At 35.3% G+C, this 72,089-nt stretch overlaps 1 protein-coding gene across 1 annotated transcript; it reads left to right on the forward strand.

The window, feature by feature from the left end:
- Positions 1–10,100: 10,100 nt before the first annotated feature.
- Positions 10,101–38,998, forward strand: Mondo (MLX interacting protein mondo). Its single transcript, XM_089231367.1, has 18 exons — positions 10,101–10,560; positions 21,151–21,257; positions 21,844–21,917; positions 22,479–22,601; positions 23,177–23,330; positions 25,312–25,407; positions 25,553–25,635; positions 25,938–26,987; positions 28,869–29,121; positions 29,591–29,751; positions 31,239–31,356; positions 33,570–33,622; positions 34,596–34,709; positions 35,522–35,609; positions 35,795–35,894; positions 36,017–36,140; positions 37,763–37,892; positions 38,763–38,998. Exons 1-18 carry the CDS (start codon positions 10,247–10,249, stop codon positions 38,879–38,881), a joined length of 3,261 nt encoding a protein of 1,086 aa, XP_089087493.1. The 5' UTR covers positions 10,101–10,246; the 3' UTR covers positions 38,882–38,998.
- Positions 38,999–72,089: the final 33,091 nt, after the last annotated feature.

A 72,089-nucleotide genomic window follows, 5' to 3' on the forward strand; every position in this document is an offset into this window, starting at 1 on the left:
TAACGGTCACTCACGAAAACTGTGGCACTACCGGAGGAGTGTCCATTTAATGAATTACAAAATACATTGAGTTCCGCTGACGTTATTCAAAGATGTTTTCAATAACGGGAGGTGTCCGCTAACGGGAAGTATTCGGTAGAGGAGGTATTCCACTGTATTTTAAGAGTCAATCAGAGCAATCCTATGGGTGGGTGACTAGCGCGTTTGCTCTGGGCCCCTGCACTCAGTGTAAATCAGCGGTCCATAATCGGTGCTCTGTGGAGCCTTCGTGCATTTCCCAGGGGCTCCTCTTAAGGGGAAGTAAAATAAATCAATACATTCTATAATCAAATAAAAAAAGAGACCTAAAGGGTTCTCCCATAGTTATTATACACTTAAAGGGGCTCCACGAGTCAGAAAAGGTTGAGAACTTCTGGTGTAAATTATTTAAGAGGCTTTTTTTTTTTCATTAGTTCTTAAATTTTTTCTTTCATCAATTTTGGAATTTTTTCTTTTATCAATTCTGAATTCGTTTTCTTCCGCAAATTCTGAATTTTTATCAATTTTTGCGTTAATTTACACAAATTGTGTGTTTAAAAGTTTTTGTATGGTATTTGGCAAGAATTGTGTGTGTGCGTGTGCGCGTGCGTGTGTGTGTGGGGAGGGAACCTAGCAGGGCCAGACTTAAGACAACACCACACTAGAAATATATTTAGTGTGGTGTTGCTTAAGACCATCGTGGCCCCCCGGGAGAAGTGATTTTTCTGAGGCCCTAGCTGGCTGGACATGCCTACCAACCAATTTAGGTGTTTAATCTCGAAAATTTCAACCAGATCTCATTATCATGTGGCCCCGCCCGGTCCGTGCCCGGGTGGGCCCATGCGCAGGGACGGTCCTAAAAATTCCGCCGCCTGAGGCGAATAGTATTTTGCCGCCTTACGGCTATCTGAAAAGAGTTTTTTTTCTTCACCTCCATTACCTTGATACAGTGGTTCTCAAAGTGTTGGTCCCGATCCCCCTTTGGATGAAGGGAGGGGGTAACGTTGATCATTTAAAATATCGCTAGAGAATTTCCTAAATAAAAACATCCTGATGAGTCAATATATCAATTCAATATAATAGCTCTTTTTTGAAGGACGAGGGTGTTCTCATAGTGTGGGCGCAGCTTTTTATATTTTTTTCTATGGGTTTTGGAAAAATGTCTTCCCTTCAAAGGGTTTTAACTGAGCTATTTATCACACATATATCACATAGCGCATTAAAAAATTCTACATAAAACTTATAAAAATAGATTGAAGAAAAACTTCAATCAACTATCACAAATGCGCTTTTGTGCATTTTTTATGACAAAACATTAAAATTACATAAATTATTATTTATTCTGAATCCAAAGACAGAATTTACTTATTAAAAATCCAGGAATCGCTCTCTTCATTTCCTAGTTTTTGAAATCGTAATTATCCACGTTACTTTCCTTACATGCCATGTTGCGTAAACTTATCATAAAGATAAGTTTTTCCTATAGGCCTGCCTTTTTATTTATACGTTGCTGCGAAATTTTCTAGCGAAATAACAGCCCTCAGTTCATACGTTGTGGCCAGAGGCATAGTACGACGGAGAGAACATAGGGGGCCCGTACCCTCCCCAACACGATCAAAAATTAAAAATACAACCTCTGACAATAAAGTTCGGTGAATAGTCCTGTAACATTAACGTAGATGAAATGTTAACGAAAGTCACCTTACTGTCCTTCGAAATAGTCACGTCCCATTACTATGCACCGCTAAGATCTCCTATACATGTCCTGGAAACTTTGCAAGAAGTCTTCTTTTGGGATGGAGTTCAAAAGCCTCGTCACGTTTCGTTGGATGTCAGGAATATCGTCAAATCTCTTTCCTTTCAAATCGAGTTTGAGTCGCGGGAATAGGAAGAAGTCTGGAGGATTGAGATCTGGCGAGTATGGTGGATGTTCAATTTGCACCACCCCCTTTTTTGCCAGGAACTGTTTGACGATATTGGCTGTGTGAGGGTGAGCATTGTCGTGAACAAGAAACCATGAACCTTGTTGTGCGTACTGAGGTTGTACCCTGCATAGACGTTTCATGAAACGGGTCAAAATTTCAATGTACCTTGCAGCATTCATCGTCGTTCCCTCAGGTAGAAATTCCTTGTGGATTTTCCTGTTCTCAGTTAAGAACCAGCGCAATAAACAAGCACTTTGTAAAACAAGTCTTTCACGGAACACAAACGACGCTCAACTGAACAACGGTGGCGGCAGATGGTCAACACCTGCCGCTACGCATGTGCAGCGTTTTGTTTCGCTAGTGTTGCCAGATCGGCCGTTCTGACTTCATTCACCGAACTTTATTGTCAGAGGTTGTGATTCTTTTTCAATGTATGCTCTGCTATTAAATACAAATACAACGCCACAACAGGCAAATTGCCCAAAGAGGTGGCTGACTTAAGAACATCATGGATCCCCGAGCCATTTTTTGGAGGCCCTACCAACTACTGTTACACCACACATGTACCCCGCCCACACACACACACACACACACACCCGCGGAACCCCCAACGAATCGGTACATGCGGGAATGTGCGTGTACGTGTAGTGAAACCTGACGTGAAGTTTTTTTGTTTCTCTGTAATGCTTGTTATGTGTAGTGCTGCCATCTGCCACCAGTTTTTCAAACTATGAGTGAAGTGTTATGATTGAATGATTTATCGTTGTAGGACTGTTGCTCTCAGTGGCGAGACTTTATAACGGGGAGATCGGCTCGTATTTGCGCCTTGAAGTTGGGAACCACAGAAAACCAACTTCAGCCGACCACCACTGTAGGGTTCGAACCCGGATCCTCGCATCGCGAGTCCGTCACTATAACCACTCGACCACCACAGCGGCCACTCATCAGTTTTCATCACTGATGTCACTCATCAGTTTTTTCCCATATTTTTTTCTATGCATGCCGTATTTGGTTTTTAATTAGCTTTTTTTGTTCAACCCATTTATATAGTGTTAGATCAATGGTGAGATTTCCAATGGTCGTTTTTCAATAAACGTAATAATAAATTTACATATTTTTGATGTTAGTCATTCATTAAACCCTTGAGTAATTTCGGTGTTAAGGTTTCGGGTGTTGTAAGGGGAAGGGTAGGCTCATGAAAAAGTAGGTTGAAGATGAGTGCGTTAAATTATAGGGTGATCTTTTTGTGTTTTGTTCTTTTCCCAATTAAAACCATAGGTACTTCGGAATTAAGAAGAGAAATCCACGGATCAGAAAATTTCTCTGATCCGCATTATAACTGCCTCAGTGGAAATCACTCTCTGTAAAAAAATGACACTTTTTTTCAAAAAGACTTTTTACCCCGATTTTGTGCAGCTAATAAGTGCCCACCACCAACACCGAGAATAATAATATGAAAAAAACCAAAGAAATAGTCCACCATTTCCTATTATTGATACTGTACGCATATTCCTACACTACCCCCGAAAAAAAAAAAATTCCGTCTCTCTCTACTTCTGTTGTCAAATTATCAAACTTGGTACAAAAACTGACTGTCCACTAGCAGTTATGATCTGGTAGATTGGGCGAGGGGGCGGAAAACATATTATCAGGAGAAGAAAACTTATAACGGTATCTGGGCTCGGCATTGCCGAAATTAGAAGGTTTTAAGGAAGCGAGACACATCTCGGAATTGCCGAAATACAAGGCATCAAGTTAGGCGAAATATTTTGTCATTGCCGCTATATAGGTCAAAATTCAGAAGGAAAAACACAGTAAAATATAAAATTTTACTCCCAATGATTAAAAACTAATTTACTAATACAAGTACAGGAAAAAAAAGTTGGCGGGAGATGAAAGAAAGAGAGAGAGAAACATCGAAAATTATTTCAATACTCATCAGATTCGCTCATTGCATTTTCAACTGAAGATGATATCGTGTCACAAATTTCTTCGAGGCTTGAGTCTTTCAAATCACAAATCTTCTCAGACATCTCGAATAAACGGGCATCTATCTTTGGCTGTAATTTAATACTCGCTTCCGCTTCTTGTAAATGAAACACGTCTACGGAACTCGTTGGTATTTTGCGTGAATCTGTGTGATCACCACTTTCTCTCAGATCTTTGATTTTGGTAAGCGATTGGACGAGTCTTCTTGCGGGGCTTAATTCCTTCAGAGACCTTTCCTTTTCCTTACATTTCTCGATCGAATTCAACAGCAACTCTGGCTGATCGTAATCTGCCTCAGAATCATCAGAGTCTTCGTGGGTTGAAAAAACGCCCGTTTTGTTGCTTTTGGTAGAAGACACTGGCATCGCTTTTTCAATATCTTCAACATGTTCTGAATTTGAATGATGGAGAGCGATGCTTGATTCGTTTCCGTTCATGGGACGTAGAGTTATATTATTCCCGGGGTGGTCTCCTCCATTCGATTCAAGTCTGTCCAACTGTCGTATTTCTTTGACGGACGTTCTTTTCTGGTTTTTTCTCCTTTGTGACGTGAAGAGACAGTTTGAATAAAGAGTAGATGAAGATGATGAAGTAGAGATTTGCACCATGGTGGTAGAATCAGCTTTTCTTCTAACCACTTTCTCTGCCCGCTTATCTTCGATTGATACATTCGAGTCCCCTTCTATATTATTAAAAAGCTGAGAGGAAGATTTGGATTCGAGTATTATAGGGGATTTTATTTGTGGATGTGGATGCCATCCGCTGCTCAAGTCAACATCGTATTCACTACAAGTCATCCGATCAGATTCATGGTATTTCACCTTTCTCCTGAGTCTGTTCTGACAACTTGAATGTGATGAAACATCTTGATTCGAAGACCGCTCACCACTAGTCCTGTTTCTTCCAATGGACTGAAATTCGGTCCTGTAGTCACATTCGACTTTGCGGACGAAGTTTTTGTTTACAGGAAAGTTTGGCAGAAATGTGACGATCGTATTTCCTTGTCGCTTCTTCCAATTCATTCGAGTTTCGAAACTTGGATTTTCTTCAAGCTGATGATTCACCATTTGCGAATAGGATCGATCGAATTTAAGCTGCTCCAGATCCATACGGACCTGTGTAATTTTCTTCATGTACTCAGAATCGGAAATTCTACGCATACCCGGAGGTAAATTGAGACTTCGCAATTTGGATTGTAGTCTGTTGAATATGATCGGATACACGTCGCGTCCGGGTTCAAATGACGGGTTACTAAAATCGCTCGTTGCTTTCTTGGCCAGTTCTTTTGACTCGTTAATCTTTTTCGTAAAAGTAATAGAAGACTTCTTCCTCTTTTTTAAGTTCCAGATTTGTCGAGCCTCGACGTCCGGCCCATTCATCGTGGAATCTGTCCGTTTTCCTGCCTGTTGGTTTTTTTCTCCTTCCGAGTTTGTCAATGATCTATTTCTATGTTGTTCGAGACTCCAACTAATATTTCGCAACTGAGCGGTCATATCCTCCGCGAATTTGACATATTTTCTTCTCCATCTTGACTCGAACCGATTAATTTCAGTCATTGCCATGTCTTTGATGGTGTTGAGCCTTCGCTCGAGTTCTGATTTTCGATTCACAGCTTTAGCTGCGTGAGCGTCGATTTCATCTAGCAAAGAATTCAAATGGGAGAGGACTTTGCTGATGTCCCGGTCAAAAGCTTCGGCTTTTCGCTCCATCGAATCTCTCCAATTCGATTGGTTCTCTTCAAAGAGGAAAAGTGCATTTTCAGTCGCTTTAATTTTCGATTTAATGCCTTTCAAATGCTTGCGAATTTTCTTTCTCATCTCCGTCATGTCATCAAAATCGCCATCGAAAAAAGGTGATGAATTTTTCGAGAAAGCATCACTAGCTCCGACGAAGATCTTGTCGTTATGTTGAGAGTTCTCATTTCTCTTGCTAGTTGGCATTTAAAGAAGTAGGAGAGAGCCGCTTACTCGAATGAACGATTATTATTGATATTTCTTCGAGTAGATGGAACTTGGCGTGGAATTTAATTTATTTCCATTGACAGCCACCAAAAGAATAATTATCTAGTCAAAGCAAGTTCTCCTTTCTGCACATCAAAACAATATAGACTGATATTGTCGAATTCACAAATTTTGAAAACACCTATATAACGGCTGAGAATGTTAATTTTGCAAAGATTTTTGAAGGTCTGAAATAAGCACCCAATCCCACTCTTATTCTAGACTGTTATCCATAAGACATTGTTTCTCAAAGTGTGTGTCGCGACTTCTAGGGCTGTCGCGAAAAAGTTGGAGACATTTGTGTCCCTATTTATGCTATGAAGAGGTTCTTTTATAAATGAAAATATCTACTATAAGCCAGGGGTTCTTAAACTTCGCGACCCATCGGCTATTTTCAATATTAAAATTCTTATTAAATATTTCTAAGTAATAAAATGGTGAGTTTTCTACCCTAGTAAAGCCTAGTCCACGGTGTCTTAACAGGCGGGCCAATAGAGTCTGGAATCGAACAGGAGACGAAGATTATTGAAGGTTACATCAAGATTATTAAAAGACTTCAATAATTCTCAAATTATTTCTTTCATGAATTCTGAATTTTCATAAAGTATTCATAAATTTCTCATTAATTTTCGCTTATCTTTCATTAATTTCAGAATTATTTTTCATTAATTCTTTTATGAATTATTTTATATATTCTGGAATTATATTTGCCATTAACTTTCAATTATGTTTCATTAATTTTATAATTATTTCTCTCTCTTTAACTTTCAATTATCTTTCATTAATTTTAGAATGTTTTCATTAATTCTTGAATCATTTTCCATTGAATTGATTCTTGAATCATTTTCCATTGAATTGATTCTTGAATCATTTTCCATTGAATTGATTCTTGAATCATTTTCCATTGAATTGATTCTTGAATCATTTTCCATTGAATTGATTCTTGAATCATTTTCCATTGAATTGATTCTTGAATCATTTTCCATTGAATTGATTCTTGAATCATTTTCCATTGAATTGATTCTTGAATCATTTTCCATTGAATTGATTCTTGAATCATTTTCCATTGAATTGATTCTTGAATCATTTTCCATTGAATTGATTCTTGAATCATTTTCCATTGAATTGATTCTGGAATAATTTTTTTATCAATTCTGGAATAATTTTTTTATCAATTCTGGAATAATTTTTTTATCAATTCTGGAATAATTTTTTTATCAATTCTGGAATAATTTTTTTATCAATTCTGGAATCATTTTTTTTATCAATTCTGGAATCATTTTTTTTTATCAATTCTGAAATCCTTTCCCATTAATCATGAATTTTGTAATCATTTTTATTAATCATTAATCCGGGAATTATTTTCCATTTATTAGGAAATGTTTTTCATTAATCCTGGATTGTAAGTGGATTCTTACGACCTATTTTAGGAGTCCCTGCCACCCAAGTTAGTTTGGGTAGCGACCCATATTTCAGGAACTCCTGCATTAAGCTATTCTGGGGAGCCAAATGAGCCATGAATTGTTCAAGGGAGCCGCGGTTGGAAAAAGTTTGAGAACCGCTGACGTAAGAGAAGGGAAACTATGGTAGATCCGCTGAGCTATTTATAAGGATATTATTTCCTAGCTCAGTGGGTATATGAGGGCCGTAACTAGGCTGAGGACAACCGGGGTGCTGCCCCTGGGTCCCGAGCCAAATGGGGACTCACAAAAAGGTACACTTATTTTGCATAATTTTTTCCTCTTTAAGGGGACCTCAAGAAAATGTCTTCCCCGGGGCTCTGAAAAGATACACTACGGGTAGAGTTCAACATTGCTGCACCACGAGAGCCAACATTTTATCAACAAACGTTGTTGCGCGAATCAAGTGTGGTTACTGTAACGTATTATGTGTAATTAGAGAATGTTAATGTTACACTGGAACTCCTGTTACAAAGGGGGCCATTCAAGTAGGCCTATTACGTCAGCACTCATGGGGAGCGGGGTGGAGGGGGTTTGTATTTGCTGACTTTTGATGGCAAGGCAGAAGGGGAGAATTCAAATGATGATTACGTAATGGGTATGAAAATATAAAACTGGAAAATGTGATCTATGATTTCCGAAAGTACAGTATGTATGTAAACTGGAAGGCCTTATCCTTCTGGTACTTGCAATCAAGTACTCAGAGAGAGGCCTCAGAACAGCACTTGGCCTAGGAGCCCTATAATGTTGTTAAGTTTTACATGCATGGGGGGGGGGGGGGCTGTAGCAAGTTCAAGGTTGGACAAGGGGCAATAAAGTTTACGTGTCGTGGGTGGGAATCTTGAGTAGACGAGAAATTTTAGGGACGGGGCTGTTTTTGAGTTTTTCTTTAGGCCTGATTTTTCTTTGGGTGTGGGGAGACACTATCGCATAGGCGTACACAGAATTTTCTCGAGGGGGGGGGGGTTAAGATTTCTTTTCCTTCTGGGCGGGGTAAGTTTTTCCCTGCAAAATAACACTACAATTTTGGCTCGAGGGTGGAGGGGCCCCAACTCCCTCCCCTTGCGTACGCTAATGCACTGTCGTATCGAGTTTTTTGCAGGAGGGCAGAGTAAATTACAACGATACAATTATTCAATCATTACTCTTCACTCATAGTTAGAAAAACTGATGGCAGATTTCAGCACACTACACATACTGAAACAAGCATATACAGAAACAAACTTCACACCAGGTTCATTGCACGTACATGCACATTCTAACATGAAACAATTCGTTAGAAGTGCCACAGAGGAATATGGAAGAAGTGCATGTATTGTTTAGTAGAGTAAATCTTCGAGAGAGGTTTTAACTTTTACCACCTTCTAAAAAGCATTTAAATTAATTTAAATTCATTAAAACAACAAAAAATTTATTTTTTCTTTGACAACACATTTAGTTTTTTATTATAGAAAATATTTTAATTTTTTTATGTTTTGGGGAGGGCATGGGCCACTTATGCCCCTGCGTACTCCTTCGGAAGGGGGGTGCTCAGTGAAGTCTTCCAGATAGGGACCAGTACTAGTCTAGGATAGGCTTTGTTCCATCTTACTTAATTTTTCTGACAAAAAAAGAGGGGTGGGGTGTCAGTGCTTTGCTTACTTTTGCTGATGTGGGGTCAAAAATGGCAAAAATTCTGCTGAAGTAATATTCTAATTGTCCTAAAATATTAGTATAATTTCAAGTGTATAAGGAACCCCTTGACCTTTTTTTGGGCTCAAAATTTGGGAAAAAGTTGAACAGATATATCTGTAACATTATCCACCAGAACAAAAACCCTTGCAATTTTTGAGACAATTTTTAACCAAAAGGGGGTTCCTTATGTAAAAACTGATGCTATGAGCAGTACAAAGTGAAACTGAACTTTTTTTACAAGCAACTATACCCACAAGAAGATGTGTGAGGAGGGTGTGCCATCTATACGGATTAGGACTCACTACATACACATTAAAATACGGTACGTATTGCAGTAAGTTGTTTGTCGTGAAATACCCAATTGTCTGTGTGGGTTTCGAGTATTTTTTTTTTCTTCAAACCAAAAGTAATTTCTGAAATTCTGCGGCAAACTTAAAAAGATAACTTATTTTATGCCGCATGAAAATCTATGCAGCTACCATCACGTATTATTCCTTCTTACGCGGAAAACCGGTTGAAAATCAAATTGAAGAATCATAGTAACTAATTCTGTTTTTATCTGACAGACGGCAGCAGGAGTTCCATAGCATCGTTGTTTTTCGCCTGTATAATAGAGTGTATTTATTGATGTTATACGAGAACCCATACTGCCATTTAATGAATATTAAACAAATTTCCAGTCACTCTCCTCCCTCTCCACTAGTTTCAGCCAAAACGCTAACCCCTCAGTGGGTGCGCCGTCAAACTTTATCTTCAATGTTACGTTTTTTTTGTTAGAAGAGAATATGGTCAAGGGACACCAGAAGATTATTGATGATATCATGTACCGAAGCCTCCTCCATTGGCCAAGTGTTTTGGGCGGTAAAAGTGATGCTAACGAATCAGAAGTCACGAAAATTAGATGCTGGTTGAAGTCGGTAGATTGTCGATGAAGAGCTGTGAACGCAGTGAACGCAATCTCATTGGGGGAGTGTTCCTCAAGGCTTGTTTACGTCACTAACACATGCGTATCAGAGAGTAAATAAAATCATCCAGAGAAAAAAAAAAGGAAAGAAAAATGTCGCCAGAGCGAAATTTAGTACGTTGTGCGCTAATAAAGCGATGTTTATTATTCGAATGAAAATGGACTCGGAATCGTTTCTAATTTGAAAGGCGTGCCCAATTATCGCGAGCGAAGAAGATGTCGCCGAACGGTAGGAAACGGCAGTCGAAGCAGGAAAAAGCCAACGAGGAGACCATCCACAGTGGTCAGTTCATGGTCTCCGATATTGACGACTCAGAGGTTCAAGATGGTGAGGACGATAGTCCGTCCCTGGTCGTCCACGAGTCCGATTGTGACCAGGAGTCATCGCCGATCCCTGTCCAGGCCTTCGACTTCGAGACGGCCTGCAAAGAGACCTCAAAGACTTACACGTTCGGCCCTAGGAGTTCGCTGTCGATATCAATTGATGCATCACTGACGAAGCTCTTCGAGTGCATGACCCTGGCATACAGGTAAACTCGGAATAAATAATTAATAATACATTGAAACTGGATTGACTGGTTGAATGTACTTAAATTTGGCTGTGATTTCTGTATGATGTGTATGTGTGTGTGATAAAGATAAGCACGAGCTATTAGGCTAACACTTGCTGGCCACACAAATTTTGTTTTGCTCCTCTCCCATTTTATTCTAATTTTCTTGACCACTCATTCCTCAAACTTGCCACTCCCTCTCCGAACTTGCCACCACGATAGCCCACACAGCCCTCCCTAAGTCACTCTTTTAGTCGCTCACTTGCTTCACTCTCTGTTGGTCACTCTTTTTGATGACACCCCTACCCGATTCCTTGCTCTCTGAGCCACCTTTTTGGTCATTCGCATTCTTGCTCGGAACAGGTGCTGTATAATCCAGAGATTGGCGATTTCTGGCGACTTTTTTTTCCGGCGCCAAACATGTCCGCGAAGAGCATTTGCTCATGCTCTAGATCAGGAGTGTGTCCAACTTCTTTCTGTTCCAGAGCCAACATAATCGTTAGCATTGTGTGGGCGATTAGACGATTAAGTCTCCGACATATAAGCTGCATCAGTAAAATTACTGAAAACTCCAGATGCCTGAATATTGATACATGTATTCTTATCACGTAAGTCGTTTTTTTTAACCAGAATATTGATAGTTTCATATGGACGAGTCAGTCTGGTCCAACGTGAAATGCTACTAACTTGCCGTGTCAAAATTCAAAGGTGATCTTCTCTGTTTTCTGTATCAAATCATCATGTCTGGGTGTAGTCAATTCACAACGTGAACTGTGCTAGTAAATATGACACAATCTTTGCCCTTTGGAATGATTAGGGTTAGTGTAGCTCTAACTGGTTGAACTGTAACTGGTGTTGAAGTTTCGAGGTGCCATTGGGATTTCGCATCCACTTTGAAAAACCTTCATCACAGTGAGCAGAACACCCAAATATTCATTCAGACACAAATACAAAGACCACAACACACAATTTCCCAACAATGAAATCTGAGGCAACCAACGAAAACCAAGATATTACTGTAGTTCTTACTCTTAGACCTTTAGTAAATTTTCTCGAGTGGGGCTGCTAAGAATATTACTTATTTTCAAAACTTTTTTTTAAATTTTTGAAAGAAAATTGATTTTTGACAATTTTTTTTCCCAACTCATATATATATTTACTGTCGAATCCTGTTATAATGAACTCCAAGAGACTGGAGAAATCACTTCGTTATAACAAAATTTCATTATAAAGGAATTCCAGGTTTTTGTATTGTTTCTATGTGAACTTATCTGGTGGATTAGAAAAGTGTTTGTGAAGACGAGATTTTCGCTATAACGTTATTTGTTAAAACAGGATTCGACGGTAATATTAAATGAATAGGATAGGATTATGATAACTAAATCTGCAAGAATGCTTTATGGAAGGAGGGGTATATACCGGGAATAAAAACATTCGATAAATTTAGTGTTTAACTGGTATGGTTAAAAGTTGGAAGAAAAATATTCACGTATTTATTTTTAATCCTGACTCACATATATTAGAATAATGTATGTTTTCACATTTCTTGCATAATGTTTTAACACACGCATGCGAGTTTGTTAAAACAGTTATACTGTAGTAAAACTGATTCCGAAACAGTGTGCTATGGTGCTGGAAGCAGAGATAGATTAATGAACTTTTGTGGGAGGGGGGGGGGAATGGAAGATGCAACAAACCAGGAGTATGAGATATTCCCTAGAGAATATTTTTTCTCTCTGTTGGGAATGGGGGGGGGGTGTCTCTTTTAATCTGTCAGTGACTGGTAGGTAGGGGCAGTAATGCATGCAGTGTTTTCTTGGGGTGGTGGGATCTTTTCTTCCAAAGGGTTGATTTTCCGTTTTTTACTGAAAAGGGAACCACTGCAATCTCGCCCCACCACTTTTCTCCCAAGTATGCCAGTGATAAGGTTGTGAGATATTTTTCAAATTAAATTATATTGAAGGGCTTTGATTTCTAAATGGTGTGCTACAGCACCTTGGAGGTGCTGTAGCACACCATTTAGAAATCAAAGCCCTTGGAGCACCTTGGAGGTGCTGTGCAATTTGTGCTGCAAATATTCTGAGGGTAGTTTTATTATATAAAAAATATAGTGGATTGTGATTAAGAAACTGAGTACAGAGTTTGTGTATGATATATACATACTGTGATTTGCCCCCTCCCCATACAAAGAGCCTTTATCTGCTTATGGTCAGGATGACATATCCCAGAGCTCCTACTTTTTGGTAAAATGTTCTACTTATGTCGTACTTTTTGGTAAAATGTTCTACTTATGTCATACTTTTTGGTAAAATGTTCTACTTATGTCCTACTTTCTAGCTTTTGTTTTACTTTTTTAGTTTTCATCCTACTTTCTAGCTTTTGTTTTACTTTTTTATTTTTCATCCTACATTCCTACTTTTTACCAAATTTTGTCAACAAAATTTGTGTTACGTTTTTTAAATGAAAAGGGGAATCGTAGCAATATTGCCAAATAATACAAATCTAGCATATTGCAATTACTGACTCTGCTAAAGCAAAAAAGTTTTATCAGGTTATTTGGGGTGTGTATGTGAGGCTATTTGGTTCATTAATTTTTCTTAGTTTGTGGATCCAGAAACTCATTGTGTATTAATATTTTGAGAAATCATCAAAAACTTCTATCTGGATAGAAAAAAATCATGTATTTAGTACATGGTCTTGGACTATTCGTTGTACAGTAACTAACAATTATCATCCAAAATTATGGTGCACATTTCGTGAATAGGTGAAACAACAGTTTGCATAACAAAACAGTTGGATACATAGGCCTATTCTAGATTTGGTGATTCTGATGCTACCCAAAAGCATTCAATCAACAATGTTTACAAAGCTCTGCAAAGTGCTGAAAATGAAAATGCTGCTGCCTGGCAGTCCGGTGGTTAGGGAGCTAGCCTCTGACTGCAGGTCTGGGTTCGAATCCCAGTTCAGGCATGGATGTTTGTCTACTAACACTAATAAATTCCCCGGATCATAACATTCCCAAGGGATCATTGGATCTTGTAATTTATACATTTTTCACCCTGCTTTCGAAAGTGTCTTCAAAAGAGCATTATTCTTAAAAACTTACATGTCTTCAGAATTTGCTGTGCATCATGGGAGAGAGTTGACAGGCTGGACTTTGGAAGACTCCTCGGGAAAAAAAGAATGTAATATACGGGTATATTGTGAGGAGAGAGGGGGAGAAAAGAATTGTATGTAGTTGCTAGTACACTGTTTCGGCTTAAAATTGTTTTTGTTACCAAGTCATTTCTGTCATTTTGCTTCGGCTCTTTTTGCGCTCTCTGACCTGGTCTTTTCCACTCATTTGGTCATTCACATGCTGGCACCTTGCGCCAACAAATTTGAAATCCAATCCACACGCTCGCATTATTATTTTTCTCAATCACATGCTGTAGATCAGCGTTCCTATAGTTCACGAACCAGGTGTGGTCTGTGACAATGACATAGGTGGCCCACGGGCAGATTCGATAAAACATATGCTGTAATATGCATATCGGTTCAAACAAACTTATATCTTCATACTGTTCGCTATGCATCATCGAGAAGAATGCAAGAAATCGTGATCTTAAATACCAAATATCGCTAAATTTTTCTGAAAATGGCAGTTTATTGCTGTAAATGCAATTTGCTAATCATTGCAAAAAATTGCTGAAGTGTGTGAAAATGAAGGTCTGCTGCAAATTGCAGTGAACAAAAATGTACAGTATTTTACAAAAATATTCAAATGACAAGATAACCATATTTCACTGAGAAGAAATATGATAGATTGGGATCTTAGATAACAATCTGTAAAATATGAACATTGCCAAAAGTGAACACTATCGCTGATCGTAATTAAAATTGCAGGAAAAATATTAAACTTGACTAATATGTGAGATAAATATTTGTAATTTGTAGCCATAAGTATATTATAGTATAATTTATATTGTGAAAACGCTGTGTGTTACAACTTAGTAATTATTAAAAATTCAAATAAGTATCATTGAAAAAAAAACGAAAAACTAAAACTGCAGGCTTGTTCCATAAAACAGAACAAAAGTGGTTGTCAAATTGTTTAAAAAATGTTACTGGTCCTTGTTTTCAGGAAGATTGAGAAACACTTGAGGGCTCCAAAAAAAGGTCCCCGGTTGGGTAGAGATTTATTCTTAAGTCGCCCTTGAATGAACCCTACGCTGATTGAAAATGTCCGGCAGTAGAATTTGCAGAACAGTCTTTTCTGTGCAGAAGAGAGTTCTTTTCTTAATTCTTATTGAGATTAATCTGTTAGGTACGTCACAGTTTGTGGCATATTCTGCTTTACAGCTCTTTTGAATCTCTATTTAATGTGTGTATCTTGTCAGTACAAACAGTTATCTTCTCCCATATCTTTCTCTATAGACCAGGGCTTGACAAATTCCAGGTGCCAACTCATCGTGGCAACTAAAACAATTGGTATTGGCACCAAAAACTTTCTATGTGTAATTTCTGGTGGCCTGTCAGGCTTCTCCCTCCCATGATTAAGAAACACTGCTATGTACCATTTATGTTGAGAATTCTATCATTTAATGTGCACATCTCTTCACATAATCTAACGTTTATTTTTTGCCAAAAATCCCAGAACTTGGAAAAATCCAACATACCAGGTCACAATGTGGGCTAAAAAACAGGGTATGTCAATTTAAGTCACTTGATTAAAAAAAGAAAATTGTTTAAATCACAAAATTTAAATTGTTTTTTCTTTTCATAACTTCAATGATATGAAAGTAAAAGTAATCTGGTATGGTATGCATATGTTGCTGATATGTGGTAAAGTTCATACTTAAAAGAAGTATAAAAGATCTCTGGGATAAATATAGACTTGAACTTAAGCCCTAGATACAGTGCAGAGAGAAAGCTGCTCTATTTCTAGATTTTGTGCATAGAAAAAATTGCAGAAAAAATATAGGGAGTTGAACTTAGCTAAACTGCACCAATTATTTTTAATGCATTACGATGTGGCACTGTAATCAAAAAACAGAGGAATAATTTTTTGTGTAAAGCCTTGAATTCTATGCCCTAAATTGCTAGATCTTGTACCAACATAAATATCATTGAGCTTTTGATTTTACTTATTGTATTAAAATTTTGAGTTTGCTCGTTTTTTTACCCAAACTCAGTGAATCTGTGAGAGAATACAAATGTGTAAACTAGTAAGCAACCTAATGCAAGTCAGATACACATCCAAACATTGTACAGGAATTTGTCAATAGAATTGGTTTTATTTAGTTGATGTGAATGGCGCATTGGTTGTGCATGGAGTGAATTGAGATGTCTGCACCATGTGTGATACTGTGTTGCCACCATTAACTTTACTTTAAGGGGGGGGGCTCATGAATAAAAGCACTTTTCTCTATAAAAAAAATTAATCTCCATGAAGTTAATGTGGGGTCAATGACCTTTCATGTTACATAAACATGGATTTTTGGTGTTCATATTTTTTGCTTGTAGTTTTTTGATTAATGCTCAATTAAATTTGAGTGATTAGGAGAAAAAAGCAGCTTGATGATATGAAAATATGCATTCCTAATGATTAACAAGATTTGTTTTAATTAATAAGCAGTCAGTTAATTAATATAAAAAAAAATCCGATTTAAATCAAAAAAATCTAATTTAAATCAAAAAAATCTAATTTAAATTTTAAAAAAATCATATTTTTTGATTTTTAAAAAAAATCGATTTTTTTATACCTTGCTAAACAACTTGTATTGGTTTCTTAAATTTTCTATCTGGTTATTAAATATTAGTCTGAGGATGAAACAAAATTTTCTGAATTTATATCATAAAACATTTAATGTTCAATGAAGCACAGCTAGTCTATTTCAAAATATTTTGATATTTAAACCAGAAACAAAATCACAATCTTGCCACACTCTTTTGTCTATCATAAAAAATACTTGACTCCTAACAAATGAATGTCAAAACATTTTGAGACACACATCCAGTCTCCAACTCACAAGTCCAGAGAAAAATTATGTTCCTTGGCTTATTTTCATATCAAAAATAAAAATTTGGTGTGATAAATGAAAAAAAGGAGGGGGGATAAATATTTATAGATAGAATAGGATATTTTAAGGAATATTTTCTTAATTTTTGTAGCATTTGATTTTTTTTAACACTTCATGCATAACACTTCTATATACAGTAAAATTTGAGATCTAAATCCTGGTTGGGAGCATGGATGCTTGTTAATGTTTTGAGCAGGTGTGAAAGTCTGAAATTGTAATGAAGCTTAAAATTTTATATGAACATATACTAGATTAGGTTACACAAAATTTTTTAAAATTTTCTTTTCATATATACCAAGATGGAAAGGGGTTGCCAAGTACCAGGAAAAGAAAAAACCCAATAGTTTGGCAGTTTTTTTCAAAGAAATATGCTAAATTCGTGAGAAGTTTGGCTGATGTCTACATTTTTCGAGACTTAATGACCCCTTGCTGTGTTAGAAGACACACTTGTCATGAAATCATAAAATTTTGTGTCTTCCTTAGACCAGGGATTGACAAATCCCAGGCACCAGGTTGCCATGGTGGTCAAAAAACTTAGTGTTGGGGTCAAAACTTTTCAGTTTGTGGTTGTTAAATTGGCATCTAAGGATAATAAGCTTTTTACTCTTCTGGGTCTTGGAACCATTTTCATGGTAGGCAAGCTGATGTGAATTTTAAAAAGTTTAGCCTGAATACCAATTTTTCAGTTGCCATTAAGGTGACCTGGATGTGTCACCTTAAATTTCTCACATCCTGGTCAAGTAGTAGCATATTCAAGTGCATGCCAAGAACTTATTTTTCCTAACCTAAAAAACAAATTTTCAAGTTATCTTAATTTTTCTAGTTATAGTAATTCACCAAGGGATATAGATTAGTTGAAGCATAAAATAACAAAAACCATTTAATAAGGAGGGAACATTATATGGAATAACTGTCTTACACAAAATAGAGCCTTGCCAGGTAAGTCTCATTTAAATTTTTTTGTGAATTTAAAAGTTTTCAAGGTACTGGATTTCTAATGATTGTGCTTATAATTTTTTTTTTGCAATGTTCTCCCATGGTAACTCAATAAAAAAAAGGAATTGATTAGAATTTTGAAGAGAATTTCTTATCAGATAATGTCTTTGATAAGGATAAACTGTGTGATATATTTCAGACTCTCTGTTTCAATTTGCATTTAGTATCATTAAGTGTTCTTTCCCCTTCTTGTTTGTTTACTATATCTTTCCTTTTCTGATCCTTGTTGTACTGGTTTTCATTGCCAAGCCAAGAGGTGCTTTTTCTTTCCCCCTTTCTCAAGTCTTTATAGAACCTGGCATTATTCCAAGGATGCTCTTCTCCAACTTTTTTTTCCCCCTCCAACTTTTTATGGTACTTAGCTTTCCAACCCCAGACTTTGTTCCCCCCCCCCTCTCCTGTATCAGTTTTATCTATGTCCTAGCATTTGCAATGTATTTCTGCTGCAAAACTTCATACATAAACTGATAGAGGCTTTTCTTTTTTTACTGATAAGAACTCTGTTTGCTGCATCTGAGATTTGTTTATTCCTCTCTATTCACATTATTAAGTTATTAATTCTTTCTACTGATGAAAGAAGTGAGGTGACAATGATGAGGATATAATATTTTCTTCCCACTCTACAGCTTAACACTTCTAGGATTATATTCTTGAATCAGAATAATTAAGCATATAGTGATTGAAAAACTGCTTCTAGTTCTTATCTTTTTATTTTCAAACCATGCATTATTTTTATCTCAAATTATCATCCTCCAAAAAATATGAGGATTACAAAGCTTTGTTTCAATGAAAATGAGTTAAAAAACAAAGTAGTGTATTAGTTATTCTTATATAAGTGATGTTACATACTTGCAGGATTAATATGGTAAAATTTGTGAGAAAGGAATATTTGAAATTATCTAATCAGATTGTGAAAGATGTGAATGACATCTGATTATCATATGTGTAGGAGCATTAGATTGAGTTCACGTGAACAACTTGTGTTCCAAAATTAGACAAGGATACCTATGAGATTTAGCAAACAATAAAATTGATATTCTATTTTCTTGTCTATTATACTTTATGAAATGATTTCAAATGGGTCCACTAACCAGGGTTGGTAAAAAAAAATTTTTTTTTGGCTTAAACCAGTCTTCTTGATTTAAATAGCATTTACATTAGAACAGGAAAAAATCATTCAAACTTCTAATAATTAATTAAAATAATGTTTATTATTTACTGTAATCAGCATTATTTTCATATTAATTTTTCTATAAATATTTCTTAAATTTTAACAAAAGCTAACTCTTTTGCAATTAAATTATTTTATAGCTTAACTTAGGGAATTATTTTGTGTTTGAAAATTATCTTAATGCTATTTATTAACCATATAATAGTTGTTTACTCCAGTTACTCTTGATATACTTAATTAGGAAGCTATTTTACAAAAACCTGTGATAAAATCTAGTTAAAAATACAATGTGTTTAAAGAAGCATAATTAATGCAGATTAGTAAGCCATGATTTATGATATACATGGCGATTATAACTAAAGTTCCAATTTAAAAGCAATGAAAAATAAGAACCACTTGTCAGAATGTCTTGAAAAGTTGCATGAATATTTGTGAAGCAATGGAATTTTGTATGGCGAAGGGGAAAAAACTTTAAAATGTAAAATGGACGACACTGTACTCATCCACCATGTGGGAAATTTGCTCACAGAAATGGGAGCGATAGCCAGTCAGGGCAAAATGCTAACTTAGCATTGCACAATGGAAAAATGACAAAAATGAAGTTATTAATCAGACTAAAGTTCACATGAAATGTTAAATGTATTGTCCACTGTGTTCTGGCTATGAGGTGGAAGCACAAAAATTTTTGTTCAACAAACGATCAGAGTATGTCAGGGTCATGTACTTTCAATTCATCAAAATTTGCTATCTCACTACTGAACACAATATTTTGAGGCAGCATTAAAACCAAAAGCTGCAAGTATAAAGTCAGGTGAACATGGCAGCTTGTCATCCTGTTATTATGGAAATGATTCTTCAGCATCTACTTTGTTAGTGTTGATGATGTTGTGATATGATGTGTTTGCTCAAAATAGATTATACAGCTGGCTGGCCAAGTACAGGATCATCTACTGATACATTTTTATATGACATGATGGGGCTCTCCACTTGTTTATGTAAGATATACAGAAAACTGGATGTTGTGTGGCAATGCTGATTTTTTGGATATCAGCATAATATTGCATTTTTATATCATATACAGGCTCCAAGGAAGAAATTTTCCACCCCTCTGTAGCTTAATGGTAACTCAGCACTTGTCTGGCATACGTTCGATTCTCGGTAGAGGCAGAGATGAATTTTTGCTTCCAAAAAATCAGCATCATCACACAACATCTCGTTTTCTATATGTCTTGCACGATACATTTTAAAGTTTTTTCTTTCTTTCATCAAAGAAAATTCCATTGCTTCAGGAGTATCCTTGAAAATTTTCAAGTCATTCTGATCAGTGGTTCTTATTTTATGGTATTTTGGAATCAGAACTTTAACCCATTAAAGATGACTTTGATTCTGGGGGGGGGGGAAACAGTGGATCCACTTCCACCATTTATTAACAAAGAAAAAAATTTAAATGTCGAATGGTGGCAAATTTTCTTATCAACCTTTATCAACAGGTTAATTATGGTCACCATATATATAGCTAATGTTTTTTTCATAAATCACTTATTACAGCACAGTAGAACCTTGATTAACTGGGGGTAATGATGAAAGTATAAAAAAAAAAATTGATTGAATGATGGCCTTGATTTTTATGTGGTTTTTGAAGAAAAAAAACCACTTGGCTAACACCAGTACCAACATGTTTAAACGAAACAACCCTACTACTAATCATCTAGGAAAAAGTTCTGGAATTGTAGCAAGAGGATTGCTTCAGGTGGAAGAAATTATTATAGCCTACCACAAATAGATATATATATATATTTACATGTGTTTAAAAGAATACCATAAACATGTTGGAGTAAATCCAAAGCTATCCATACTTAGAATAAGACCATAAATATTTTTTATGGGCATTGTATAATATTATATAGTTTTTAGTTTTTATTATTGTATTTTTAATTGGATTGCTATATTTTTTTTAAATATATGACATCTGTATTTGTTATGGGCATCTTTTTTTCATATATTTGTATATATTCAAAATTTTCAAAACAGTAGTAATAAAAGAAAAACAAAGAAAATTGTAAGCCAAAATAAGGTATTTCCAAAGAAATATGAATAAGCAAAGTTTTTTTGATAATATTTTGACAACTTTTCAATTCAGGTGAGATTTCAGTTTTAAATTCATTTTTTTATAAGATATTGTAAAATAAGCTGCTTGCCATTGCATTATTATGTGAATAACTTTTCTTTAATATAATTAGATTTTATTTTTTTCACTTTGAAATCCAAAAGAGTTTGATGTTTCATGGATTATAGCATCCATATGTTTATATTGAACATTTTTATTATATGCAATTCTAGTGGAAAGCTGACATCTCCTAGGTGGAAGCAATTTAAAGGACTCAAGCTGAGGCTTAAGGAGAAGATAAGGCTTAACAATATGATTTGGAGGGCTTGGCATATGCAATGTAAGTTACTAATCTATTGCTGTTTAGTACATATTTTCTCAGTATTAAATGATAGATGTTGATTGTTTTGTGCTTTTCTTTAATCCATGAAAGATGTACATTTTTATGTTTCACATCATTTGAATGTAATTAAATTTGTTTAGATATATCTCATGATATGTAAATAATAGTCATATGCAATACAATAGTCTTGATAATTTGAGTTGGATGGGACTGAGGTCACCTCAGATTATCGAAAAACTCAAATTATCCGAAAAAATAAAATATTCTTTAAATAGTGGTTTTACTTAAAAAAAAAGACAAGCAAAAGCAGTTTGAGCAATAAGACATAAATGGGAATTTTCATTACTTAAAGAATTTTTTTTTTTTCCAAAACTGTTTTTTTTTTGTTGGTAGCAATGTTTAACCCTTAAACATAGTTAGCATGGAAACAAACTTCCTTTTTAATTACTTGTATTTTTTGAAGTCAATTGCAAATTTATCAAGTACTTTAAATTTGTAAAATGTAATAAAACCTTGATTATATTTCAAAACTGTTAGTTGTACATGCATATCTAAAGTCTGTTTTTTACTGATATTCTTGCAGTTGTGATGAGGATGAAAACATTTGTGTGCCAATTTGCAACTCCCCTTGATGGAGATATGCATACAAAAGCTGAGGTAAATTTGGAATTTATTTTAAGACAATTTTTTTCTCCAGTAAAATTTTATAAAATCTAATGCAGCAAAGTTTTAATATTGTTAGTTTTTTCTTAATGCAGAAACATTTGTGTAATAGCATTCTTTAATTTTTCACTAGACCAGTAACCATTAGATTTGTTTTTGTTATTATTTTATTTTTTTTTTTAAGTGTAGAATTTTGTTGATGGAAGTTTCAGATGTTGAATTTTATACTTTATTTTATTAGGGATATTACCATGTTTTTTCTTCTTTCTAATTCCAAGAAATACTCATTTTGAAGGCTTCAACTTTTATATATATATATATATATATATATATATATATACATACATTTTTAAAATTAAATTATGAATTTGATAAAGTTAAGAAAAAATCTTCTACGTTAGGATCCTTTTTCTCTTGCAGGTTTTAATAATTACATAAACTTTTAACAATATCAATATTAATTGATAACTTTATGAAATTTTAATGATGAAATTTCTGTAAGTTTTGAATGTGAAAGTTACACACACCATATTCTAAATTCATATTTTTTTTAAGGCTGTTGTTATCGAAGGGGCTTACTGGAAGAGACGCATGGCTAATATCACTGCTGAATACAAAAAGTGGAGGATATTTGCCAAAGATTACTATAGGTTCAAGCCAAGTTCAGATTCAGAAAGCGTAAGTTAATTTTTTATTTTGTTGGGGCTTTTCTTTACTCATCATATGAAATATATTTTTTACTCTGATTCCATTGCAGCATGATAAAATGAAATTCAATGAGGATGTGATTTATAGACTTGATTTTGGTATCAATGAATATAAAATTTCAATTCTAGCCAGTTCTGCCTTGTATTTAAAGTGAAAAAAAATTTCTCATGTTTAAGACAATTTTTTTTAATGAGCTTGGTTACTATGTTTTATATTTTTGTTCAACATGATGGCTTTTTGTACGGTTTTGATTTGAGGCTTCATAGTAATAAGAGGCAATTTTATTCATTGTTAGGCGGTAAATAAAATTACTGGTCAAATTAAGAATCACTGCAATCAAATCAAATTAGGCAATGCTTATTTAGACAGTCATTATCTGTATTTTGTTTTTCCTCAATGAAAGGTGGTTAATCTGTCTATGACTTTAACACTCTGTATCTTCATTTTGTATCTTGCTCTTTTATTATTATTTAAAATAAAAACATCATTTTTTATCTCACATTTTATTATTATTAACCAATTCTATATGAACTGCATTCTTCCAGATGGCCATAGATTTTGATTGCAGATGGTCACAAAGGTCAATGGACAGTTTCCCAGGAAGTGTTGATGATGATTTCATCATGGATTTCTCTGATACTCTTTTTAGTACTTTAAATCCAAATCAACCATTTGATTTTCCTAATCCTCGAGAAATAGGTGCATAATTTTTTTTACAATGTATTGAAATGTATTGATTCATCAATTTATTGTATTGATTTTTTTCTCAGATATTTGAGATATGCAAATATAAGGGCCACGACAGACAAAATACCTAATGATGGGGCTGAAAAAAGGATACCCATAAAAATATGGCTTTTAAATATATATATGTAAACTATATCAAAAATACAGCAACCCAATACGAACAATAAAAAACAATTATGATAAAAAATAAATATACTGCCCATAAAAAAAATTATGGTTGTCTTATCTAAGTATGGATAACTTCTCTATTTATTCCAATATGTTTATCACATTTCTTTTTAAATGTGTGAATTGTTTTAGAATTTACGACCGCCCAGAGATAAGCTATTTCATTTATTCACAACTCTGTTAGATAAAAACTTTCTGTGACACCACAACTTAGAATTGTCCCTTACCAATTGATACTGGTGTCCCCTTGTTGAAGCAGTTGATTGACGATGTATTATTAAGTCATGGTCTATATTATCCATCCGGTTGAAATTTTTAAACACTTTGATCATATCCCAGACACCTGCACTCTTCCAATGTAAACATTTTCAAAAAATCAGGTTTCTCTTCATAGCTTAAGCCCTGTGTACCATCAAAAACATGTGTATTTCTTCGCTGCACCCAGGCCTGTATCCAGAAATTTCATTCGGACAATGGACAGGGGAACCATTTCGGGGAGACGACCAGACCCTCAAGGCCCCCCCTCTTGCCACGGCCTTGTCTGCACCATTTCGACCAAGTCAATGTCCCTCTGTAAGTATGGTCTCCAAAACCTAACAGAATATTCCAATCCAGGACGAACTAGGTCCCGGAAAAGTTAGAAGGATCACCTTGAGAGAATGCAAAGAGACTTTTTTGGGAATGAAACTGAGAAATATATGACATCCATATTTTTATGGGCATCTTTTTCTCAGCCACCTCGTTGGGCATTTTGCCTGTTGTGGCGTTGTGTTTGTATAAATCTGTATGTTTTTTTAACCGCTGCTGAACAGTATTCAACAATATAACTAAGCCGCTCATCAACAAGGATTCCCAAATCGGTGATCCTAGTTGCATCTGGAATGGCACCACCATTCAACTCATAAGTGAAGCATGGGTTGTTCAAAGTAAAACGAGTGACCATGCACTATGTCGATGCTAAAGGTCATGCTCCAATCATTAGCCCATGCTGCAGTCATATTCAAGTTTGACTGGAGCGTCTCGTTTTGCTTTGATTCCTGACTATCCCCATAAGCTTCACGTCAGCTGCAAATTTGCTCACAATCGAATTGATACCCCAATTGAACTTATCAATAAAAAGTGAAAAAAGAATGGGAAACAAGGACACTCTTCCTTGAGGGACTCCATTTTTAACACCTGTCCTAGTCAGAAAATTCCCTGTTCATAATTCACTGTGACTTGTCTTTTGACCACAATTCTGTCCGATTCAACAAGTTGCTCCCAATCCCAGTCTCATGTAAATGATTCAAGAGTTTACCATGTTTCCTATCCTTAAGTTTTTGAGCAAGTTCTAAAAATTAATGAATAGTTTAGTTTTAAAATCAACTGACATTAGGGCCCTAAGTAAGGCAGGCAGTCTGGTGTTCAGTTGCTGGATCAGGAAGGGGGCTGAGTTTGCTGTATGCCTGAAAAATACAGAAGTACTTGTTTTCGTATTGTGCCGATCATTGTTTCAGGGATGCCTGTGTGCATTTAGAAATAAAAATCCTTCAATATAAATTTAATAGTGACTAATATTTAATTGATATAACACTTCATTGTACATTAAAGTACAGCTCTTGCCACCTGCTCATATCTCTTCATTGAGACAGCAAAAATCCAGAATTATATGTGGTTTCATCAATGAATTAAAAGCTTCTTAAATTTTTTTATAATTTATATGTTTTTTGCAGGTTAAAATATTAGAAAATTTTTATTCTTTCTTCCTCCATTTTTTTCCTTTCAGCTTCAAGAGTAACTCTATCTGATTTCATTCAACCTGGACTTGTTCAGTTACAACCATCTGTTGATGACTTCATGGACACATTAGAACCCTTTCCTGGTCAGTTCTTTTTTTTCTTGCATTACAGAATTCTCTAATTTTTGTCTGTTTGAGAGTGAAAAAAAGCAAGTTTATCTCAAGTATTTTATCTGTTTTTTGCAATAAGAACTTATAAATTAGTTTTATATATTATAATTTTTTTCAGATTTTCTAACTTCTAAGCTACCTACTTTGCCCGAAGAGATGCCATATAACAGCCAAGTAACAGAGTTATCATCTATGCAAGAGGTGTGTTGGATACTGACTTTATTTATTGTAGGGGAAAAAACTGCATATGTTAAGATATGAAAATCTTGTAGTAAAAAAAATTTGGAAATAATTCAAACAATAATTACAATATTAAACCTATGTAATTTTTTATTTTATTTCACAGCTGTATTTTTCGTTGTTTTAATCTAACAAATTTTATTTTACCATGTTTCAAACATCCAAAAAGTAATTATTTTGTTGCCTGAAAATAAGTATGCTAATATTTTTAATGGGTAATTTTGAGTGCATTAAAGTGAGTTTTTTTTAAATATTTTTCTTAGGGAAATTCATATTATTCTACAACAACCCAAAATGCTAGTCTTTTCAGTTCACCACCTCCAAGCTTCATGTCTTCTAAGAGGATAAGTGATTTGAAACGCAAGACATTCACTTCACAGAAGCCATCACAACAGTCAAATAAACTTCTCGGTTCATCAGATAAAGTGTCTTCTAATAATTTCTTGAACATATCATCTAGCAACAACATTTTAGCTGCTCAGAATGTCCCAGGACGAACTCAAGTCAGCCAGAGCGTATCTTTGCATCTTGATCCGGTACAGTCTGAAGTTAGTATGGTGGGACCATCTGGTATTTCTCCTTCAGAAGTGAATGTTAATGCTAACCTTCAAAATCATCTGCAGCAGTGTAGAGCGAAGAATATATTTGTGTCTAGTGATATAGTGAGTGCGAATTCTGGCCAGCATGTCCAAGTTCTAAAAGAACATGGCAGTAATCAGTTAATTCAGTCAGAGCAGTTGAGTGGGGGAATTGTTAATCAGAAAACTTTGAATGTTATTCCAAAGCAACAGCAGCCTCAAATTTTCCAGGCAGTTCAGCCTGTTCAAGTGCCTTTAACAACATTCTCACAACAGCCAAATGTCTCCCTAAATCATTCAGCGATTCAAAGCAGCAGTCAAATCAAGACTCAAAATGTTCCCCTTTTTCTAACACTTGACATTGTCCCTCAAAATCAAGTAATTAAATCAGTGGTTGAAAATTCTACGGAGAATGTAAGTAGTTCACTTCAAATCCAGAACATTTTTTCTGCCACATCTCTGCCAGTCATTCAACAGCACCCGCATCAACAAAATATGGTGGAACACCAAATAAAACAGGAGTCTAGTGAGCAGTTGCTAAGTGCCAGAAACAGAGTGTCAACAAAATCATCAGAAGCTCAAGTTTTTCGACGTCACTCTTACGCTACTGGTCAGCAAGTCCAGCAACCACCACAAACTTTTGAAACAATCGGCACTAGAAGAAGTCGTAGAATAGCACCAGCTGTTACGACTTCCTCTGCTAGTGTTGGAACTTTTGCGATGCCAGAGATACCAGTGAGTATTTTTTCCTCCAAAATAGTAGTTTGATGGTTGTTAATGGTTATAAGAGAAGGTAGTGCACATAAAAACATATTTCAAACTCACAAGGAATGGTCCCAAGGTGATTCATCAAAAAGTTTTGAAAAAATTACCTCTGATTATACTCATTTAAATATGCACGTATGGGTCATGAGTACGAGCATGTATGGGTCATTCTTACAAAATTGAACAAAAATGTAAAAAAATCCAAAATGAATGTCAACCAAAAAATCTGAAAAAAATTTATTAGGGACCCTTTACCCTCTGATAAATAAAATATAGTCAGCAGCAAAGTTTGTTCAAAATTAATGGTGAAAAAAAACTCATTTAAGTTTAACCATATTAAGAGATAGGCAAAATGCCGTACCAGATTTCTCTATTTCAACACTTGATATTTATGCTTGACACTCGCAACATGTTCTATATATTTTGGCAGTTTATTTTCTACTTGGACAAGCACTAATACTCTGGATAATTTTTGTCAATTGCATTTATTTGTTTTAATCTATTTTTCATAAATTTTATGGGGACAACAGATTTCTAATTTGTCTTTGTTTTGCTCAAGCACAAGTTGCGTTCTCAAAGCAAAGTCTTTAGATGAAATATTACTGCAGCTTGCTTAATGTTGCAACCAAGAAAGTTAGATTTTTTTTTTCATTTTTCTCTCAACTTATCAAACCTTCCTTCTGGTTGTCTAGAAGAAAGGCAGTCTAATTCCGGGAGATAGACAATCAGGGGAGAAAGACATTTTTACATGGTTTGCAACACTGATTAAAAACTAAGCATGTTGAAATATACGCTTTTCAGAAATAATAGAAGTCTGTAAACAGGTAAAGTAAAACTAATTTTTAATTATATATTTCTCACAAAAAAAAAAGTAGCCAGGACATTTGAATAAAACACTCATCTCTTTTCCTGAATAAATCTAATTTGTGAAGTAATTTGCAATTCTAATCAATTTAAAAAGAAGAGTGATGGCTACATCCTTCTCTTAAACTTTTCAACACAAAATTTCATAGGTGGCAAATGGTGTTGAACCAATGATACGCCTTGAACCAATGTTTTCCAAGTGTCACTGTGGATGTGAATGGAAAAAAAAACTGGGGAAAATTGTCAGTTGGCTGTAAACTATTGTTAAAAAATGTTTAAAATGTTAAATATTTAAAATTTGAAAAAGATGAAATATGAAAGTATACTGGCCCTAAAAATATATATTAGTAAAAAAAGGAATATATTTTTGTTTTAAGACAAAGTTATTTTAAAGTTTGAAAAATGGGCTGAGGATAGCAGAAGGGCATTTCCTCAAGAAATGAAAATTTGTTCAAGCAAATTAAAAAAAATCTATTGATGAAAAATTATAAATGGAAACCAAGGAAACTGTTATTTTCCGGATATTATGCTGAGGTGAGCTCGGAAAGAAAAGTCATTATATCTCTATAAATGGAAAGTTAGAAACCCTTGTTTTTAGAAACCCGAATATGAATAGAAAGTGATGAAAAAAAAATTGTGTGCCAAACATATTAAGCGTAAACTGCTGTTGGACACAATTTAGTGAGAAATATATAGTTTAAAACTCCTAAATAAGCATATATGCACATTGGTTACGCTTTTGTTTGTTTCATCTAAAAGAAATAAATTTTACCGTATCATTAATTTTTTCACTCAAAAACTACCTTTTAAGATTTCTAAGCACCAGCAAAGAATGGGGAAAAAATTAAGTTGTTGGGAGTCTTGCTTGTAAGAGACAGTAATAATGGTTTGTGCAATAAAATAATATTGTAACATCCAATTCAACAAAAGATTTACCGATTTGATCCTATATTAATATTATTCATGATGATTGTGTTTTTCCTCTAGAGTCGACACAGAACAAGGTCCAGGAGTGTCTCATCACCGCAAGGGGGGAGTCCAAAACAGTTTGCTCAACAGCCTTCACAAGCAGTTTCACTGACTGATATTAGTGTAACAATTGCTTCACAGGTTCCTCAGAACAGGCAAGAAAGAGTCATAACACCAGATTTATCTGTGTTGAATAAAGATCTTCAAAATACAGCAGAGCCAGTGACAAATTTGTTACCTCAAAATGCTTTACTTGCTCAGCTTCTCTCAGGTATCTTTTTCAAACATTTGTATTTTTGGGAGGATTTTAGAAAAATACTTTAGTTCTTGTTGTAGTCAATGATAAATTATGTCATACCAAACTACTTATAGTTTTTAATGAAAATTTAGGGGTTTGTAAAATGGCATTTTTCATAAATTTCTTGTTTTATTTTTTTCTTTCCCATTAAATATGCAGTAAATGCTTATTTCAAGCTTTAGGGTTTAGTATTTAAAAAAAAAAATACACTCATTGTTCATGTATTTGATGACTCAATGTACTTTTCTCGTTTCAAATCTTTTTCTGCTGCAAAGAAAATTGGAAAAAAAATCCACCAAATAGAGCAAGCCACATTTATCTTTGACATTAGGAAATATAACTACATGCAGTTTTAAACATATCTCAAAATTATTTTCTTATTTAAACTTATTTGAATTGTTTAAAGAAGTGTAATAAATCAAGTTATGGATTTTTTTCCCAGGTCGTACACAGTGTGACTTCAGTTCTAGCAGTGTTAAGACTAGAAACAATGCCATGCCATCATCAAGTTCTCCTGTAACACTGATAGAATCCTTCCCTAATCTGGTTTCAACTTCAACCTCTTCCCAGACATTTGTTTTTTCTTCTGTACCACTTACCACTGTGAGTATAAAATATAAAAATAAAGCGAATCCCAAAGTTTTTAGTAAACATCTTATTATGAAAATTATATGAGTTGCTGTTATCATATACAGTGAAACCACCTCTAACAGTCACCTCCGAACAACACCCACATTTTGTTGGAACCAAACGTGTCCTCTAGACTTAACCTCTAAAGAGCAATTTCCGAATAAAGGCTACGAGTCGAAAAAAATATGCATATCCCTATGAGAAAAATAATTTCCAAGCTGATTTCAGAGGGAGCACCCGTTCCCACAGAAACTCTATGGGAGGGGAAATTATGTATGCTTTCTTTTCCTGGGTACAAATGCTAGATGCGTATATTGAAGGCAGTGGATAAGGAAAAAGGACCACAAGTGATCTATAGTTGTGCCGTGGGTTACTTAAGTGATCTGTAAATGCACCACAGGCCTCTTAAGTGATCTGGAACAGGGCTCCAGGACACTTAAGTGATCAGTAAATGTGCTGCAGGTCACTGAAGTGATCTGAAAATGTGCTACTTAGTTAATTCTTACAAAATTAGGTTTGAGATCACGGGCCACATTTGGCCCACATGTCTTGGATTGAGAATGTATGGTCTAGTTGATTGTGAGTGGGAATAAAGAAGTATTTGGGTTGCTGGTATACAATGTTGGTCCATTCTAGTTTTTCTCACCAATCTGTTTCTGCTGTGTTCTATTTCAGCACTGCAAGTCTAAATTTTAGGATGACTAAATAATGCTGTAGAACAATTAACAGGGCTGCAACTAGATGCTTCGTCAGCTGCAGCAAGCATACATTTTGGCACCCCCCTCCCCTCTAATGTTGGAGGAGAGTTTAAAGGGGAAATTTGCACATCCTCTGGTCCATCAGACCAGACACGACCCAGACTCTGTCCCTCCCAAAATATATACATCCTCTTGTCCGGCACCCAGGTCACCAGACCCACCTGATTCCCTCTAGCAGCGGCCCTGTCGATTAATCAATTATAGTATTACAGTATTGATATAACCCTATATTCTAATATAATCTATTATATAATTATCGTTATCAATTATAATTTTCCATGTTACATTCAAAAGTTGTTTTTGTTGTTTTTTTTCAGAAATAAAATGTCTATTCCGAATAACGACCAATTAATGGCCGTTGTTGGGAGGTTTTACTGTATTAATAAATGGTGAGGCCTTTTGAAGTAACATTAACCAAATTCATTGTTTTCGCTATAAGTTTTCAAGTAAACTTTAAATAATTTTGGGTCATAACAAAACTTGTTATTTTTTGTCTGAATACACCCCATTAGAAATCTATTAATTAAAAATTTGTTGTTAGTAATTCGTTTTCACCAAATAATTGCTGTTGAATTTGTTTCCCATGTTGTGATGTGCAAATTTTTAGATTTGACAAAATAGATTACTGTATAAATCTGTATACTGGTTTCATGATTATTGATCTCATGGGGTTTTTTTTTCTTTGTGTATGTTTCATATTAGGTTGCTGGTGTTAGTGACTTTCAGAGGAGTCTTCTTGTAGGTGCTGCAAATCAAGCTTTTGGGGGCCAAACTTCATCCTGTGTTCCACTTGTCCAGAATTCTTTGTCCAATGACTCAAGTAACTGGACTTTATTTAGTTTTTTTTTTGTGGAAAATTTTTCTTACTTATATTTTATATTCTGAGTGATTTCTTAATTTCTATGTGACAGTATTTTCCCAAGTAAAATAATTTCCCAAGAATTTCTTTTCATTGCATAAAATACTTAGCATTTTGTGATTAAATTTGACACACATTATTTGTTTTATCTCTGCATGTTTTCATTGATTTTTGAAGTTTTCTACAAAAAACCATACTTCTGCTATCATATTAAAAAAGAAAAAAATACTATAAAAAAACAATTAAAAATTCCTCAATCAACTGCTATTAAAATTGAATGTGTGAATGTTTCTATATGGATAGCACTGCCAGTTCTTACTTTTTTTGTTAAGCTTTGCCTTAATGAAAATCAGTTTACAATTGTTAAATTTTATCCTGATGACTTTTGTGGTGTTAAGTATCTAAAAAAATTCTCAGCAATAAAAATTCCTTTTTTTAGATTCATAACATACAGTCAAGTGCCCCTACTTGGGACAGTAGCCTAACTTTGGATGATTCAGGGCTTTTTGTTTTAATATGTTGGTAGCCCTGGCAATTTTTGCTGATACGTTTAAAGCAGGTCATCACGTTTGTTTGTTGTTGTGTTAACATTTCATGATAGTTTCAGTTCCAGTGTTTCCCAGAAAATCGGTAAGTTTTTTAATGAACTACTAAGGTTTGCGCCACAGTTATGTTTAGACATGGGGGTTTTCTCTGATTTAGGGCAGTGTTTGGTTATGTCTCCCCTATAAAATACAAATACAAAGGGCCACAACAAGCAAAATTGCCCAAACAAGGTGGCTGAAAAAAGATGCCCATAAAAAAATGGATGTCAAATGTATCTAAACTGTATGAAAATACAGCAACCCAATAAGAGCAATAAAAAACCAATAATTATGATAAAATATAACACTGCCCATAAGAAAATAAATGGTTGTCTTATCTAAATATGGATAGTTTCTCTTCAATTTATATCAATGTCGATTCAATCTTTTCTTTTTCTTCATTATTGTTAGTTACACCTTGGCTTGAGTAGAAAAAAGTCAAATTTGTCTGAAGGCCTCTACACACTGCTCTCATGTTATGTAGTCCCACGTCATGTCAGAGACGTTGTGAATTGTGATTCATTTAAATTTGGTGCTGTGAGGATTCTGACGTCTCATAATTTCTAGAAATCAGAATTCACAACAACTCTGATGTGACATGAGACCATGTAATGTCAGAGTAGTGTGTAGAGGCCTTAAAATTGGGACACTGTCCCATGTTAGGCAAATTATAAAATAGTTACATAGGAATAGTCATAGATGCTAGTTCGGTTTCTCCAGTTCAGATGGGCAGCTGTTCACAGTCTCTTTATGAGAACTTACGTGAGTAAAACTGTGTTCTCCAGTCCTGATGTTGATTACATTTATGAAGTTCCAATAAATGAGATAAAGCGAATTGTGAAACCTCGGTGTCTGCTGAGGTTGCTGCACTTTTGTCCTCTAGCTTTTCCAACATGTCAATGTTTTGTTCTTTGTGTCAGCCAAAGTCACTTCACACATTAACATTTCTCAAGTTAAGTTTTTCTACTTCGAATTCTTCTAGTTTTTTTAGTTTCTCCAATTTCTAAATTAATTCGTTCCTTTTTAAAATGTGTGCTGTGATATGTAATATTTTCTTACCTGAGAGAACTTCGTGATTTTGTCATAAAGGTTGTGACATTATTTTTAATGAATAAAATGGTTTCTAAACTGTTTTCAGTTTGATATTATCTTAGGACTTCTTTCTAAGAAGATTTAACTGTTCTCAAGGCACTTAAACACATGAAACAATACACGAAAACTATACTGTCCCAAGTAAGGGTACGTGGAACAAATGTCATTATATTTTTTTAAGGTACTAAATATACACCTAAAATTTTCAAATTGACAGTACAAAGGGCCTAGACACCCTTCAGAGCGTAGGTTTTTTTAAAAATTTCAATGTTCTATTGAGGGGATAATTTTTCAGTGCAAAGTTCAAAATTGTCCAAAGTATGGATACTTGACTGTAACTAGATTATGTGTAATCTGTCATTTGCAAGCTTTACATTATTTTTGATGTTGATTTTTGATTTCTTGATGAATTTGTGAGTCATTCTGTTTTATTTTTACCAATTGTTTGTGGGATAATTCAGTTCATTGTCTTTTACTGTTAATTAATTTATTTTTCAGTTTCACCATCATGTAGTCCTTCTGCCACTGCCTCAACATCTTTCGACTCTGTTGTAAGGATGGCATATTTTATTTTTTGCCTCTTTTCTATTTTAAATGATTTAGACGAATGAAATAATATATGATTTTTACACCTCCATTATTAATAAATTAAGTTAATGAGTAATTAATAATTCATGAGTTAAAGGGAAAAGGTTGATCTGATTTGCAGTGAATAAGAATAGGTGAGGAGATTCTGAACTTGAAGGTGGTCCATATAGATTTTGACTACTAAAGGTTTTGTCTGGGGTATATGAGGTAGAAAATGAAAGTGGCATTATTATGTCTTGATGGCTGCCCAGAAATAACAGACCATTGCCTGTGAGTTAAAATGGCATCTAAATTAATGACAAGTTTAGATTTAAAAAAAATTGTTAGTGAGAAATCTTCATTTTTAATAAAATATGCAAATAAATCAGTAATAACAATGACCATATGGATTCTAATGTTGATAGAAGAATTTTTTATGGTTAATCACTCCAGAGTCTTGTTGGTGTTTATTGTATCATTGAGTTATTTTTAACTTTTCCTAACATCAAATTTTTCCTGTTCGCAATTAATTGTAAGTTAATAAATTCTATTTAATTGTAAGTTAATAAATTCTATTTAATTGTAAGTTAATAAATTCTATTTAATTGTAAGTTAATAAATTCTATTTAATTGTAAGTTAATAAATTCTATTTAATTGTAAGTTAATAAATTCTATTTAATTGTAAGTTAATAAATTCTATTTAATTGTAAGTTAATAAATTCTATTTAATTGTAAGTTAATAAATTCTATTTAATTGTAAGTTAATAAATTCTATTTAATTGTAAGTTAATAAATTCTATTTAATTGTAAGTTAACAACTAATTTTTTATTATTGTTACTTATTATTTCTTTTTGTTTTAATTTTTTACAGTACATATAAAACTTTTAAGGAATACTTTCAACTTTTTTTTTTTCTCATGTCATCTAAGCTAAAATCTGTTTAATGTGTTTGATAGAATCTTTTGGCAAAATCAACGAGGTTAAAGTCTGATGAGGAGCGCAGTCAGCACAAAGAGCATAGGCGGGTTTGCCATATCAATGCGGAGCAGAAAAGAAGATGCAATATCAAGGTAGATTCAAATATTCCTTTTCAATAAATTAATCATTTCATGCAAATGCTCTTCAACCTTTTAAATAATTAAGCATATACCAAAACTTATTTCTTTTTTTCAGTGATTAAACAGTAAAGTGGACTAGTTTTAAATGTCATATATATCAAAATGTTCTTCATCCTTTAATAAATAAATTTACTGCTATGCCTTTTAAAATATTAAATACAAATATTTAATTTAACCCTCCATTGGGTACAATTGATCTGACAGGTGTATCACATAAAAACTTTTTGAATATCAAAGCTCTAATCTGAAGACACTGCACTAGTTCTTACTTCTTCCTGCATCCTTTCATAAGCTATTCCCTGTCACATTTGTGACTCTGTAACAGATTTTTTCCAAGTTTTGAATTTCACCTCACAAGGTGCATTAAAACTGAACTTTTCATGTTTTTTCCGAAAAAAAGCACAAGTTTTTAAGTAATGCAGCGGAAGTCTTTCAAATGCTTCATTATCTGTTGGGAACAGTACGAATCACAGTAGTAATATGTAAAAATTGCTACTAGTCAAAACTTTGCTATTGAAGCTGATGTAGAGTGTAATCTGACCAGTTTTTCACAAATTTTAATTTTTTTAATTTTCAATTATTTTTTTTATTTTTATTTTTGCTTGTGACTGAATGATGAAGATTTACTCTGAAGAAATTATTACAATGTTTATGCATATTTTTTTATCTATATTTCTATCTGAATGGGAAGTTGCAATGAATGCTTCTAAGAAGTGCATTGTATTCAATATAGTGTTAAAAAACAACTCTGCCTCTTTTTTCAGAATGGTTTTGAAGCATTGCACCATCTGCTGCCCCAACTGAATCAGAACCCAAATGCTAAAGTTAGTAAAGCTGCTTTGTTGCAAAGAGGTAAGTTTCAGGGAGAAAAAAAAACCATTTGTAATTTACAAAACTTTGCTATCATTTATTATATTAATCATCTTTATTGACGTAAAAGTTGATTGATGGCAATAATGTCATTTTAGTTTTTCTCTATTGTTGATGTGCATGGTTGTTATGGATTGTTATGTTTATGGATTCATGTTGTTAATCAGGTGCTGAGTACATTCGTACACTCAAATCTGAAAGGCAACAGCAACAAGAAGAAGCTGAGCATCTGAAAAAACAGATTGAAGCTCTCAATCAAGCTATAAGGTTGGTTTGTATGCTAACATGCTAATATAGTAGTTTTCACCATTGTATCTATTATTACTTCCAAAATTATTTAATATTACATAATACTTCATAGAATAGCACTTCACTTTTTATGCTTTCAGTCATTACCAGGGGCAACTGCCTGCCTCTGGTGTCCCAGTGCCTTGTCAAAAGACTAACAAGATGAAGGAGATGTTTGAAGAATATGTCCGGCAACAAACCCTAAAAAACTGGAAATTTTGGATTGTATCCTTCACAACATATACAATGTTCTTAATTATATATTCCTTTCTCATTTATTTTTCAGCCATTTACTTAAATGATTTTTCTTTTGAACAGCACAAATCAAATTTTTTATTAATGTTTTCTAATTTTTTTTTTAAATCGTATCACTTTTTAAAAATTTAATGCTGAAAACATTGAAATTTGAATGATCCAGTTTAAAACAGCTCTTCTGATAGTTTTTTTTTTTTTTTTTTCAAACCGAGCACAACTCAGGTCTATCGCCATGGGCAATTTACTACCTAGTGAGTTGTGCCGGAAGTGTAAGTGCGTGTACCTAACAGTCTGAGTGCGTATCTAGTGTTGTGTATGATTTTTCAATGCTGCCATCTATATCTCAGAAGTGAAGTGAGTGATGTGTAGTGACTGAATATTTGAACTGTTTGTAGGACTGTTGCTCTCTGTGGCGAGACTTTTTAACGGGGAGATCGGCTCGCATTTGCGCCTTAAAGTTGGGAACCACAGAAAACCAACTTCAGCCGACCACCACTGTGGTGACGGTGGGGCTCGAACCCGGGTTCCCGCGATGCGAGTCCGTCATTATGACCACTCGACCACCACAGCGGCTTCTGATAGTTTGTATTTTATTTGTAAGTAAATTTAATAAATGTATAAACTTCATCAGTAACACACATAACTTTTTCATTTGCGTGGCTTTTCTCTCTATCTTTAACTCACATGTATACGGAAGCAGAATAATCCATAAAATAATGAGCAGGAGCATCTGAAGTATTTTAGACTTATGGGTTCTCAACTGCAGCTTTTGTAGGGGACTTTAATATGTAAATTATTTCTGGGAGTGCTTGAACAAGTGCCACAAAATGGCATTGGGTGCTCAAAACAACACACCCCAGTTCTGATGCCACTGATGAGTACCTTTTATCTCAGAGAATGGAATAATATGCTTACACAGTATATAAAAATCCATTTCTTTATTGATGTGTGGCTATATGACACATGATGCTTTATTGATACGTGGGGCAGTTTGAAGAATCAGGGGAGGATGCAAATTGGTCAATAACAAAGTATTGCATGATCTCACTTCCTTAACAACAAAAACCATGATAATTTGAATATAGTAGAACCTTATTTAACCTACGCTTCTAAAGTCAACTCATATTATGAGAGTTTAGTTAACAAAAATAATCTCCAACAATGTTAAAAATAAAAGTTCACACTGATAATGAAATTTGTGATTTTATTGATTTACAAATTCATAAAAATGGAATACATTAGTAAAATGTAATATTTATTTGGAAATATTTTTAAATCCCCAGTTTTATGACTGTTTTACTTACCTGTCATACACTGCTCTATACCAATGATATGTGTGAGACACAATCTTTGTCTATTCACATGTCTTGGCTTATGGAAATTCTACTCTATATGCATGCTTTAAAAAAAATTAGGGGTTTTGCGAGAACCTTGATGTTTTTTAATTTATTTTTTACATCCAGGCAATTTTTTTATAAAGTGCATAGGTAGATCTGAGATCTTTGTTTTTATTTCTTTTATGTTTTAACTCTGATATCTGTATAGCCATATTTATACATCATTTTGTTTTTGCCTTGACTTTTTATCCCCAGTTCAGCTTAATATTGGAACCTCTAGTCGAATCATATAACAGCAATGTTTCAACAGCTAATGTTGATGAAATGTGCAAGTCCATTCTATCCTGGTTAGACCAACATTGTTCATTAGTTGCTTTGAGGCCAGGTTCGTTCACAGTGCATTTTAAAATCTGTTGTATTATAGTTTTAGAATGTTTTTTATTTTCTTGTGTGTTTTAATTAATAATGTTTATCATAAAAACCATTCCTTATGATCGCAAATCAAGAAGAAATCAAATTCCAAGAGGGAAAAAAATCATGAAAATCTTAAAGTGCATAACTATTCAAGAAAGACTTATAATTCTGTATGTCCAGAAACATACCTTTACGTATTTTTTCCATATAGCACCGAAATTCCATCAAGCAATTCGATTGCATATTGGCATAGTATTGTCTGCATTGGGTATGTGATTTGTGGGGGAATTCTAAAATATTGTTAAGGTATGCATTTATACACGCACGCACTTTGCATTGTTCAAAGAGACTTGTGCCAAACATCTGGGATCCTGTATGGGAGATGACTACAATAATATGATTGTAACAGATTTGTGCAGTGGTGGAGAAAAAAAAAACAGGATAAAGCAAAAACTCGGGTGTATTTATTTATTACTCCCTGAAGAGCAAGTAGATGAACAAGATGCTCATGTAGACAAGCCTTTAAAAATTACAATGAAGCATGTGTCTTCAGGAAGTTTTTTTAACCTAACTGAATTTAGCTTTGTTTATGAATTGAAGTTAGTAGAAACTAATGAACTTTTCTAAGTGGATGGAATATTTCATATGCCATGCTATAATAATTTTTTATGAATAATCAAGCATTTTGGTGAGAATACCGAATTTACAGATATAATGCTGCAAAGATATAAATACTTATTACCTGAACAATTTATTTGTTAAGAAAATGATTGTTGAATTTTGAGAAAATTCAACACATTCTCTCTTTTCGAATTCAACATTCTTCTCTCTCTTGCAATAGGTGTTTTGAATTCACTGCGGCATTTGAGTACAACAACTAACATATTGACTGATCCGTCTTGTATAGCAGAAGAGGCCACCAGGGCTGTTACAAAAAAAGAACTTGGTGGAAATCAGTAACCGTGGAAGGAAAAAAAACTACTTATGAAAGAATATGTATAAATACACACATATATATAGGAGTTTGTTCACTGTCTTTGAAAAGTCAGGAAAAAGTAAAACCTGTGTTAATATAAATACAAATATATATATATATATATATAAACATTATTCATAGATTGTGTCTATATTACCTGCATGTAAACGTTTTGTGCCAATGCAAAAAAAAACAAAAAAAAAACAAAAAACTGTTGAGAAAATATTTTGAAGATTATTCCTGTTTTTCGCTCTTTTATTTGTGTTTGCTCATCGGGGAGGGATTTTAGTGTAAATTGTAAAAATATATTTTACTGTGTGGCAATAATGTTTATTTTGATTGTGAATTATAAACAATGTACCTGCTTTTTTTCCCCTTTTTATCATCGTCATTGAGTGTTGTTACATCATTTTGTAGTGCAATGTTAAATTCATCTAGTTAATGATTTTTTTTAAACAGATGAAGTCAGTACTTGTAATAAAAATGTGTTCATATTGCATGTAAATCAGATTTTGTTTATATATATACATATAACATCTCTGTGTGTTCATCATATAGTTTATATAGGTGAAATGTTTAGGGTTTATATCATTTTAGTCAGGTTCGGGTGGAAGTTTCTCATTGATATTGCTGTATTCAAATTTAATACATTAATTCCCTTCTGAGAGAAATGATAAATTTATACGGCATTTGTGTGTGGACATTTTGAAATTTATTATAGTTATTAGATCTTCGTATATATATTTAATTTGAACTCAACATGCAGTCTTCTATTTTTATAAGATTTCTTGGTTTGTAATTTTTAGAATTATAAAAGATGCAACTGTACATCACAGATACTAAGTATTGAGAAAATTAGTATGAAAAAGAAAGAAAAGGTTTTTTATTTGTATGAATAAAATACAATAACGTAACAGAAAAAAAACATGAATTACACACAACCGAATACAAGGGTATGATTATGTTTATAAATTTCTTGTATGCTCATCTATCAATTCCTTGTAGCCAATTGGTTTTCGCATCAACCATGCTCTAGTTGAAGTGTGAAAGATCTTTGTTTTAATCCTAGCTGCAGCATGGAAGCCTTTTGACAGCTGTTCAGTAGATGCTTTAAAATTTAGGTTGCAATATAGGTGTCTATAATAATCATGGTGCAACAAAAGAGCAAGAAACATGGTTATTCATTAGTCGCCACATCTGTATTATTTCTTTAAGCTGATTATTTGAACTCACTTCATGATGCATATTATTTTCCAGAATGCAGGGTATATATAATTATAGCTAAAGTAGTATGTTCTCAGCTGTCTATAGCATTAAATACCCATCAGAAAATTATGAAACTTAGGGAACATCTTGATGAAGGGTTTCAAGTTTACAAAAGATCAGTATGTGCACTTTGATTCGCATGGAAAAAACCTTTAAAGATGAATGTCAGAATTTGACTTTTTTTTACACATTTTTTTCTCCTATTCCTTCATTAAGACATTTTAAGTTACATAACGTTTTGATAAATAGTTATGGCTATAAATAGCTCTGAGAATAGGTAGACTTTAATTGTGTACACACCTTGTATTAAGATATTATTAAATCTGGAAAGAGTTGATAAATTTCTCTGTCAACATGATTTAAATATTTGTGTGTGCATCATGAAGAATTGTAACAGTTGTTTTCCTATTTCTAATGTTCATTCGTGCTTTACCAGAAGTTCTGTGTTACGAATGCATGTTAGATTTAAGTAAATTTGATACCAGTCGGACAGATTTTTATAACTATATGAGTAGTGTACGTGTGTGTGTGTTCAAATATATTTATATTTGTAAAATAATTTTAGTAATAAAAACAAGTAAAATGTGATTTCATGTTTAGCTGTATTCAACTGAGTATTGTAACTTTTTCATGAAAAATGAGTATTTCAGTTTTAACTTTTGAATGGTTCTTCTTTATCGCATGTATTGCCACTGAGATATAAATAAGCTTAATGTAATGCTAACAAAAGCCTCAAACTGTTACATTTTTTTGATGTCTCATGCAGAGAGAACAGTTTAGTTCTGCTGACTGATTATCATTTTTGGATACTGGATGTTTTCTACTATGTAGTTCCAGTAGTTCTACTATGAGGATCCAATTCATGTTTGAACCCAGTTGACGACACAGTGGTGGTCAGCTGAAGTTGTTTTTCTGTGGTTTTTTCCAGCTTTGAAGTGCAAATGCAAGCCGGCCTCCCATTTAAAAAAGAGCAGGCAGGCCAACAACACGATAGTGACATAACATGAAATTCAAGCATTTCCATCTTTACTTCAGAAAATGAAAGACAGATGGCAGCATGAACACAAAACAAGTACAACTCAACAACATAAATACATTAGGGCCACACGTACACTCAGAACACTCATTCCGGCATGTGCTGATTCGTTAGAAATTTCATAGAGGGAATGTATACGAGGTGCATGTATGGTTAAGTGATAGTACTATGTAGTTCTCATTTCCAATCATTCATGCATAACCGTTTTATTTCTGCTGTCTCACATTGGTCAAGTAAGCTATATGTTGTACTTTTCCTCGAAACTATTTTTCATGCTTTTTTTGTATGCATCTTAATGTTCTGCAAGTTGAGTTAAATACAGATGCTGTTGATTATGAAATCATATTTTTTTTCAGTTACTTGAATTCTACAAATCATACACACATACATGTAATGATACACATATATATAAGTATGCATAACATTGAAATACTATGACTTAACTTTTTTTTGTATAGCTTAGCAGTTTTTTAAACAATTAATGTTTTTGTGGCCATTGCCACAAGCTCTCTTTCAATTGAAAAACAGCTGTCATTGGTACGAGTTCATTTGCTTTTTAATGTGTATCCAACACTGGCCGTTGGTATGATCAGTAGGTATCTTAAGTTGCGTTACCAGTTACTGAATTCGGGGTTCCCACTCATCCTACTTTTTGGTAAAATGTCTTACTTTAGTTCTACTTTCTTGGTTTTGTCTTACTAATTTTTGTCCTACTTTTTTTACCACAAATCCTATCAACAAAACTTGTGTAATTGATTTTAATTGAGCGAGGAATCATTGATATATTGCCAAATATTACAAATGTTGTAGATTGCAATTAATGATTCTGCCGAAGCAGAAATTATATCGTTTTTAGGGTTATTAGGGGGGGGGGGTGTATGTGGACCATTTGGTTTATTAATTTTTCATTTGCTTAGTTTCAGGGTTCAACAAGTAGAGTAATAATTGAAAACTGCTGTCTGGATGGAAAAAATGTTTTTGTTTTTACTACTTCATGGTCTTGGACAGTAACATTCATCATTTAAAATTATAGTTCACATTTCGTGTATAGATAAAACAACAGTTTGTATTACAAAGCAGTTTGATACGTAGGCCTATTCTAGGTTTGGTGATTCTGAATGCTACCCAATAGCATTCAATTGTCTTTTGTATTTTCAAGGCATAAACACCATTTACAATATTCAGCAAAGAGCTAGAAATGAAAGTCATACATTTTCCAAAAATGATTATACTGGTATTGAACAGTAAAATATAAACAAATTTCTTTAAAAAACAATGCATTAAAACCATCCAGTTCATCTTGACGTATTTACATCAGACTTTGTAATTTACACATTTTGCACTGTGCTTTTGAAAGCTGTCGCGAAGGAGCATCATTCTTTAAAAATTTACATGTCTTCATGATTTGCTGTGCATTGTCGAAGAGAATTGACAGACTCTGCACTTTGAAAGACTCCAAAAAAGAATGTAATACATATATTGAGAGCAGAGCTAGAAAAGATTTATCTGTTGCACTGTTTTGACCAAAAATAGTTTTGTATCAATTTAAGCCATTTCTGTCATTTTGCTTTGGCTTGGTCAATCTTATAGGATACTAAAATAGTGCTATGAAAAAATAATAATTTTTTTTCGGTTCTTTTATATTTTTATTACGTTATGATTATGTCTAAAAGGGTACCCTCCCTGTCCTTTTTAGTCCTCCTTTTCAAATTTTTTGAGTGGAAGCCCTGCAATTTCAACGATTGGATTTTAGTCATACATCCAAGACTTTTAGTTTACCAATAATTGTAGCGTGCATTTATGCTAGGCTAAGAAAGCATAGGTTCATGCTGTTCATTGGTCAGTTGTTCAAAAGCCTTGGACCTGTGGGTAAAAGCGATGTCAGATATGGACAAAAGAGTATGGAAGACTGGTGTAACACAAAACAAGTATAACTCTGATAATATAAATATGTTAGAGCAACAGATTTGCGCACACACACATGTTCCTGCATGTAGCAGTTTGTTAGAAATTCTGCATAGTAATGTGTGTACAAGGTGCATAGATGGTTAGGTAGTAGCTAGAAATGAATATTTGAATTGTGTCCATTTACGCACTTTAGACCTCCTGATGATGCCAACCACTAATGTTGAGAAGATGAACTTATACAAACAGTCCTTATAGTATTCTCTTTCAATAGCAGCGTTTCTGTGACCACATCAATACTCTTGCTATGTTACTAATCCCATACATTTTTCCCAAGCAGGATAGTTCTTCAGCATGACAAAAATCCTATTCTACTTTTCCACCTGTATTTAATGAAATACAGGGGGCAAAGATTTTATTTACTCTTCCATATTTAACAAAAATTGTTCAAGTATTTTCTTCACACCATCTGGCCATGTAAATGAGAGGCCACATCCTCCTGTCTCTTGTGCCATAAGTCTTGTAATAAGGGGGATAATTATCTAACCAAATTATTTTTTGATGAATTGATTGATTTTATTGTAATATTCTATAATCCTACATAAGCCCAGTGTATCATCACTGGGAAAATAAAAATGTGGATATGTACTGTACCTAAAAAAAATGAACTTTGTAGTCATTCATCATTGTCACCTCATTTGTCACTAGGTTTATTTGTACAGCCATACTGTGTGTAAATTTTAGGGGTAGATCCAGATATATGTACAGTTCTGTTGACTTTGAATCACTTCATGTCAGTGTATCTGAATCATCATTGCACACTCAAGTGCCTTCCTGTAATTTCAGAAAAAAAATTGGCTGTAATATAATAATTCTAATGATACATTTAGAATTATTAGGGTTTTTTGGAAATTTGGGGGGGGGGGGGGAGGAGATATTGTGTTAGTTTGCCATATAGTAAGGTCAGAATCTCAAACTAAAAGTTTGCAGCTTCAAATCCTCAGATTTTCTATGAAATTGAAATTGTATTAATTCCTCTTGCTCATTTTTCTCCTTGTATATGTTAAAATATCAGGAATGGATGTAGAGACAGCTTTTTTTTTAATGTGCAATGAAAAAAAAATACTGTATATAAATGAAAAACTGTTCGATTGTTATATTTTTGGTTCTTAATTATATTATGTTAGCTTTTTGAATCAATTTATATATATCATGCACATTACAGTGCTAATGTTTCAAGATATCGATGCCATCATTGTGCGTTTTACAGGTTTTGTTCAAAGTGAATGAAAAGAGATGGTTTTATTGTCTGGAAAAGGGTTTGAGAGAGGAGTGCTCCAATCAATGACCATATTAAAGTATAATTTCATTCAATGTGCAAATGGGATGATTTATAACAGAGGTAGCTTTTTGTTTTTTGAATTTCCGTATCTTTGAATTTCAAAAGATTTCAGTTAATTATGAGAGTTACTAAAGGCAAAGGTAATTAATTTTTTTTTTTTTTTTTTTTTTGTCACTTAGAGATATAGCATGTATGTGGGAAAGAAACACTTAACACTAGAACTACTACCTGTCGGAACTATTGATTGTAGTGTATTCTGCATTGCACGGATTTTCACATTTTGGGGGGGGGGGGGGGTTTACCGAGTGAAAGGTATATGTGCACACTGTGTCTTTTTTTAAGTAAATACACTTGTTCATGAAAAAAGTTTGAACTTGATTGAGGAATTTTATCATCTTACATGCTGAAATTTTTTTTACAGATCCAGAATATATGTCTGTACCGTATTTCCTGCATTAGCTGTCATGACATAAAAAATTTAGGGGACACCATATTTTTGAATGTATGAGCCCAGCTTCCCCCAAAAAAAGTGAAGTTAATTGAGGATCACCACCAAAAAGACAGATAGGTATTAAGTAGTAAAGTACAAGCCAATTTTTAAAAAAATGAAATAATGACTGTTTACCCCTTCTAAATGGGTTTAGCCCAGGAATTTGATAATAAAAACTGAAAACTTACTTATTACCCTAATTTAATTAATATGAAATTTCACTATGAAAATTAAAAATAATAATTAATATAATTAATATTATTATTAAATTTATACGTTGTTTTTAAATTTATAAAGCACACATATGTGTCCATGTTTTCCAGACTTCAGCTAACAGATGGGATATAAATCTTAGCATTCTCTTCATGAATGCTCAATGTCACATTTTCAAAATTCCATTGGCTGTGTAATATGGTAATTAAGTGGGAAAAATGTAACCAAAATCTATAATTTGAGATTACAAAAACTTGTGTGTTACAAAACTTTTCTTTTACTCTGACAGTCAATTTGTTTGGTTTTTTTTCACTGTGTCTTCTTTTTGAATGAACATTCATGATTTTGTGCAAATTTTAAGTTGTTTTATTGTTTGGAGGAAAAAAGTATATTTCATTCAAATCTGTTTATATAATGCCGAAATAAACTTGGTTGAATGAATCTTCTGTGTCATTACTTGCTTTTTTTTAAAATAGTGGGTTTTTTTTTTAGTTTTTTTTAGTGTAAATGGATATTTTTATTGGTAAAAATTTTGGGTTTATGAGCTTTTCACATAAAACTAGAAAAATAATTTTTTTTGTTTTATTTGAATGATGTGTCATAAATTTTCATCGATTCTGAAACAATTTCGTTCATTCCGAATTTTCATCAATTCTGAATTTTAAAATTCTGGAATTCTGAAACTGTTTCATTTATTCAAATTTTTTATCAATTCTGAAACTATTTTTCATATATATTCTGAATTTTTATGATTTTCATTTTCTAAAATTTTTGATTCCTCTATTTCACAGAGGAAAAAAAATCGGGGCTAAAGGACCCCGCGTGTCGGGTAAGAAAGGCCTTTTGTCCACCCCATTTTGATATGGCTTCCGCATACTGCAGCAGGGCCAGTTGGCTAGGATCACCGGCCCTGCTATAGTGAATTCAAAGTACGAAAAACAAAGAAAAGACGAGAATCGTCCCGGGCTTCGCCAACTCCCATCATTGTGAGGGCCATACATAGAACCGGAAAAGATTAAAACCCATCTATTCAGGGTAAAACGATCATTTTTAATTGCTTTTCAACGCACTGACGACCAACACCTAATAGTCTTAATCTCTGGAATGACCCTGACTAATTAGTGACTATATTTTATATACCTTCATTAAAACAATCTTAAGGAAAAGATTTAAGAAAACAAATCTCAGCGGGTATTATAATTAACGAAATACCCAGTCATTATAAACACTGACTGGAGCTCGTTTAATATAATTTTCATAAGTGAAATATTTGCAGGAAAGTGCGAAAAAAATCAAGAGAATTCAACAATTTTCCCCCTCTCGTTCCTTGAAATGGCCTCTCAGCCATTAAAATTTTTTGGGAAATAAAAATCGAGAAAATATATGCAAATTTTTTCTCCCCGCTCGCTAAAAGTTTTCGTTTTATTTTTTCGCAACATAATTTGCAGCGCCAGCAACAAATCAACAAGCTGCACTTAAAATTGCTCCGTTCTGCAACACAATCCCATGCTGTCTGGAGGATCGTCATTAGCGATTTCAATTACAGCCGTGTGTGGATGTTGAAACGTGATTCTCTTTCGCCGTGGCGGAAGCAATTCCAGCGTTACGCGTACCCGTAAATAGCCTACGCTCCAACTTTGGGAAATTACGCCAAATTCCTACGGTTGAGGAAAAACAATGAATGAGAGGGGAAAAAATAATCTCGGATGCCAGTTTTCAGTACTTCATCCCACTGTGTATTTCGCAACTTCGAAGCGCAAATGCGATCTCCCGTTAAAAAGTCTCGCCACACAGAGCAATAGGCCCTTCTCTCTACAAGGGAATACCATTATTCAATCATTTCACTCATAGTTGGAAAAATTGGGGGCAGATGGCAGCACTACACATAACAAGCATTACACTGAAACTAGCTTCACGTCAGGTCGCTACAAGTACACGCACATTACAACATGTAGTTACAACAAGTTCCAGAGTACTTGAGCGGCCCCTGGTGCAGTTCCACATTAGTCAAGCTGCCTACGTCACATATTCACAGGGCTCGAGTGACCCGCGGCATATTACCTGAGTGACCCGTGACACGTTTTCACACCAATGGAGGGACCTCCGGGGCGGATCTAGAGGTCGCTGTTGGGTGGGATTTCCCCACATTGTCGATAGGGTGACCGTATTTTCCGGGATAGTCACCATCGTCTTTTTGTCTCGACTTTTTTCGAAAAAAATGCCCCGGTTTTTTCCGTTTTTTTAGTCGAAGTTTTCTTGAATTGTTATTTAATCAAAAACATTGATACAAGTAATTTTCAATGGATTTATTAAATGCAATATTATCATATCCACATTTCGCTTGGGGGCCGATCACACCACGGCATAGAGTGACCCACACTTTTATAACGGTTGAGCATTCTTGGCATAGGTACTCTCGATAAAAAAGATATTGAAATCCACTCCGTAGCCATTTTTAAGATAATATACGAACAGGAGAGGGGGGTGAATTGAATATAACTGAACTGGTATTTATCACCTGAGGGTGAAACGGCACTATCTCAGCAACAGGATGAAACGGGAAAAGACGAATCGGGACATCACCCCTCTAATATGGTGCCAGGGGCACAAGAAAGACGCCTGCTCCCCCACCAGTTACGATCCTGATCGTGATGGCTTCGATAGTCTCGTGAAAAATGATTTTCCAATTTCGTGGTCAATCAGACCAACAACAGGAAATAATATCCATCCAATGTCGATTTCTCACTCCCTGTCTCGGTCTGAAAGACAGATGGCAGCACTTAGCAAAGTACTATCACTTGCATAAAATAGGAAATATTCTTCTTGAAAATAAAATGTGACGTTTATAGAGGGTACAGCGGTTTAAAAACCGCTTAAAACAAGGGTCTTCAACCTCTCAGACATTGCGGGCCAAATTAAACTTTCCACGAAGCCCGCGGGCCACCAAGCCATATACTGTGGTATTCTCGGTTATTAAACGGTTCCCCAAATTTATTGAACACTTTTATTTACTCTTGTAACGAATCTATTTTTCCAGTATGGACATTTTTACTAACTCTGTGGCCTTATACCACATAATATGCTTTGTTTGTTTATACGTTGTTAAAAGAAGTTGAGAAGAGAAAATCTATCTTCCAAGAGAAGAGAACGTGAGTTGGAATGTGGCTTCCGTTCTGTATGGTTGTCTGTTTTGAGTGTGCTTCAAAATAAAGGCTTGTTCGTTAAGTTCCGTAGTTTCGTGTATAAATTGGACACCCTCTCCAATATCAAGAGCTTGGGGATATTCCGCCACCTCACGGAAAAGGGACGCACCTTCAACGCGACGTCGTGGCTCGAACTCAAGGCAGTACGAAACGGACATTCGAACTCGGTTGTGAGGTTCCTGATAGTGCCTAGAAGAAATGGCTTACCTGGCCAAAGGTAAGAAACGTGATTTGATCCTACTCGCTCTAGAATTAGGAGAGGAAGTTCCGAATGATTCGCGTGTAGTAGATCTCAAGCATATAATAACAAAGTCCTCCGGTTATGAGGAAGAATTCGTGAAAGCCCTGCTGGCTACTATTATCGGAAAAAGAGAAAGAGAAGAAGAACGAGCCAGAATAGCCGAAGAAAGAGAGAGAGAGGAAAATCGTTCTAGAATCGCTGAAGAGAAAGAACGAATCGCACTAGAACGTTCGTTTGAACTTGAAAAGATGCGGTTGCAGCGTGAGTTTCAACGAACTCTCGCAACCGGCAGAAGAGTCATCCGTCGCTCTCATCGATCAGCCCAAGTTCGACGTGAAGAGGTTGATCCCGAATTTCAATCCGAGTGAAGATGATATGTCGCTATTCCTAAAGTTGTTTGAAAGACAGCTAAAATTCTTGAAAGTGGAAAAGGTGAACTGGGTTGCGTATCTGCTGGGAGTTTTGCCGAATGAAGTTGCTAAGCTCATTGCTCGAGAACCTGAAGATAAGGCCCATGATTACGACCACATCCGGGAGGTTCTCTTACGCCGTTTCAAGCTGAGTGCGGAAAGGTTCCGGCAGCTCTTTTCTACTCACAGAAAAGCACCTGGAAGTATCTGGAAGGACTATCACTTTGAGATCCAAAGTTACTTTGAAGGCTGGCTGTCCGAACTGAACATTGGAAACTTTGACGAGCTGAAAGATCTAATGATTTCTGATCAGATGAAGAAGAGGATTCCCCCTGAAGTTAAAGAACATTTTCTGGATGTTTGGAGTGAGTGGACTACCCCTGAAGAGATCGTGGATAAACTTGATGCTTATGATAACCTTCGAAACAAAAAGAGTGAAATCCAATGTGAGAGGAAGAAGTTACATTCTAAGCAACATGAACCCCCTAGGTCCCCAGTGCGACAAAGAGACTTTCATTCTAATCAACGAGTGAATCTGGAATCGGAAGATGCAGGACGTCATCCTGTCTTAAGATGTTACGGGTGCGGAGAACCTGGTGTCGTCAAGTCCCGATGTCGAACGTGCAATCCTGCCACAAACACCCCAGAAGTTAGTGTCGACACCTTGGACTTTTACAGTTTCTCAACTGAGAGACGTCAAAGAAATGCTATCGAAGTCATGATCTGTCATAAGTGTGGAGCAGTGTGTGCTGACACGGGTGCCACACATTCGGTGGCAGGGGCGAAGCTATACCATCTCTTACAAGAACATGGTTTGCCCTTTTCCCGCAAGACTATCGTTATGAGACTAGCCGATGGATATGCTCATAGAGCCGAAGTCCTAACTACGACTGTGGACATTAACGTCCAAGGTAAAGTGATTCCCACCGAGATGATGGTGCTACCACAGGCCAGAGAAAACCGAACCCTTCTCGGTACCGACTTTCTCAGTGACGCTGGAATCGTCCTGGATGTTCAGCAAGGAAAGTGGTACTTCTCTGAAGCTCCTGAGAAGCGACATCCGTTCGTCGAAAGCCCATCTGAAAGTAGTGCCCTCCTGGCACTATCTGCTGAGTCACAATCATGTCGACTTCGTGAAGATAAAGGTACCCACCTTACTTCTCAGCAACGAGAACTTGATTCATTCCAGCCGGAGTTCAACCAATGCTTCAAGCCAGGGGGAGGCCCGATACCTTTCATCGAGCAGCGAGAACTTTATTCCTTCTCAGAAGAATCCCATAGATGTTCCAAGTTAGGGGGAGGAAGACCTTTCCTCAAGCACCAGATCAACAAGAGTGGTGATGACAGGGTATACCGCTGTGAAGGTGGCCCTAGAGAAGACTACGAAAAGTGTCGTGTTTCAAATTCTCGCTCGACCTTGCGAGAAAGGCATGCTTGCTATAACTGCGGTCGACGTGGACACGTTGCCCGAAGATGTTGGGATCCGATAGTGTGTTATCAGTGTAAAAATCGTGGTCATATTGCCCGTAACTGTCCAGGCAGCCACACCGATAAGCTATCCAGCCCAATTGGTAAAGGAGCCAAGCAGTGTGAGCTGTTCAACTTCATTGTAGTGGAGAAGAGTTCACGGACTCTCCGCGAGTCCCAAAGTGGGAATGATGTTTTGGATAAGATCAGTGAAAACGTTGAATCTACTTAAGGAAGCTGAAGATTTCCTGAACGGGAGGAAACACGAACTCGTCTTGAATCCCGTTAAGCAGTACCGATTCAAAAGGGAGTTGACTCCATTACGAGATGCTGAGACCACAACCGTGGTTAATCGGACCCCAAGAGAGTGGCGTTCTTCAAAAGTGCATCCGAACCCTGGTCGACGTCCCCAGAACCGGTGTGACTCGAGAACTGAACTTCGACCTGAGACAAGAGTGTCAGCAGTTGCCCGAAGCTTCCCGTTCTGTTCGTCAGGAACTACTCCCAAAGTAAAGATGGCTGTTACTGGCTCCTCGCCGAGACGTCGTCGGAGCCAGAGGGGGAGATTGTAACGAATCTATTTTTCCAGTATGGACATTTTTACTAATTCTGTGGCCTTATACCACATAATATGCTTTGTTTGTTTATACGTTGTTAAAAGAAGTTGAGAAGAGAAAATCTATCTTCCAAGAGAAGAGAACGTGAGTTGGAATGTGGCTTCCGTTCTGTATGGTTGTCTGTTTTGAGTGTGCTTCAAAATAAAGGCTTGTTCGTTAAGTTCCGTAGTTTCGTGTATAAATTGGACACCCTCTCCAATATCAAGAGCTTGGGGATATTCCGCCACCTCACGGAAAAGAGACGCACCTTCAACGCGACGTCCCCTTATACTCTGAATTTACTTCTTTCGTTAAATTTGAATTTTTATTTATTTTCGAATAACTTCCTTTAATTAATTAATTCTTTTTAATCACGAACTTCTTTAATTAAATTTGAAATTTGTGTATCCCGATTGTTCGGAAATTATTTTTTCACAATTTTAAATTGTCAATTATAAAAAATTATTTCCTTCAAAAAAATTCTTAATTTTTTCATGAATTATTACAATTAACAATGCTGAAACAATTCTCAATAATTCTGAAATTATTTTTGTCAGTAGTTCTTTCTGCAATTATCTCTTTCAGTAATTCTGTAACCGTTATTTCATTAACTATAAATTTTCATCAATTAAGGAAATTATTATTATTTTTAATTGTTCTAAAAACATTTCTTTCATTAAGGTTTTTTTTTTCAGCATTTTTTTGTAAATTCTGTAATTAGGTACAACTTTTCGTTATGACACGGTGGCTTTTTTAATTTATCAAAATACACAGCATTACTATTGAATCTGGAAAGTATCTCAAGTTCTAAATACACAGCAGTACGAATTTCAGTGAGAGACAGATCTCTCTTCAACGAATTTTTTTTTTGTTGGAATTTATTCGATTTTCTATGTATAGTAGCTACTTTCTTAAAATGGTCGGTGGGCCACAGCAAAAAGCTCCGAGGACACATTTGGCTCATGGGGTGAAAACCTCTGGCTTAAAAGGTTAATGACAATATACATACCATGTAATAGTCACAGCCCACCCACCCCCTCATTGTGGAGCCGAGTAATCAGGCCAAAATTTTTGCAGCAACTTTATAGCACAAAACGTGCGATACATCCTGAAGCCCTGTCAGTCTACACCACGAGAGGGCCACCTCACCAGTTTCAATTGTTATTTGTATTACTCTTTCAGAAAAAAATCACTTTCCATTATAGATTTGATATCTAGCCGTTGCCATGGATCAACCCATTTTTTGTCAGATTTCGTTGCAATGGGTGTCTACACCTGCCATCGTGTTCAAAAGAAACATTGACCATAAATTCCAAAGTGATTCCGGTGAGTCCATAAAAAACACCACCAGCTGACCGAAGTCCGATGTATTTCCCACCAAGAGCTTTCCCAACCTTCTTAATAAAACACCCATAATAGTTGTACGATAAAACAACTTCGAGAAACATACGCCATGTAATACTAACGGAACGGAATGGCCTCTCGCTTTATTATACAAGCAATGCGTGCAATGGGGAGTTGCGTACATTCGTGCAGACGCATAAACGTATACACAAAACAACAAAAATGTTTTTTTTGGGGGGAGAGGTTCTTTGATGCCAGATGGTAATTCCCTCAATGAAAAACAAAAAAAACAAGAGAACTCATACGGAGCACCTCGAACAGACTTCTCCCAAGACACAATCTTCACATCAAGTCATACTTCATGTTTCTTCAATCGTCCAACCCCCCTCATCTAATTCGTACGTATGAATCATGTTATTCATTTTCACCACCCACGATTTTTGCCACCGGTTCGCACGGAAACATCCGAGGCAGTACAGTATAGTCCTACCCCCCCCCCCCCTTCTCGACTTGAATGGATTATTGCTGGCGCACGGCAAAAAAACATTCAATTTAATTTACTGAAATGAAATCGCATAAATCTGTAAAGAGAGAGGGAAAAAACAAATGATTTCTTTCTTCAATAGCCCTTTTTTTAGATCTTCCCTCCCTCTCTCTGAGGCTATAAAGTCTATACGTTACAGAAATAGGTGCTGCAGGGAGCTAATACTGAGCATAAGGATTTTGGTTTCCCCTTCCCCCTTTCCGTAATGCAGTATATAAGTACAGCAAACACAAGCGAATAGAGTGCGTGATAGCACGCAAACTGAACTCTAAAGGAGGGTGAATGCCGGTCTCTGGAATATTCAATTCGATGAACTGAGACACTGTAATGCTTAAAAAACCTCTCTCTCTTCAAGTATACGCATATAAAAGAACCAGTCGTATGCGATTATCTGCACGTACAATCCAAAATTGTTGTTCACGCTGATTTCGAATGCCTATATTGTATCCGTGGGGCCTGCAACATGAACCTCTGATGAAATTTTACATCGATATCTGAGCTATACGTAAATTCGAGGCACCTATATAACCAGGATTAATATTTCTTGAGCTCTACATAAGGTAAGTGTTAAATGATGTCATCATAGCGACTGCTACCTCCGCCTTCCCGCCATGTCAATAATAGCATTTTTTTTCATCGAGCGGGGGGGGGGGGGGGTTTGGATCACTCTCATCGTCCCCTTCTGTATCCGCCTGTGGCAATGGTTTCAAACTTTTGTCACCTGTGGCTCTCTTGCCTTACACACGTCACGTCTATCCGTGGCTCTACAGAGTAGTCTAACAAAGAACAACTTCAGAATAGCGAACATGCAGAAATCAATATCGGCAGGTTACCACGACGCCCCTGACATAGATTAGCCATGACCCTAAGAGCCACGAAGCACACGTTCAGAAACATTGTTTTATACGGGCACCCTGTGCTGAAAAACTCATACTCACGTGAAGTCCGGCGAACAAAGACGACTTAGAACGATTAATTTTTTTAACAAATGTTGTCGAAAATACAATGTATCGAAAAAATCTAGTCCGACGTATGTACACACATTGACATGGTGGGAAAAACGTGGCGCTTGAAGGCCTAGAATGGCACCATAACAGTTACCATTAAGCGGGCGCGGATCTAGGATGATGTGTGAGGAGGGGCTTGTTTAGGATCGTTGAACTGTCCTGTATTTTGCAGGACAGGTAAAAATTTTCTTTCATTTTGGCTCCTAGGAGGGGCGTTTACTTCATCGCCCCCCCCCCCTCGGATCCCCGCATGATCCGAGGCAGACATCTTCAGCTGTGAATAAAGCCTAGACAGATATTTTCAGCTACGAATGGAGCCGAGGTGATATCTCCAGCTATAACTGAAATGGAGGCGGATATCGTCAGCAGTGAATAGAGCAGAGGCAGACATCTTCAGCTGTGAATGAAGTAGAGGAAGACATCAACAGCTGTGAATGAAGCGGAGGCAGACACCAACAGCTGTGAATATATCCGACAGGTATCTCCAGCTTAGAATGAGGCTGAGGCAGGCATCTTCGGCTTCAAATTGAGTGGAGGCTAACACAGTTACCGTATTTTAACTTGTATATGGACCCCCAACCACCTGATTTTTTGGGCTTAAAATTTGGAAAAAAAGAAGCTGAAAAGATACATGTATAATACTATCCATGCATATAAGAAATCCCCCCCCCCCTCTTCTATTTTTGAGACCCCATTTTTGGCAAAAGTGGTTTTTTATATACGTTAAAATATGGTAAGTTTGTTTAATTGTCCCTATTTTACGAGACAGATCAGTTTTCCCCTCATTTTTTTTGGCTCTTGGAAAGAGCTACCACTCCACCACCATACCCCCACTGGATCCACGCATGTTATTAAGAGACCCAGGGAAACCTTGGCTGTGATCTGGCCGAAGGTCCCAATCTATGGGGATTCCGCCTCCAAGATGTAGGGGTGATGATGAGATGCGAAAGAATAGCTGCCGCGAGCGTTTGAATTGAGAGACTTCCAGAAACCCGGATAACCTTTGAAAATGATTACCCTGTACTTCTTCTTTTTTATGGTTAATCTTAAGAAGCTTATGGTAAATAAAAAATATATTATGGCATCATTTCAGTTCGCATAAACACGTAAAACTTTACTACCGTTTATATCAAGACGATATTTTTAAAAAAATTTCAACGTAAGCATGAGTTTTTCCCCCCATGTATTAGCTAATGTAAAAAGAAATCAGTTTCTTCAAAGTGTCCATATTTTTCCCATAATGTCTTTAAAAACGTTTTTTTTGGGGAGAAAAAAAATTCTATTAAGGAAAAAAATCTCTCCCCTCTTCACATTCATTTACTTATTCATTCCAACGATATATTTCATTCTAGTAAAATATCGTTACTTACATTTTCTTGCGTTATTTTTTCCTTCTTATCCTTGGGAGGAGGGGATTAAAGTGTTTTCCGATTTTAAAATATGCATTTTTATAGGCACCTTTTATGCTCTATAATGAACTTAGAACCTGGGGCGCACGGATTTTTTATTCCAACATCCCTCCGATTTATTGCGCATTCTCTCTGGTATACTTTTGAAGATTTCGAGAAGATGGAGAAGACGCCCTCCTTCGGATGTAAGATGCACTTACTCACAAGGGATAAAAACATCTTAAAGATTACGATGGTACGAAATTTTTTTCGAAATATTTTCTTATGGAATTACGTAACATACGACCACTAAATGGATATTTTTCTGAGTTATTAAGAAATATGATGATAGATATTGTAAATGATATTATCCGTGTTGTATATGTGGTTATTGCCATGGATATTTATGTGTGCGCAATGGCTGGAAATGTGCATTAAAAATTTAGAGAATATGGCCCGGGCATTTTTTTTCCGAAGGCTAGTTTCTATTATGTCTTACATTAATTGCAGATGTGCCCGAAGGCTATCGTCAAGCCCACAGGTTTGATCTCAGAGCTTGGCAAACAAGTGATCTTTCCCTCTGGAACTTGAGGCGACCACCAATAGACGATGTCTTTTCAACACGCCAAAAAGTTCCCTCCGAATTCAAGAAAAGAACGGAAATACGGTCGAGCCTGCCCAACTTTGAGGCGTAAATTCGGGTTGATCTCCCTGTTAAAAAGTCTCGGCATCGAGAATAACACGCTTATACTACGATACAAATATCCAATCACTACACTCCACTCATTGTTCGAAAAATATAGTAGTAGATAAAGTCGGATATTAGGTGACACAGGGTCCTGAAAAGAATGAACAAAGAAATATCGTGACTGAAATTGGTGGAACATAGCTTTACAATGATAAGAGGGTGATTCCATCACTATTGAATCTAAAAATCGTCAATGTTTGCAAAAATAAGAGGGAGGCTGAGAGTGACACCATCTGTCTTTTCAGGGAACTTTTACTGACAGCCAATGGTCATTTAAGTAAGGCATTAATTACAAACTATAATACTGTAAAAATGATCAATCAAGACCTGAGATATATCGCTTGGTGAGCTATGCTGAAGCCTTTTGGAAGATCTGAGTATAGATTGCGATGGAATGAGTTGAGATATATAATGAAAACCACAGGAATTTTATTCTGAAAAATTGAATATTTGTAGATGCGACTCGTCTAAAATTACTTGTCCGGATTGTTTGTCTTCTTAATTTGTGGATGCTTTTCACATTTCATTTGTATTGGAAGGAAGGTATAATCGTCTTTTACATTTATGGAAGGAGAGGAAAAAACAACGTACCATCTAATGCAACTAAAGGTGAAAGGGTTATAATGTAACAGAAATATTTTTTTAGCGCCTGATCAAGTGTTGGAGTTTAATATATTGAGCCTTTTACCAATCTCAACAAAAGTACCGATAGAAAAGGTGGAGATTTTCCTTAAGTCGTACTAATTTTTCGTATTAGAAAAAAAACCTGAAAATCACTTAAAAAGATGTAGATCTTACGCATTTAAGTCCGAGACACAAGTTAAATACAGAGTAATCTCGCTACAACGATACTCTATATAACGATAAGTTCTTCTACAAGGATTTTTTTCATATCTTGTTTAGGGTTGCCTATAGTCTAATGTTAAACTCCTCTCGATACCACAACATCCTTTAGTATGATAAATCCGCGTTTCAGATATGCATATGCCTTTGCGATGGTTTGTCACTTCTTTAATGTTGCCAGTATTATGTATAATAGTTCATTCTTTTATAATATGGTTTGCCACTTTTTCAATCCTAATAATTGAAGAAAACCCGGGCAACGCCGGGTATTATGGCTAGTCGTTGATATTTGGGGAGGGGGGGGGGGATGTGAAAAATTTTGTATTTTGATTATAATTAAATTTTCCTTATAGTTCCTTATCTTTGCGGACTATAGGTTTTAGACGCTGTTTGGAGTGGATTCCTCTCATTGAACTCGAGTATTTACTGTGCATCGGTTATAATGAATATCGGATACAGCCAATGTTTTTCACGTTCCTGAGAGATTTTGTTACATCTGGGCTCAACTATACAATACCTTCCAGAGAAAAATATTTAAAGTTTTAGCGATTTAGCTAAAAAGGATTTCATTTTTCAGAGGAATACAATAGCAGATTTTCGAAGAAGGAAATTGCCATATCTCTCACAATAAGGCTCGAATTGCTTAACTCACATGACAAAAAATAAGAATAATTGTAACGGTCCATGCTACTTATTAGTCTTCTCCATATGAAGTCTTCCTATTATCTTCTCAGCAGCCTACATTCCGTAGTTATGTAATGTTACTCTTTTTTTCTTTCCGTATAAATAAAAGTATATGACACGAAGCACATTACTGGGAAGTGAATTTATTGTACGCGCGCGAAAGTCTTTTACTTCAGACATAGTTCCTTAATCCTTTGGTAGCTGGTTTTATCTCCTCCCTCAGATTCCCCAGTACTAATAAATCAACAAGCTCTCCGGGCAAGATATATATCGGCTGGCAAACGAGGCAGTTCACCTCTTATATAAATAAATTCCGGTAAGTACACAGAGTTGTGCTTTGGGTGTGTTCGAATTCTCTCTCTCTCTGTGCAGTGTGTACGCCTTATCATTGTTAAAACAACCGTTTTGTAACCGCACACGCACTTTGCGTCACGGGACTGACTTCTATTTTTATCGGTGGTTTTCGTCCGGTTTTGATACAATGCATACGATGATAACTTGAGTAACACTCCCGAGTTATCAACAACTGTTTTGAAGAGTGTGTGGGAGAGGGATAACCCATTATCAAGTGTCTCAAGAGACCGAGATCACCGTGAATTCACAATTCGGTTGAATAATTGTATGTGTTTGGCCGTCTTCATCGTAACTGCTTCGCATAATGGGTCGTGTTAATCATTCAGCTTGTCAGGTGATAAAATATGCAATTCACACGACTACTTTTATTAATTAGCATATAGTACCACCTAATCTGTTAGGTCACCTGCCTTGCTGTTAATATTATTGAGAATGCTGCTCTAATTATTAGAGTAAGGATTCGACTTGGGTTAGCTTTTTTTAAAAAATTCGATTAGGCATTCGATTTGATACCCAGAAGTGATGTTCAAAATTTAGGACCCGTCTATTATTAACATTAGGTGACATATTAATGACACGGTAGTCACTTCTGTGATAATCTCTAGACGATGAAGAAGGCCATTCCTTTGTCTTTTAGTCCTGTTGACGGTTTTTTTTCTGCCGCAACATCTTCCATCAGGCACGGATCCAGGACGATGTAATAGAAGGAGCGAATTATGTGAGTTTGATTATCCCGTATTTTACGGGACAAATTTTCTTATATTATTCGGCTCCCAGGAAGGGCTCCCATCGTCCCCCACCGCTGGATTCACACCTAAGCGAAGGCAGACATCTTCAGCTACGAATGAGGTGAAGGCGGATATCTTCAGCTGCATAAATATTTAATATAAAATATATTTAAAGACGTATCTCTGTGTGATCTGACCCATGCGCTCACTGAACATTTGCTCACCCGTGTACTCATGGGTTGAAAACGGCTTCCATCGAATATTAGTGCGATTTTGAAATTATGTTACGTAGATAATTTCGTGAATTGTGTACCGAAAAAATTTCCGTTGGGCCACAGTTTCAAAGGGTCAAGTAGTTCTCTAAGTATATTGGCTTCACTCCTAGTTATGAAAGCGTTTTATTGAGAGCCAGAAAACCTGGAAAGGTGGTGCTCGCTTATTGCTGTAGCTAATAAACTGATTAGACAGCTCTTTGTCATTCTTAGAGACCCAAACTTTGGTATTGATCAGACTTTTAGGCTAACTTATGATATGCTCACCCTATACTTTACTGCATACGCTCCTTCAGTAAATAGAGATGCTACATTGCCAGTTTACATGCCCTCAAATCCAAAGACTATGCATGGCCAATCAATTTGTGATAACAGAACTTCGAAACGAAACAATGTTTGCATGTTTATATTATCTCCATTTACACACAATCACATCCTCCTTATCGACAATTGTTTCAAGATATTCAACTAAAAAATAATATCACGATGGAAATTTCTGATTCTCGACATGACTGGAAAGAAAGATAAAAAAAAGCCAATCTTTCGTGACACGGGAAAATATACACCATAATCAAATCCATGCTGAATAATTAATGACACGAGGGGGAAGAAGAGATTGGATGCCTAAAAATGAGATGTCTCTCGAGAGCTTTTAGACACTTTGCCACTATTACACGGGAAAAAAAAAGTTACAACCAACTTCTTTCTGTCACTTACAAAGCAGTGACGTCCATCTCGTGATCTGGTGACAGGTCTTCGCGTTTTATTCGAGCTCGACATGTTCAGCTTTTTAAATCATTGATCTGGTTTCAAGAACCAACGGAAGAGATGCTTGTAACAGTCACGAAAATTTTCGGGTGTCAAAGATCTCTACCTTTCATCGCTGTACAAAAGGAAAGTGTCAGAATTGGCAGCGATCGCTACGCTTGTCAACGCTTAATAATAAATGCAATTCCTTTATTAGTCGACAGACGGGTTGATGGCGAAGAAATCTCTGACGTTGTAGCAGAAACTACGGATTTTCTGAGTTTATTCTGTAAGAGAAATTCTTTCAGAGCTCATTATATAGAAATATATCTAACCGTAAGTTTTTTTGGAATGTTGCCAGACTGACTGGAAAAACCGAGAATATATATGCAGGGTACGTCATAAATTAGTAAATATTTCAAAAATTCATAAAATATGAAGAAATCGGTGTATTTGAATGAGGTTTACGAAAAAATTATTTTCACGAAGAGGGATTTTATTTCATATTTTTTGGTACGAAAAAAAAACAAATTTTTGTCGATAGAGGGCACTGCACGAAAGCAACTCATTGGAAATATGCAAATCAGTGCCCTATAAAATGCAGGGTGTATGATTCTGAAGTGTTCAGAAGTGTGCAGGGTGTAAATTTCTGAATTTTCCTATTACTGGCGCTTACATAATATTTTCATTGTGATGTTGACATTGGACGATAAAGCATAATTGGCAAGATGATTTTACCTCAGTCACGAATCGTAGGCGAAAGCTTTACGAATATTTCGGACACAAAAGAGATTGAAGAAAGGTTCGGTGATATGCTTTCTTGCAGTGTCCTCTATTAACAGAAATTTGAAATAATTTTTTCAGTTGTATAAAAAAAATCAGTCTTTGTAAGAGAAACTTATCCGCAAACCGCACCCTACCAATTTCTTCCACGAATTTTCAAACTATTTACGAATTTATTGGACTCCCAGTATTTTAATTCACTTTTACTAATAGTGTTTTCTAGTGTTTCAAACTTGTTTTTAAAAAGGTTTTGGTTGTTTAAATTAAGAAAAAATATCAAAATTTTACAAATTGGATTTTGTAGTAAAATTTTCAAAGTATTTTCCAATATTCAGAGCCGTCCTAACACATGGTTGAAAATTAATTTGGCCCCAAAATTAATTTGGGGTTGCTGCATTTTTGAAATATATGGCATCCATGTTTGTTATGGACATCTTTTTCTCAGCCACCTCGTTGGGCATTTTGCCTGTTGTGGCGTTGTATTCGTATTTATATGGAAATTGGTCGGTAGTTCAGGCATCTTTTACCTCCAGTATGGGGTGCAGAGGTAGCAATTCTCATTAACCCCGTTAGCGGCCTAGTTATAGTCGGCTGAAGTAGGTTTTCTGCTGTTTTTCCCCATCTTCGAGGTGTAAATGCGCGCGATCCAGTCTCCCATTTTAAAAAGTCTCTCCGGAGAGAGCAGGCAGACCATCAACACTAAACTCACATAACTCACTCTAGAGTAAGGAAGACAGATTGCAGCACCATCAAGGACATGAAACGTGCACAATTCTGACAACATAAATACTTTAGAGGCCACACATACAACACACAACATGTTCCTACATGTACCGATTCGCTACTCCTCCGTATTTCTATATAACAAACTTCCATACAACGAATTTTTCCAAACGACAAAATTTTCATCAAAGCAGTGATTTCCGTAATTTGCAATACATTGAAATCTATTCCTCTATAATGAGTTTTCTCTACAAAAAAAAATTTTCAACAAAAGAGTGTGTCTCATAAATTCGTAAATAGTTTAAAATTTCATAAAAATTGAAGGAATTTATATATTTGAATGCAGTTTGCGAAAAGTTATTTTCACCGAGAGGGTGTGTTGATGTTTTTTTACCGGAAAATAATTAGTTCAAATTTTTGTTGATAGACGGCGCTGAACGAACGCAACTTACTTGAAATATGCAAATAAGAATCATAAAAAACAGAGTACGATAATCAACTGGAGAAACTGGAGAACAACGATAATCAACTGATTTCTTATCACCAGCATCTGAGAGACATCACCAATTATGATGTTCGTCATTTTCTGAGGAAACAACTAAGGCCCGAAAACATACTCCATACAAAATATGTGTCCGAATTTTGAAAAATGTGTTTGCGCTTGTGAACATATATACTTTTGTAAATATTCAAATATTCATTAGTGTTCATGTTTCAAGACAATGATTAAGACAACCTCACGAACGAAGACATCAAATATGTGATGAACTGGAGGATAAGGCAATTTTCCACAACAAAACGTTATATATTTTCTTTTCTCATTTTTTTCTTCAAATATGATCATTTTATGCCAATGTAATATTTGTGTTATTCCAATATGAAGGAAAATAGGACTCTTTTGAGCTCGGCTCTCTCTGTATAACGTTCAACGGTCACGGTCACAACTGATTTCTGAATTTTCCTTTTGAATTTACTGGCACTTACATACGGTTTTCATTGTAATCTTGACATTGGTGGATAAAGTACTACCGATGAAGTTTTTTACCTCAAGCTACGAATTACCGGCTGAAGCTTTACGAACGTTATGGAAACAGAAGACATTAAACAAAGGTTCAGATCCAATCATTCCTGCCGGACAGATATGCAACACCTCTATCGACCAAAATTTGAACTTATTTTTTCCCCATACCAAAAAAAATCCCCCTTCGTAAGAATAACTTTTTTGCAAACCGCATTCAAATATATCTATTCCTCCAATTCTTATGAATTTTTAAACTACTTACGAATTTATGGAACACCCTGTATTCTTCTATAAAGAATTTTCCAAGCAAAAAAAATTCCAACAAAAATCTTATATAACGACTCGACTGTCAAAACAGTGTTTTTTTTTTTTTTTTCAAATCAAAATATATAGTATGCATCTGTAACATACGACAGCACCTGGATATCCATCTGAATTGTCAACCATTGTTCATATATCACACACACATAGCCGGGATGTGACAGTTCCCGGACCATCCCGTGTATCAAATATTACACAATAAATTTGATGAGCGGATCACTCGGAGATGAGAGATCGAATATCGAGTACTGATACCAGATATACAATCATCTTAAGAGGGTTGTGTACACACACACACACTCCGATATCCACCTGATGCAGACACATACAAACTCACATACAGAGAGACTCCACAACTCCACAGACACATATTCGTCTTTCTATATCTTATTCCGCATCCGTTCATCCCGTAACACATACACACAGAAGGCATTCTCGCTGTAGCCACTTAGTGATATTACTTCTGGCAGTCCTCGTCCTAAGGATTAGTTAGAGAAGAAGATGGAAAAGGATGCTTTCGACCCCTACAAGATATATTATCCGCTTGGGCAACAAGCTTCTTCTTCTTCTACTCTATGTTGTTTTGTTTGTTTGTGCATATCACGTTGTTAGGCCCCGTAGTGGAATTAGTACAGAGATAGAAGCCAGAAGAAAAAAAAATGAACTCGAGGAAAGGTTGCGTTTCATTTTCATCATCTTGTAGGAATCTTCTCGTGTTCTCTGCAACCTACTCTCAACGGAGTTTCTTGGATTTTTTTTTTCGCATACTCTTTTCATGAATATCATATATCCACGAAATGAAGAAAAAAAAACCTACCAAAGGTCATTTCTATGATTTCGAGGAATAAAATATTAGTTTCTGTTCAAAAAAAATAATCCTACAAATAAATTCTTAGGTTTCTTCTTCAAATGAAAGCCACGTTGGTTACCATTCAGGAGATTTAGTGCATGTACTCTGTATGTATGACCTTAAATATACTGAATATTTATGGATAAGAGAAATCCCTGTATTGTAAATTTATTTTGTTGATATTTCGAAGGAATTGGATCCATATAGTTGGAGTGTAATACAGGATACAGAGGATGTTTCACAAGTAGGACTTCCTTACTTTGAAATGGCATACCTAGAAAACAGGATAGATAGAAAAATGGAACAAATGGTACGTTTTATGGACAAGCCTAGAATTTCAATTAAGCATGTTTGTGGAATTAGTTGCAAATTTGGCTGATATATGGCACCTATCTAGTGCAAGGTCTTTTAAACAAAACAGTGGGTTATATCGTTTTTCGCCAACTGGGTCAAATCACAAAATGATGGATTCTAAATGGTCACCTTGCTCAACAATCACATATAGTGGATTTAGTACAAAGACAGATGCAAAAAAAATAATAATAACAACTCGAGGAAAGGTTGCGTTTCATTTTTCATCATCTTGTAGAAATCTTCGCGCGTTTTCTGCAAGCTAGTCTTAATGGAGTGTATCTTGTATTTTTTTTTTCGCCTCCCCTTTTCATGAATATCCGATATATCCACGAAATGGGAGGGAAAAAAAACCTATCAAAGGTCATTTCTAGGAATGATTTCGCAGAATAAAATATTAGTTTCTGTTCAAACACAAATCGTACCAAGAACTTCTTGAGATTCGGCCTTAAAATGAAAGCTGTAGTGGTTACCGTTCAGTAGGTTTTGAGCGTATAAAGTGTTCTGTATGTATGATCTTAAATATACTGAATATTTATAGATGAGGAAGATCCTGGTATTGCGAATTCATTTTATTGATACTTCAAAGAGTTGGATCAATAGTTGAAATGTAATATGGTATATACGTACTTGTAAATAGAATATTGGCTTGTGTAGAGAACACTTCCGTCTTTAGTACAACCTATTCGTCAGAATAAATTTTTGATGATCTTACGATTACAGGGAATGACCCAAAATATTTATTCACGTTAACGTTGAAAACATCATTCTGAACTTGTAACTTCTATTTTTAGGTTATAATTGAATAACATAAAAAATTAAAATTAAAATTGCGTTAAAAAATAATATTATTAAACTATTATGTATATTTTTCTTATTTATTCCAATGATGTCTACATTTGAAGAGTGTATATGCTACGGCCAATGCCTGGAAAGTCTTGTTATTTTACTTAAAAAATGTGAAACATCTGGACACTTCACGGAGTGAACGGCCATTCTGAAACTTTCGATATAGGCCATGACCTATGCTTTTTTTTCCCTTCCTTTGTATTCACTGAATAATAGTATAATTAGAAATGCCGTAGCGAGAGAGATCATCGAAAGCTATTCAAGAAAAATTTATGGCAAAACGACAAGAAACTCCAATCGATTGAGGAGTTTTTAAATTTCTCTAACTGAAGAAATTACCAGATTTTTAGTTTTTGAAGTACGGAGGGGGGAACATCCACTCCTTACCATATTTTATTGTGACGAAATCGAGACACCCACCCAATCACCGCCAATTGGCACCTGAATATTGATTTTAAAAAATTACCATTTATTACAATACCGAAGAAATTGTAACTACAAAAAAGCAAGAACGCGGAAAATCTAGGATAAAAAAACGGGATATTTATGAAACTCAATCCAACTTAGGCTAGACCTTCTCCTTGTTTTGCTTTGATTCATACGATGCTATAATTTACTCAACAATCGAAGTCTATTCTCATTGGAAAGATATGATGTATGGCAGGGGTTCTCAAACTTTTTCTACCCGTGTGGAGCACCTTTCCCCTATTCAATGTTTATCCGCGAACTCCGCCAGCTCCCCAGATGTTTAACAAAGGATATTTTCGAAAAACCTTTCTGAGGGTCACCACTAATGCACCGCGGTGCACAGTTTGAGAACCTTTGATGCATGAGATTTGAAAAAAGAAGCAATACGGTATAGTTATAAATGAACTGACACTACTCAGACGCATGTAACGCCCATTCTGATGGATGTACTTTGATTAAACTTGGTAATACAGGATATATTTGAACCATGGGGAAAATTCAATACATGAAAAAAGTTCAACTTTTGATCACTTTTATCACAATTATCGTTTTCCCATAGTCCAAATAACGTATATGCCAAGTTTCAATGAAGTACGTCCACCACAACGGACGCTACATAGGTCGGAATAATGTCAGTATAATTAAGCTGAGTAGTGGAAGTTGAAGTAAATATTAATAAAACGAAGGTTATGGTGTTTCGAAGGGGTGGAAAGCTTAAAAAAACCGAAAAATGGAACTTCCGGGGAACACCCATCCAAGTGGTGTCATCCTATACTTATTTTAGAATACCGTTTTCTTCCTTCGGAAAATTCTCACTGGCCAAACAATTATTTATTTCAAAGGTTAAAAATGCTATTTCTGCGATTTGGCCAGTTCTCATTCAAACTAAATGTACATCAATTAATATAGCTCTTAAGTTATTTTCATCTCTTGTGACTTCTGCTCTTTCATATGGCACTCCGATTTGGGTCACTGAATATATAAACGACTTTGACGTAATTTTAAATATCTTCGCAAGAAAACTATTACACTTCTCGAGGGAAACACCGGGGTCCATTCTAAGATCAGAGCTTGGTTTACCAAGAATGTCAGTCCTTTTTAAAAAACTTTTACTTCGTTTCCTAATACGACTTTTGGAAATGCCATCAGGCAGACTACCGAAAATATGTCTAGTAGATTTGCTTAAACGGGCGAAAATATCTGGCGATAACAAACGTAATTGGGTACTATCAGTCTGGAACATTTTTGATGATTGCGGAATGAATTTTATAAAGGAGACACAGGACGCCTCTATACTTGACAAATATATCCCACAAATAATTCAGATATCTTGCGACCAAAGTATACAACATGATTATTCATATATTTTGAACCAAACTAGTTTTCCCCAGTATAAATCCCTTAAACAAGATTTCGGCGTTGATAAATATTTATTATCCAATAAAAACTTAAAATATAAGAGAATTTATGCTCAGTTACGGGTGGGATTGGACAGGATCTACATCGGTGGTAATACACTGGCTATTTTTCCATCAATGCCTTGTACATTTTGCAATGAAAATGCTCTAGAAACTTGGGAACATATCTTCCTTCATTGTCGATCTTATAACTGTTACAGATTAAAATATTTTGACTTAACTGCCCTATCACTAACAATGACAGAATTTCTTAAACAATACGAAACTAATTATGAAAAATGTCTTTTCTTCCTGTCAGATGTAGTAAGATTTAGAAATTTATTTGAACTCTGAGGGATTTCATTTGTGTAATGTAAGTCGCTGGTCCATGGTAGAATCGGAGCATATGTGTGTATATATATGTATATATTGGTGTGTGTGCATATGATTTGTATATTCTTTGTATATTAATGTAAATCATTGTGCCTACTGCATATGTAAATGGATCTAATGTGTGAATGTGCGTTGTAAATAGTTCTGAATTTTTTGTCACATGGCTGCTTTGAGAATGGTTTCTAACCATGAAAATAAATATTCTATTCTATTCTATTCTATTTTATTCTAGTGGAAGTTGAATTATACTGACACTACTTCGACCTATGTAGCGCCAGTTGTGTGGCGAACGTATTTCATTGAAACTTGCTATATACGTAAGTTGGAACATGGGGGGAAAGGGTAATTGCGATTAAAAGGCGCCAATTTTTCACCTGGTGATCAAAAATTGAACACTTTTTATGTACTGAATCTTTCTTTTCCCATGATTCACATATATCTTGTATATCAAGTTTCATCAAAGTACCTCCTACAGAATGGGTGCTTCATACTTCTGATAGTGTCAGTTTATTTATAACCACCCTGTACAAGTATGGTACGGACACGAACAAGACGCTTCAAAATATTGACATCTCATCATCGCAGTTAATGAGTCAAATCGATCAACGCGGGTTATTCTCAAAAAATCCGGACTAGGATTCGACCAGAATATGCAGTAAGTACTGCGATCGGAATATTTTACAATATTTGTTACTTTTCCGGATAAATAAGTAACACGTTGAAAAGATTGATGTATTCAGTGCGTATATATGTAACGACACGAAGAGGGAAGGAAAATAGTAAATGGAGTCGTAGTGCGTGTATTATTGCGAGATTTTTTTTTTTCCGCATATAACCTAGTCGTGAATCCAATCTGATATCTACAAAGAAAAGCCACTGAAAAATTGATGAGATTCCACACGCAGATGGCATCGCTTTTCCCAACAAAATATACATATATATACAATATATATATTTTTTTACTGCTCGGGGTTCGAACCTTCCTCCTCACCTTTCGGGTTATATTATACTTTGAAATGTACTGCTGCTGCTGAGCAAACATTTCATGGCGCAGTCGTACGTACATATATAGCGAAAGCAAATCGGTCGTTTTTACTGTGAAAAGCACCATTCGATGAAATGGAGAAGAAAAAAAATAAATCTTTTTTTTATTTTTTATTTCTCAGACTGTATAATTCAAACATGGTGGTGGCTTCACCATTCCATTTCTACACCATTTCTCTCTCGCTGTGTGTGAGTGTGACGTTTCTGAAGAAGAACGAAATACGAGACCCGATATCCAAGGCTATAAAATGTGTTCAATTTTATTTGTCGAAGCACATTCGAGGCAGGTTTGAATCGTCGATGTTGGGAATAGTATAAGTGCTAGTGACTCCTATGATGCACAGGTTATTGTGAAATATACAGATTGTGCTTCAAAGCGGAATAAGACACAGTCATTTAGCCTTGTTTTATTTTTATTGTTTCCTGTGGTGAAGTTCAAGATGGATGCTTTTATACACACGCCAATGAATCATTGAACAGTTTCCACTTAATTTAAGGGGTGTCACGACCACCTAAACTCGATTTTTCCGAAATGACTTTGGAAAGTACTTCATTCTAACGCAAATCGAATGCAAAATATTTCGTATCAATTCGTGAAATTTTTTCGGAATTTCAATATGTGCGCCCTTTTTAGCTCGGGCTACATCTAAACGCTCATGTTGAAATATATTAGTAAGTAATCAGTTTTATACGACGCAAATTGTCATAAACATCCATTATGCACTGTCTGTGTGGCGTTTTATGTATGTAGAGTTTTTAATTTTACAGTGACACTGAGTGAAATTTGAACTTTTTTAAATTTATAAAAAACACAATTCTCAACCATAATAAGTATTTTAATGCTTTTTTTTCTTCGCTCAAAAAAATCACGAGAAAATTCAGTTTGCATTTTTGGTGCAAAATATCTGTAAAGAAAGAAGTAATTAGAATGACATAAAGGCACGCGGTTTCAGTCTTCCAGCCAGAACACATTGGTTTCTATTCAAAGACTTTATACGTATTAATTTTCATAACATTTCAGTGCATATATTTCTTTCCAGACGAATGCTTCAAGACCCATCCATTCCCCGAATCTAAATAAGGGAATTAAGTGATCAAAAAGATTTTATCTCATTACGGTTCTCGGTACAACAAAGATGAGGGGGATGTTGACGGAAAGTCGATACACCCACAGATACATATGGATGTCGGAGAGGAGATCTTTCTATTATTATTCCATCTGGGATGCAAAAGGGAATGAGGGAAGTCACACTTCTAAGGGAACCCCGGGAGCACAGTACATCCCATTAAACATAGGAGAAGCACCCTTTCAGTGTATCGCAAGAAGGGCTTTCGTGTAGGAGGTGTCGTTTCGGAAGTGCCCCGCCACAACATTTCATATCATACAGAAGAAAGCAGAAAATATTTTTCATACATACTTCTCCTATTGTATATGGGATATAGCATAGTGTTGGACCAGTTGACGGTCGAACGGAGTATTATAGGTTTTGGTGAATAATAATTTATCACCGCCAGTTTGGCGAAAAGTTCCGTGTGGATTTTATTGTCCGTGAAACTGTTGTTTTCTCGGGTCATTCCCAAACGGGGAAGCAAATGGCCTGAAAGTCTTGACTTATGAAATGACTCAGAAGAAAGTCTTATATAAGGTGGAAATTCTTTTGCAAAGTATCTACGAGGAGAAGGCCGTCCTTACCAGATGAGGGCCCGGTGCAACTCAACAATTTCGGGGGCACCGAAAATGTTTAGGAACCAACTCACCCCCGCCCCAGCCCAAATTTTATATATTTTGAGGAACAATATCGGCATCAATTATTTCAGAAGATACGGGAATGCTGAGAAATATCCATGCAAAAAATTTTAAAGACAAAATTAAACATAAATTAACATAATTAAACGTAAATTAACATAATTAAACGTAAATTAAATGTAATAACCATAAAAATTGATGACAATTTCAGACGATGAACTAAAAATTATTGAAAGAAATAATTCCAGAATTGATTAAAGAAATAATTCCAGTATTGATTAAAGAAATAATTCAAGAATTGATTAAAGAAATAATTCCAGAATTGATTAAAGAAATAATTCAAGAATTGGTTAGAGAAATAATTCCAGAACTAATGAAAATTCAGAAGTTACAGAAGAAAAAATTGCGGAATAAATGAAAATTCAGAATTAACGGAGGTGATAATTCCAGAATAGATGAAAAGTTAGAAATAACGGAAGAAATAATTCCGGAATCTATGAAAATACACAATTAACGGTGGGGAAAGAAACCTCAAGAATTTATGAAAATTAAGAATTAATGTAAGAAATAATTTCAGAATTAGTGAAAGCCTCTAATTTAATAACTTACTGTGAGACGGGGGGCCTCACAAAATCGCTGGACCCGGTGTGAACCCACCTGTCGCACAACCCTAAAAAGCAGGGGCGTAGCCAGAAATTTCGTTCGAGGGGGGGACCAAAGTGATAGAACAATAGATTTGGCCATCTTTTTCCCCCTTTTTCGGTCATTTTCTCACATTTCGGGTGGGGGGGCAGACCCCCAAGTCCCCCCCCAAGCTACGCCCTTGCTAAAAAGGCTTTGTACGAGAACTTGATATCATCCCTCCATAATACAAAGATATCACAGCATTACCCAACGAGGTGGCTGGAAAAAAAAGAAAAAGAAATGGCCATAATCAATTCGTAACGAAATATTAAAATTACACAACATAAAAACTTTATTAAAAATATATTAATGAATTAACGATAGGATTCTCAAACATTCGCATGAACAATCACAATAAACAACAACAACACCACAATCCTGCTCATTAGCGACCAAGGATAACTTTCTACTGATTCTCTCCCTCTCTTAATAATCTCGACTAATGCTTTGGTTACGACCATTTAATTAGAATTTAATGATTCCATTAAAATGCAAGACGAAATAATACTTTTTCATTTATTTTCCCTTTAAATGAGTGGTATAATGGAAAGGCAAAGTTAATTACTTTATCCTATTAAATCAAGTTATGCCTGGATTCATTTTACAAAAAGGAAATGGTTTTTAATCTTTCTTCTTTTTTCAATAGCTTTAAAGATCTTATATTTGAGCTTTCTTTTGATGAAATGCTAAGCTGCCTTATAAACAAAAAAGAACCTTTCATTATTTATTAGAAGCTTGGTAAAAGCGGGGAGTTTAAAAAAGGGCGAAGCTCTTCTTACGCTCTAGAAATTTGCTTTGGTTAGTGTCAAATGATAGCAATGCTTCGGATTTGAATGAAGTTGCTCGATAAGCTAAGAGAGATAGAGAATTGGGATTCTTGAAAGTTAAAGAGATCCAAGTTTGATTACGAGTGTCCGTTTCAGAGAGATTTACCCCTAAAAGTAGTATTTCTCTAGAGCAGTGGTTCTTAACCGGGTTGCGGGAGAGCATTTTTGGGTTTGCAATATAGAAAAAAACAAACAAATTGCAACATGTTGACGGATTATTTAAAAAAAATTGAAGTGATGGTGAAAATTGAATTTTCGAACATGAATTATACAGACATTTTGACATCTTATTTTTTTAAATTTCGTTTGTAAAAATGTTTCACATGAAATTCACGTTGCAAAAGTTTCTTTTTCGATTTGTGTTTGTTTTTCATTTCGATTGAGAATCGTTATTTTTTCTTTCGATTATTGCCTAACATATTTCGCGGTTTATTTACATTATTGTACCTCGTGTTATTAGCATGATGCGCTTAGATTTGATACTATCGTGAGCATGACTGACAGTTTTGAAAGTGAAAATACAGTGTCACACAATAAAAAAAACTTAAATTTTTATATGGACGCCCTATCGTAAAAAACCTAATTGGAAAGTCGTTGCCCTGTCTCTTTTGAGGCCGACAAAAAAATCACGTTTCTAAATTGAATATTCGCTGAGAAATTTGAGTTCAAAAATTGGAGAAAAGTTGAGAAAAAATAACATAAATAAAGGAAAGGAGTATTGTCCTTAAGATTACACCGTTCTTAATATATATAAAGGTAGGGCTGAGCACTCACGAGTGAATATACATTTCAGATACCTCTTGATCCCAGTTAATTTGATACAGATGAGTGATGTCAAAATCATGTATTAACGAAAATGAAAATTAATTTAAGAAATAACTCTCCAGAACTCTTATTGAAAGTGAT

Source organism: Pholcus phalangioides, unplaced genomic scaffold (genome assembly GCF_987345545.1).
Source record: "Pholcus phalangioides strain wild (caught in Gottingen) unplaced genomic scaffold, Ppha-v1.0 ptg000001l_1, whole genome shotgun sequence".
Lineage (NCBI taxonomy): Eukaryota > Metazoa > Arthropoda > Arachnida > Araneae > Pholcidae > Pholcus > Pholcus phalangioides.

Excerpts from the sequence above, each read along its gene's own strand:
- Mondo (XM_089231367.1), top strand. The coding sequence starts at position 10,247 with ATGTCGCCGAACGGTAGGAAACGGCAGTCGAAGCAGGAAAAAGCCAAC. Across the intron at positions 36,141-37,762 it reads AAAACTGGAAATTTTGGATT|TTCAGCTTAATATTGGAACC; the intron begins GTATCCTTCACA and ends TTTTATCCCCAG. Across the intron at positions 37,893-38,762 it reads ATTAGTTGCTTTGAGGCCAG|GTGTTTTGAATTCACTGCGG; the intron begins GTTCGTTCACAG and ends CTCTTGCAATAG.